Genomic DNA, 72,089 nt, shown 5'->3' with positions numbered 1-72,089 from the left:
CGAGTGGGGTGATGCCTCGTCTTCTAAGGTATTGGGACTCAGCAAGGTTGTCATTTCTCATGATCTCATGATCGAGAAGGTCATGCTTGTTGAGTCCCTTGCATACAATTTACTTTCCATTCGTCAACTTGCACTCATGGGTTTTGCCACCTTCTTTGATATTGATACCGTGGCCCTCTTGTGGAGCAAGACTCTTAAAGTAGCATTTGTTGGGCATGTCGAGAACGGTCTCTATGTGATTAACTTTTCAGAGCGACCCACTAAGACCGCGACATGCCTAATGGCTAAAGTTGACGTGGGATGGCTTTGGCATCGCCGTCTAGCCCATGTCAATATGAGATCTTTGCAAAGTCTTATCAAGGGGGACCGTGTTCGTGGACTAACAAATGTTAGTTTTGCTAAAGATCATGCTTGCAGTGCTTGTATCGAAGGAAAGCTACATGAGAAGGCTCACCCTCCCACGACTATCATTTACTCGAAGAGGCCTTTGGAGCTCCTTCACATGGATCTCTTTGGGCCTCCATCCTTTGATAGTCTTGGGGGTAGAAAGTATTGCTTGGTGATTGTGGATGACTATTCAAGATACACATGGGTATATTTCTTCAAGAGGAAGAGCAAGACCCAACAAACCGTCATTGACTTTGCGAATGAAGCCCAACGTCAACACAATGCAAAGATCTTGACTATAAGAAGCGACAACGACACCGAGTTCAAGAACTACACCTTGGATGAGTTTCTTAGTGATGAGGGGATCAAGCATCAATATTCCGCACCATACACCCCTCAACAAAATGGTGTAGTGGAGAGGAAGAACCGGACGCTGATGGATGCGGCAAGGACCATGATGGCGGAGTTCAAGTCTCCATACAACTTTTGGGCCGAAGCCATCAACACCGCGTGTCATGCATCAAATCGGCTCTACCTCTGCAAGGGCTTGAACAAGACTCCATATGAGATTCTCACCGGTAACAAGCCCAACCTCAAGTACTTACGGGTGTTCGGGTGTAAGTGCTTCATTCTCAAGAAAGGTGTTCATTTGTCTAAATTTGAGGCTAGAGCCCATGAGGGCATATTTGTTGGTTATGCTACAAACTCCCATGCTTATCATGTTCTCAATAAGTCCACGGGCCTTATTGAGGAGACGTGTAACGTGGAGTTTGATGAGAATAACGGCTCCCAAGTGGAGCAAAGTGGTACTTGTGATTTAGGTGATGAAATTCCTCCCCAAGCCATAAGAAGAATGGGTGTTGGTCATATCTACCCATTGAGGAACCCCTTGTGGCCGAAGGAGAAGGACAATGTTCCACTCAAGTGGAACCATCACCAACCCGAGACCCACACGCTTCCGAAGAACAAAGTGAAGGCCCTCAACCTCATGAACATGACCAAGGGCAAGATCAACCTCAAGATGGTGTCGTATCACCAAGTGATGCCCAAGGTCAAGTTCTCTCCTCCAAGAAAGTTCAAGATCAAGAGCAAGCTGAAGATCAAGAACAAGCTCAAGACGGCGCTCAAGATGATCAAGTGACCGCTCCTCAACTCACCCCCGAGGAGGAATTGGAGCGTCGTGCCGCCAAGATTGCATCCAAGCTCTCAACCAAGGGTCATCTCATGAAGAATGTGCTTGGAAGCATTCAAAAGGGGGTAAGCACTCGTAGACAATTGGCAAACTATTACGAACATAACGCGTTTGTCTCTTGTGTTGAACCCCAAAAGGTCTATGAGGCGCTCGAAGATCTGGATTGGCTCAATGACATGCATGAAGAACTTAACAACTTCGAGTACAACAAGGTGTGGAGATTGGTGCCAAGGCCAACGGGGAACCACAATGTCATTGGAACCAAATGGATATTCAAGAACAAGCAAGATGGTCATGGGACAATAGTTTGCAACAAGGCAAGATTGGTAGCACAAGGCCTCAATGAGGAATTTGCCGCTCTCATGACCTCAAAGTTCAAGATGTCTTCGATGAGAGAGTTAAAGTTCTTTCTCGGGTTCGAAATCAAACAAAGAAGAGAAGGAACCTTCATCAACCAAGCCAAATACACTCAAGACATGCTAAAGAGATTCAAGCTAAGTGATGTCAAGCCGGCTTCCACTCCAATGCCCACCAAGTGCCAACTTGACATTGATCCCAATGGTAAAGCGGTGGATCAAAAGGTATATCGCTCCATGATTGGCTCCTTGCTTTACCTTTGTGCATCTAGACCGGATATCATGTTGAGTGTGGGAATTTGTGCACGGTTTCAAGCCGCACCTAAGGAAAGCCACTTTGTGGCGGTCAAGCGAATCTTTTGATAGTTGGATCATACCCCAAACTTTGGCTTATGGTATCCAAGAGGAGCAAACTTCAAGCTTGTAGGTTATTCGGACTCCAATTGGGCAGGAGACAAAGTGGATAGGAAGTCCACCTCCGGAGGGTGCCAATTTCTTGGTTGCTCTCTAGTGAGTTGGTCTTCCAAGAAGCAAAGTTGTGTGTCTCTCTCATCCACCGAAGCGGAGTATGTGGCCGCCGGTAGTTGTTGTGCACAACTTCTTTGGATGAGGCAAACTTTAAAGGATTACAGTGTCATTTGTGACAAAGTACCTCTTTGGTGTGACAATGAAAGTGCCATCAAGATTTCTCTCAACCCGGTTCAACATTTCAAGACGAAGCATATTGAGATTCGGTATCACTTCATCCGGGATCACATTAGGCGAGGGGAGATCGAGCTCAACTATGTCAACACTCATGATAACCTTGCAGATATCTTCACGAAGCCCTTGGATGAAGCAAGATTTCGCGAGTTAAGGCATGAGCTAAATATCATTGATTCAAGCAATGTTGCTTGAACCCTTGCACACCCCACCATACTCAGCTTGTTATCTTGTTTAGGTGTAGGCATGGACATAGGGGGAGTGTTGTTCTCTCAATGAACTCTTCCTCCCCCCATTATGCATAAATTGATCAACTCTTTCACATTAGCCATTGTTGATGGTACTTGTGCTTCAAAGACGAGTTGTGGTCATGGGCCCAAGGATAATTCTTCGCGGCGCCATACCCTCTTAACTCAAACATAGGTGGCTTCGGCCACCGCCCTTGTGCTTAGGTGTTTTTTCTTGTTGGGTGTTACCGTTTGGCTAGATGTTTGAATTCTCTAAATAGTGGCTTTTCTTGGTTGCTTCTTGCACTCTTGAGAGTCTTCTTCATCATATTACAGTGACCTGTTTCTATCCTAAGCCTTCTTATCCCAAGCCATCCGTTCCAAATGTACACAAGTTGATCTCCTTATGCTTGGGCTGTTGCAACCTGGCGGTACAACCGATGGTCAGACCGGTTCTACCGGTCTTCCCCTCTGTTGTACAGTCTCAGCGGTACTTCCGGTCCTGCACAAGCGGTTCTACCGCTCCTGCCTGTTCCGGTACCTCTGACCGGTACTACCGGTGTTTGGACGCGGTACTACCGCTCTCAACCGCCTGGTAGTTACAGGACCGGTACTACCGCTCCTAGGAGCGGTACTACTGGTTGACATCTGGCGTATAAAAGGGACACAGGCAGAAGGGGTATTTATTTTCCCCTTCGTGCTCGTCTTCCCCCTTTTCTCCCACGTCGCCGGTTGCTTCGTCCTTCGCCCCGGAGCGCCCTCAGGCTCTCCGGATCGGTCGGCCCTCCATCGGATCCGCTTCGTGGAGGCTGCCTCCTCTTCGATCTCTTCCATGGATACCGGTAATGCCTTGTGCTTCTCCTTTTAGGGTTCCTCGTTTTGAATCCAACCCTAGGGCATTGCTTGTACTCCCCCATTTTCGGCCAAATGGTTGGTGGGAGAGATCCGTATAGCCTCCTTCTGCTTCCTGTGCATACATAGTAATAGGAATATGTCAAATAGATTCGAGAACGGGCGGTTCCAGTTCTTCCACTCGGCGGTTTCGCTCCCAGCGGTACTACCGCTCCTTGCGAGCGGTACTACCGCTCCTTGCGAGCGGTACTACCGCCCGGGCGGTACTACCGGTGGTCCAACCGGAACAACCGGTTTCTCTGAACCTATGCATCATGTTTCTCTTCTACCCATGTATATGAAACATATTCCTCTGATCTTGTGTACATTCCTCTCATCTTTGCTGGGGTTTATGTGTGCTCTCTGTGTGCGTCTGCAAGTGGTTCTAGTTCCCGTGTTGCTCGGAAGCCTCAAAACACCAAGAAGAGGGCCCGTAGGGGCAAACCTTCCGGTGACGACGAGGACTCTCATGAAGTGGTGATTCCTACCAAGGCCACTCGTCGGGAGAAGTCAGCTGTTGGCAAGCAACGTGTTGCGGTGCCCATGCACAAATGGAAGATGCCGGACTAGCAAAAGTTTCGTTTCCAGGATCCCTACACTATTGCACCAAATCCTCGGTGGAACAACCCTCAGTTCCGGAATGAATTACAGATGAGGATTGTGCCAGAAGTGTTCGAGCATCACAAGAACAAGTTCACCCGAATGTGGTCCATTGACATCGATTGTTGGAAGAACAACCTCGATTACTTTGGAGAAGCTTTGGAGATCTGTGAAGAGTTTGACTTGATCAAGCTCATGACCGTGAACTGTGATTTCGATGTGCAGCTCGTCCATTAGTTCTATGCTACAGTCCACTTCGGCTCTGATGTGGAACACCATCTCTCCTTTATGTGCCGTGATGAGTTCTTTCATGTCCCATGGAGAGCCTTCTGCAATGCTCTTGGTTATGAGGATATATACCAGGATTGAGGGTCAAGGTGGCATCCGTCCTCACGACCGTGCTCACCCCATGGACAAGGTGAAGCTCGCCCCTCTATACATCTCTGGACATGGCATTGTGGGCAAGTCCAATGATCTTGTGCCAGTCTATGACATTTTGCATCGTGTGTTCCGTTGTGTGCTGCTTCCCAAGGTTGGGAATCAAGATGATATCTATGGTTATCTGGTGGATTTTCTTGTGGCCATGAAGACCAAGAGGGGATCCGGTGCCACGTTTGATGTCTCCAAGTGGCTATGGGAGGAGATGTACAACATGGTGTTGTACCGCAAGGTACCGATATATGCTCCTTTTGTGATGCAGTTTCTGAGCACCATTTGGGCGGTCCGTAGGCCAGGAGAGCCTCTCACCACTCCTGCCAACCTCATGGAGCATGAGGTCAAGGAGCTAAGGAAGAAGAAGCATAAGACTCCCCATTTTTCTACGGGCAATCAGGAGGATGTGTATGCTACCTCGGATGACGAGGACTTTGAGTTGGAGCCTGGGGTCCAGCCCACCTGGGTTGAGAAGCTGACTTCCAAGATCAAGAAGACCTTTTGCTTGCAGACCCATATCCAGAAGAAGCTCTACAAGGCCCACGTTGCTGAGAAGATGGTGCATCGCGGGAAGATTCTATTGATGAGGCACCTCAGTGTGCCAGATGTGAAGAGTGGCTCCGAGAAGACCATCACTCCTGAGGATTGGTGCTTGGAGAACTGTTAGTGGTCTGATGAAGCACCTGCTTCTTCCTCTGTCCGTGTTCCTGAGGCAGCTACTGCGAGGTCTGAGGAGTCTGAGGAGTCTGATGAAGCTCAGGATCCTGACGATGATATTGATGATGATGCATCAGACAGCTCTGCGGCTACTGGCGAAGAAGTCTAGTGAGCCCCGGGGCGCTAGCTTCGCTCTTTTCCTTTTTGGTGTCTCGATGCCAAAGGGGGAGATAGCTCCATTAGGTCACAGGAGTTGCATGGGTGGTTATTTGCAGTTGGTCTTTCTAGTTTGTTGGTCTTCTAGTTTATTTGCTTGCTCTTTCTAGTGCTCTATGGACGTATTCTATGTTGTGATCTCGTGCATGGTGTAAGACATGCGTCGTTCGGTTTATCTATGCACTCTTCGTTTAGTAGAGTTTATTATGTTGGTTTATTATATGTTGTCTCTACTGCTTTAGGTTTATTACGGTTGTTTTGCGCTCTCCGGTTGGTCTATAAAATCCAGGAGGAGCATTCCCTAGTGTGCGCACTTTGTATTCCAAAAGCAAACTCTAAATAGTGCTTACACTCAGGGGGAGCCCCTCCTTTATTTTTAGAACTCCCGGACTAATCGTGTGGTTGTCATCATCCACCAAAAGGGGGAGATTGTAAGGGCATCCTTTGCCTTAGGGTTTTGGTGATGATGACAACACACGTGGACTAATCGTGCGCCATAGTTTTCTCAGGTACACATGGTGTGGCGCAAGACGGTTAGGTCTTCCCTCTATGCGGAAAATATCGAAGACGGAGTTTCCGACGTTTTTATTCCTTTGGTCGTAGGATATCCATATTATTAAGAGGGAATCCTCATCGGAAGGTATTGGGGGAATCACTTCACGTACACATTCTTTGCACCCAACATATACCTTCCGTTTTGAGGAGAGAGAGGTTCCCCACTGCCCTCTGACATGTGCAGTCCTGCCCATGGCGGTAGTACCGCTCCATCGAGCGGTTGTACCGCTTGGCGGTAGTTCCGGTCTGACCACCGCTCCAAGTACCGCTCAGGGGTGACTCCCTTCTGTACCGGGTACGATGGTAGACCGGTGGTGGAACGGAAGTTCCGGTTTGTCTCGATAAACCAGTACTACCGGTGTCGAGGGCGGTTGTACCGCCTCGGACTCCGTCACCCAGGAACTGCTTGCCCAGCGGTAGTTCCGGCCCTACTACCGCTCCAACTACCGGCCTGAGGTGTAAACCTTCTGGATGTATGCGGTAGTTCCGGTTTATTCCGATAAACCAGTACTACCGGGTGCGCCACCGGAAGTACCGCCCTGGTGCCCTAGGAGGGGTTCCCCGCATTCACCAGTTGTACAGGTGTCTATTGTGGAAGTACCGGTCCATGCTTTTCTGCACATAACGGTTGGATCTTGGGGGGCCTATTTAAGGAGGTGCTTCTCCTACCTCCCACCTACCTCTTGCCTCTCTCTCTCTCTCCTCCATTACTGCCATTAAAGATTTCTTGCCCGATCTCTCCCCTAGCCACCCAAACTTGTTGATTTGCTAGGGATTGAAGGAGGAGACCTAGATCTACACTTCCACCAAAGGATATTTGATTCCCCCATACTTTCTTGTGTGGATTTTGTTACTCTTGGGTGCTTGGGCGCCCTAGACGGAAGAGGTCACTTCGGAGCCACATTCCATTGTGGTGAAGCTCCGAGGTTTCATTGGGAGCCTCCAATTAAGTTTTGGAGAGAGCCTCAACCTTGTTTGTAAAGGTCCGGTTGCTGCCTTCAAGGGCACCAATAGTGGAATCACGACATCACGCATTATGTGAGGGCGTGAGGAGAATACGCTGGTCCTAGTGGCTTCTTGGGGAGCATTGTGCCTCCACACCGCTCCAACGGAGACGTACTTCCCCTCAAAAGGAAGGAACTTCGGTAACACATTCTCGTCTTCACCGGCTCCACTCTTAGTTATCTCGTGCCTTTACTTGTGCAAGCTTATTTGTGTTTTATCCCTTTGCTTGCTTGTGTGCTTGCTGTTGTTGCATCATATAGGTTGCTCACCTAGTTGCATATCTAGACAACCTACTTTGATGCAAAGTTTAATTTGGTAAAGAAAAGCTAAAAAAATTTAGTTGCCTATTCGCCCCCCCTCTAGTCAACCATATCGATCCTTTCACTAAATCGCACATTAACTCTCCGTGTTATAACAATTCACTTGTGACGATTGTATCTCAAAGATAACAAACAAGTTTGGGTCGTTCAATATGATTATTTGTCTAACGTCATATTCTCAAAGTTGTTCTAGAACTATCGTTACACTTAATGATATCCTAAGATTCGGAAAACATGATCACCAACAGCACTTGAGCTAGTCTTAGAGGTGAGACCAGGAATCTGGTTTTACCGTTTATCATTCTATATGTGCATATGAGTCTTCCACTGAATGGCACATTTTAGGATCATAGCAGTTATAGCATAGAACATAAACTCTTAATTGTGAACATGTGAATATAATAATACAATATTGTTGCCTCTAGAACTGGCCCTCACTATGACGCCCCCGAAATGAATCGTGCACTAAACATCCACGTAGCATGCAGGATCAAGATCAGTGACTCACGGTATAATATCACAACACAACTCTATGACACAAAGGATAAACAAAGAAACAACATATTACAAGCTAGGGTCGCAAGACCCGAAATTACAACAAGAGTTAGGTCTGAGTACAGACAAAAACAAAGGTGACCCAACGATACCGCAAGAACAACGTAGCTTGCTTCCGTGATGATGATGGAACCCAGGTGGAGAATCACCCTGCCAAAGAGGCTCTATTGTTTAAAACTTACAAAAACCTCTTGGCCACCACCTCCCCCTCTAAGATGAAATTTGATCTTCAAGCTATCCTTAAACATGCTGCAAACTTGGATCACTTGACTGATCCATTTACTCACTGTAACACCCCGATAATTAAGCTACAATAACCCTCTGCTAATGATGCCACGTCACCATGATTACTGTTTCTAAATTCCACTTAAATTCAAACCATGTTCAAATTCAAAATTTAAAACGAAGTCAAAATAATATTACTTTAAATAGTGAAACAAAATGTGTACTTTATGTTACAAAATCCCCAAGTAATTTTCTAGAAGAAACCAACATCATTTAAATTCTAAAAATGCCCCTAGCAATATTTAAAGAGGACCAATACCAATTAAGTTGACTCTTTTTAAAATGAACAAATGTTTGTATATTTCCAAATGGCTTGAGACCTTGTGGGCCTCTCCATAATAATGCATAGAATTTATCTACCAACTTTTATAAATAACAAAATTCATTTAGTATAAAAAATGCAAAACAATAAAGGAAATAGGAAAAACAAAAAAGGGTAAAATAACAAAACACCCCCACTTGTTTTCCCTCGGCCTTAACCCACCACACCGGCCAACCCAGCTTCCCCCCTCACCCCTTACCTCTGTTCATCGAACAGAGGCGTGGCGCCAGCTCCCCCGCCATGGACGCCCCCTCGACACGCGGCAGCCACCGGTACCTTCCCGGCGACTACAAGGCACCCTCTCGCACCCCTTGGAAAACCTAAACGTCACTACACCCCTACCTCTCGCTCTCCTCGCCGTTTCTGTCGTCACCGAACGCCACCATGGGCGTCTCGCCGCCGCCGGCCACCTCTCGCAGCCTCGCCGTGTCTGGAAGGAGCTTCGTCCCCGTCTTCATCAACCGCGCCACTGGATCGAGCCCGGGACGCACCACCGCCGTCGCCCGGGTCGTCTTCCCCAACATCAGCCGCCGCACCTCGTCGCGTCGATCCATCAGATCTCCACCAACACCGGCTGGCCCGAGCGCCTCATCCGCCTCGCTGTGAGACCCGTTACCCCCTGCCTTTTCTCATGCTCGATTTGAGCTTTAGCATGTGCCCCACTGCGACGGTCGCTCTCGCCGTACTCACGACGACCCGGACCACGCGCCCGCGCCCCGGTGCCTTGCATCGAGCAAGCCCGCAGCCGTCGCAGCTGCCCCTGGCCGCCCCCCAGCCGTTGCCTGCCGCCCTCTTGCGCCCACATGCGCCCCCGTTTCCCCCTTCTACAGACGCTCGGCCGCGTCGCCACATCCTGCTCGTCGCTGCCGCGCTGCTGCTGACGGTTGCCGCTGCCGCCGGCGCCCACCTCCGCTCGCCTCACCGCGCACCTGCGAGCGCGCCCAGCCACCGCGTCGGCCACCCTGCTCCCGCCTGCTGCTCCTTCTGCTACTGCCACCACCGCCCCTCGCCGCGCCTCCGCTTCCCCTGGCCGCACCCCCTGTCCTCCCTCCTTCCCCGACCGTGTCGCGCCCGCCTCGCCACGGAGCTGCTGCCGCTCCTCCTCCACCGCACGCGCCGCCTCTGAGTCACACCGTCGCCGGCACCCGCTGCCACCGGCCGCGTTCTGTTCTCCCTGACCGGCGCCCTTTGTTGCCCCGTGCACGCGCACGGGCGCCCCGCCCGCTAGCCCGTGCCCGTAACCGCCCGCTCCAGTGGCCTTGTGTGCCACTGGCAGCTGGGCCCCACCCCTGTAAAAAAAGGTTTAAAAAGATACAAACAATAAATATTAAAGTAATTAATTAATCAGTAATTTAATCAATTAGCTTAATTAACTAAAACCTAATTAGTCTAAAAACAAACTGTTAAATCAAATCAAATAGACAATGACAATGGGGCCCCACCACTGTTTAGATAGAGTTAAATAAATCTATTAAACATGTGTCTCTATGACAGTTTGGCCCCACTTTGACCCCGTTGACCAGTCATCAACACTTGACTGGATCCCCCTAGACCCCACCTATCATACTTTGAGGCTAGCTGCTGCTAGGTATAAAAGTATATTCTGTCTTTATTTTGAATTATTAATATTCCAGAAAATCCAAAGAATTAGAAAATTATTTAAATTTTTTTGAAAATTAATATAAAATTATCTGTGACTCGGATGAAAATACTTTATACAGGAAAGTTGATCAGAAAATCGTGATGATCCCGAATACGCCCTTCGTTCGTCTATCACACGCCCCTAGCATAGCGAACGTGGGACCGTCCCCCTCCGCTTCATCTGTCCGAGAATACCTAACACCAGGAAAACTTTCCCGGATGTTTTTCCTACTTCGCCGGTAACACCTAGTACTGAGATATGTCACACCTAGCACCGCTTATTGCCATGTCTTGTGTCTGTTTGCATTGTATTCATTGTTTCTTTCCCCCTCTTTTCTCCGTTAGACTTCGAGACTGACGTCGTTGCTGCCCCGTTCGACTACGGTGTCGACGACTCGTCCTTCTCCACAGAGCTTCCAGGCAAGCAAACCCCCCTTGATCATTCCGATATTGCCCACCATTTCTCTCTACTGCTTGCATTACAGTAGTGTAGTTGTTACTTATCGGTTTGGTCCTATACTACTGCATAGCCTGTCCTTGTTGCTACTATTGTTTATACCTTACCTACTATCCTAAATGCTTAGTATAGGATGCTAGTTTATCATTAGTGACCCTACATTGTTGTCCGTCTGCCATGCTATACTATCGGGCCATGATCACTCGGGAGGTGATCACGGGTATACATACATACATACATACATACATACTATACTTGATACATGCCATGTTCAAGAATTCGTCCGGTTAACCAGTTAACTTGCCGATTAACCCCTACTCATAGGGTCACCGAGTAGCCGATAAACCAATAAATCGTCCGATTAATTGATTAAACGGCCGATTAACTTGCCGATTTTCCTATTAATCCCCTACTCGCAAGCCAACCGAGCAGCTACCAGTTAACGATTTCCTCAACAATGGATACGTGTGGTGACTAAAGTCGGGTCGGCTCGTAGAGTACCCACGAGTGATTCACGGACTGGGGGCTGAAAGGTCCTGTTTCCCGGCAGCCCTCTGAGTGGATCTTTATGGCGGAGCGACAGGGTAGGTTGTGACCACCTAGGAGATAGGTGGGCCTGATCCCTGGTCGTTGTCCGCGGTTGTTTCAAAATAACATGCTTAATGAGATTTGGATATTTGATCTGAGTTGGGTTGTTGGCCATATACACGCACTAACCTCCACGCGGAACAAGATATGGGCAACCGGCGTCGTAGTATCACCCGAAGGTCTTCAGTCGTCAGCGACTAAGCGGCGCTCGCCGGGTTGGACCGCGTAAAGCACCCTCATTTGTAATGGAGGCTGCCAGGTCTGCTCACCGGCCGCCCTCGCAACGTGCAGGAGTGCAACGGGCGACGGGACCAAGACCCATGCGCGCTTAGGATTTAGACCGGCGTGCTGGCCTCTCTGTTGGGTCTAGGTAGGGCTGCGACGTGTTGATCTCCCGAGGTCGGGCATGACCTAGGAAAGTGTGTGCGGCCAGAGGGATCGAGCGTGTCGGGTAATGTCGTGCACCCATGTAGGGAAGTTTATCTATACGAATAGTCGCGTCCACGGTAACAGGACGACCCGGAGTTGTATTCCGACCTCATGACAACTAGAACTGGATACTTAATAAAACACACCCGGATAAGTTCCAGAGACAACCCGATGGTCGCTCTCCCACAAGGCGACGAGGAGAAGATCGCCGGGTAGGATTATGCTATACGTTGTTACTTGGTTAACTTACCATCTACTCTCTTCTACTGCTTCAAGATGGAGGCTACCAGAAGCTTTGTCTTCGATAGGACTAGTTATCCCCCTCTTATTCTGGCATTCTACAGTTCAGTCCACATACACTACCCTTTTCATTGGTACCGATGCATATGTAGTATAGATCTGATGTCAGTCTTGCGAGTACTTTGGATGAGTACTCATGGTTGCTTTGCTACTTCTTTTTCCCCTTTTCCTGGTTATTGCGATCATATGATGGAGTCCAGGAGCCAGAGGATCCCGAGGATGTTTCTACATGGATTTCGGCTTCGAGGAGTAGTTAGGAGGTCCCAGGCAGGAGGCCTTGCCTTTTCGATCGTTGCTACTTTTGTGCTACCCTTCTTAAGGCAAACTTGTTTAACTTATGTCTGTACTCAGATATTATTGCTTCTGCTGACTCTTGTGTATTCGAGCTTATGTATTTGAGCCCTCGAGGCCCCTGTCTTGTAATATAAAGCTTGTACTATTTTAATTTGTGTCTAGAGCTGTGTTGTGATATCTTCCCGTGAGTCCCTGATTTTGATCGTACACATTTGTGTGTATGATTAGTGTACGATTGAATCGGGGGCGTCACACTCACACCGAGATCGACGCCGTAGTGAAGGATATGTCGGCTGATCGTGCCCCTGGACCCGATGGTTTTAGTGGAGCTCCTTAAGGCTTGTTGGCCCATAATCAAGAAGGATTTCTATTCTCTTTGCTTACAATTCCATGAAGGTACCCTTGATCTCACAAGCAGCAATGAGGTTCTGATCACACTCATTCCCAAGGTCAACTCAGCGGAGACAGTCAAAGATTACCATTCGATCACCCTTCTAAACTGTTGTCTCAAGTTGATCACCAAATTGCTGGCCAACCATCTACAATGCGTCATCTTGCAACTGATTCACCATAACCAATATGGTTTTATAAGAGGTAGAACAATACAAGACTGTCTTGCATGGACCTTCCAATACATCCACCAATGTCAGACGTCAAGAAAGGAACTCGTGCTACTCAAATTAGACTTCGCAAAGGCCTTTGACACAATCGGACATGAACCCATGATTAACATCATGAAAAACATGGGTTTCAACGATAAACAGATTGCATGGATCAAGTGTATCTTCTCCTCCGGACGTTCATCGGCACTCCTAAGTGGTGTCCCCGACCGACAGTTTCATTGCCGTAGCGGCGTGTGACAAGGGGACCCCTTGTCCCCCCTCATTTTCGTCCTGACGGTGGATCTTCTGCAGGCTGCAATTTATGATGCTTTTTGACGGAGTAAAATTGAACTACCATCCCCCTGTACGGGACAGACTGACTACCTCGTCATCCAATACGCAAATGACACGAAACTCATTCTTCCTGCATGTCCATGCTAAGACGCTCTGATCAAAGGGATCCTGTTTGACTACGCGTCCCTAGTTGGCCTCAAAATCAACTTTCTTAAGTCAACACTAATCCCGATCAATCTTGATGAGACCTCTACCACTAATTTGGCTCAAATCTTTGGCTATTCGGTTGGTACAATGCCCTTCACGTACCTTGGCCTGCAGCTTGGCACCTAAAGACCCATTGTCCAAGACCTTATGCCATTGGTTGGCAGCACTGAGAGAAACCTTACTTCCATAATGGCATGATGTCATATGGGGACAAGCTTTCTTGGCTGAACGCCACGGTCACCTCCCTTCTAATATATGCCATGTGTACTATGAAAATCCCTCCCAAGGTTCTCATCATGCTGGATAAGATCAGACGTAGATGCCTTTGGACCAAAAAATCTGAACAAGGAGAAAAATGTAACTCTCTAGCGGCATGGGATATGGTATGTAAACCCAAGAAGCACGGGGTGCTTGGTGCGATCAACCTAAAGATCTAGAATGAAGCACTACTTATGAAGTTTTTGCACAACTTTTACAATAAGAGGGATATCCCGTGGGTACACTTGATCTGGGACAACTACTACGTTAACAAGATCCCGCATGCTGATGACACGGTGGGCTCGTTCCGGTGGCGCGATATTCTAAAGCTCACCCCACTTTCCACGGGGTTTCTAGGGTGCAAGTGGTCGATGGTACGATGACCCTCTTTTGGAAAGATCTATGGCTAGACAATGTCTTGGAAAATACCCACCCGCGTGCTTTCTCCTACGCCATACATGAAGATGCTTCTGTCAAAGATTTCTTGGAGGGCACGGCACTGCATGAAACATTTCATCTCCCCCTGTCCCCCAAGCCCTTAATGAAGTGCGCAACCTACAAGCACTCTCGGTAAGAATGTGCCCCTCCTCTATAAACAGCGATGTCTATCACTACGTCTGGGGGAAGGTAGAATTCAGGTCAACTGATTACTACAAATTTTGCTTCAAGGATGTACAAGATCACCCGACTTTCCACTGGCTATGGCGCTCTAAGTGTACTATGAAAATTAAGGTCTTCAGTTGGTTACTCCTCCATGATAGGCTCAACACACACAATATGTTGAAACACCGGCATTACAACATCGAAGATGATTATGACTGCCTCCTGTGTGGACAACACATTGAAGAAACGATGGATCACATGATTTTTACCTGCCCATTCAGTTAGGCTTGTTGGAGAAAACATGATATTAGCTGGCCCACGTTTGTTGGGGAACATAGTAATTTCAAAAAAATTCCTACGCACACACATGATCATGGTGATGCATAGTAACGAGAGGGGAGAGTGTGTACATGTACCCTCGTAGACCGAAAGCGGAAGCGTTAGCACAATGCGGTTGATGTAGTTGTACGTCTTCACGATCCGACCGATCCAAGTACCGAACGTACGACACCTCCGAGTTCAGCACACGTTCAGCTCGATGACGTCCCGCGGACTCCGATCTAGCAGAGCTTCGAGGGAGAGTTCCGTCAGCACGACGGCGTGGTGACGGTGATGATGTTGCTACCGACGTAGGGCTTCGCCTAAGCACCGCTATGATATGACCGAGGTGGAATATGGTGGAGGGGGGGCACCGCACACGGCTGGGAGAGATAAACAGATCAACTTGTATGTGTAGAGGTGCCCCCCTGCCCCCGTATATAAAGGAGCAAGGGGGGAGAGGCAGCCGGCCAAGGAGGGCGCGCCAAGGGGGCAGTCCTACTCCCGGTGGGAGTAGGACTCCTCCTTTTCCTTGTTGGATTAGGAGAGGGAAGGAAGGGGGAGGGGAGGAGAAGGAAAAAGGGGGCGCCGCCCCCTCCTTGTCCAATTCGGACTAGAGGGGGAGGGGGCGCGCGGCAGCCCTGGCCGCCCCTCCTCTTCTCCCACTAGGGCCCATGAGGCCCAATTAACTCCCGGGGGGTTCCGGTAACCCCCCGGTACTCCGGTATATGCCCGAAACCTTTCGAAACCTTTTCGATGTCCGAACATAGTCGTCCAATATATCGATCTTTATGTCTCAACCATTTCGAGACTCCTCGTCATGTCCGTGATCACATCCGGGACCCCGAACTATCTTCGGTACATCAAAACACAAAAACTCATAATACCGATCGTCATAGAACTTTAAGTGTGATGCCCGAATAATCAAGCTACAGTAACCTCTGCTAATGATGCCACGTCACCTCGATTACTGTTGCTAATCTCGTGTTGGATCAAAACTTTTCAAATTCAAAATTTTAAATAAATGTCAGACATCAAACTTCCCAAAAGTTAAAACAAAAATGTTCGGGAGGTACCATATTTTGCATATGTAAATATGGTGTAATAAACAAATTTTTATAAAATGCCTAAATAATTTAAATTGATATAAAAACGTAAAAAACAAAAATAAATAAATGAAGAAACCCCCCTCTCCCTGGGCCGAATGGCCCAGCTAACCAGCTGGGCACCAGCCCAACTGGCCCAACCGGCCGGCCCATCCACCCCCCTCCCTCTCCATAACCCCCTCCCCACTCCACCGGTCAACCCACCGACACCCCCACACTCCCCCGAAAATATCTCCCCCCTCTCCCCCGATTGGATCGGGACCGAGAGGAGGAGGCCGCCGACGCCGCCCGGTACCGCCTCGCCGCGACGTCGCATCGCCTCGTCCTCGTCCATCGCCGCCCGGACTCCCTCGCCGCCCTGCTTCATCTCCGTCGCAACGTCCCCATCCCCCCCCCCCCCCCCCCCCCCCCCCCCCCCCCCGCTGCCCAGTCCCCTACTTCCCCTCGTGAGCCCCCCCTCTCCTCGTCTCTCGCTCGTCCCTGCATCACCGCGCCCCGCCCCGCCCAGCGTGCCCCCCGCGCGCACGCCCGAACCTCGCCTCGCTCTGACGCTTCACTCATCGCGGCCACCACTCTGGCCGCTCGTCGCGCTCACCGCGGCCTTGCCGCGCCCGCACCTCCCTCGCCATGCTCCGCCTTGCCGCCCGCTTCCCCTGCTACTCCCCGGTCACTGCTCGTCGCCGCCGCCCCTGGCTTCTACTGTTGTGCGCTCCCGCTCGCCGTTGGCCCCGCCCGCCGCCGGCTCTGCCCGATGCTGGCCGCTCCCTGTTTCCCCCTCCCCAACCTCTGAGCGGCCGCGCGCGCGAGTCCAGCCATGGCCGGCTTGGGTCTGTGCTAGTGGACCCCCCTTTGTTTAATTAGGGGCCTAATCCCCCTTTTTTTTACACAAACCCCCTGTTAAAATAAAGTCATGTGCCTATTACATACGGCCCCCACTGCTAACTAAAAGAAATTAAAACTGAAATAACACATGTGACACTGACATGCGGGACCCGCACGCACTATTCACTCTGTTGACCAGTCTTTGTTGACTGGGTCAACTGGGCCATATGACCCCACGTGTCAGCCCCTGGTGCACCTTTGGGTGCACTGCACCGGGTGTACCCAGCCCTTTTCTGATTATTTTTTGAATTAGTCAATTAAAGCAATTTCTGAAAATGTTTAAATCTTTGTAAATTCATATAAAATAAACCGTAGCTCGGTTGAAAAAGTTTTCTACATGAAAGTTGCTCAGAACGACGAGACGAATCCGGATACGCAGCCCGTTCGTCCGCCACACATCCCTAACATATCGAACTCGCAACTTTCCCCCTCCGGTTCATTTGTCCGAAAACGCGAAACACCGGGAATACTTTCTCGGATGTTCCCCCCTTCGCCGATATCACCTACTACTGCGTTAGGTCACCCTAGCATCGCGTATTGCCATGTTATGCTTTGTGCTGCTTTGTTTGCTCCGTATTTACTGTTTCTTCCCCCTTCTTCTTCTCCGGTAGACCCCGAGACCGGCGCTGATGCCACTGAGTATGACTACGGTGCTGACGACCCCTCCTTCTCGGCTGAGCTTCCAGGCAAGCCCCCCTGATCACCAGATATCGCCTATTCTTCTTTATACTGCTTGCATTAGTGTAGTGTAGCATGTTACTGCTTTTGGTTAATCCTATTCTGATGCATAGCCTGTCATTGTTCCTACAGTTGTTACCCTTACCTGCTATCCTACTGCTTAGTATAGGATGCTAGTGTTCCATCAGTGGCCCTACACTCTTGTCCGTCTGCCATGCTATACTACTGGGCCGTGATCACTCGGGAGGTGATCACGGGCATATGTTATATACTTTATAATGTTACATTACTTATGATACTGTTCGGAGATGGGGGCTAAAGGGGCAGGTGGCTCCATCCCGGTAGAGGTGGGCTTGGGTTCCCGACGGCCCCCAACTGTTACTTTGTGGCGGAGCGACAGGGCAGGTTGAGACCACCTAGGAGAGAGGTGGGCCTGGCCCTGGTCGGCGTTCGCGATTACTTTAAAGTAACACGCTTAACGAGATCTTGGTATTTGATCTGAGTCTGGCCACTAGCCTATACGCACTAACCAACTACGCGGGAACAGTTATGGGCACTCGACGTCGTGGTATCAGCTGAAGCCTTCGTGATGTCAGCGACTGAGCGGCGCGCGCCGGATTGGAACGTAAGCCTGCTCTTGTATTAAGGGGGCTAGTTCTGCTTTCGGCCGCCCTCGCAACGTGCAGGTGTGCAATGGGCGATGGGCCCAGACCCCTGCGCCATAGGATTTAGACCGGCGTGCTGACCTCTCTGTTGTGCCTATGTAGGGCTGCAACGTGTTGATCTTCCGAGGCCGGGCATGACCCAGGAAAGTGTGTCCGGCCAAATGGGATCGAGTGTGTTAGGTTATGTGGTGCACCCCTGCAGGGAAGTTTATCTATTCGAATAGTCGTGTCCCTCGATAAAAGGACGACCCGGAGTTGTACCTTGACCTTATGACAACTAGAACTGGATACTTAATAAAACACACCCTTCCAAGTGCCAGATATAACCCGGTGATCGCTCTCACACAGGGAGACGAGGGGAGGATCGCCGGGTAGGGTTATGCTATGCGATGCTACTTGGTGAACTTACAATCTACTCTCTTCTACATGCTGCAAGATGGAGGCTGCCAGAAGCGTAGTCTTTGACAAGACTAGCTATCCCCCTCTTATTCTGGCATTCTGCAGTTCAGTCCATCGATATTGCCCCTTTACACCGATACCCATGCATATGTAGTGTAGATCCTTGCTTGCGAGTACTTTGGATGAGTACTCACGGTTGCTTTTCTCCCTCTTTTCCCCCTTTCCTTTCCTCTCGGTTGTCACAACCAGATGCTGGAGCCCAGGAGCCAGACGCCACCGTCGACGATGACTCCTACTACACCGGAGGTGCCTACTACTACGTGCAGGCCGCTGACGACGACCAAGAGTAGTTTAGGAGCATCCCAGGCAGGAGGCCTGCGCCTCTTTTGATCTGTATCCCAGTTTGTGCTAGCCATCTTATGGCAACTTGTTTAACTTATGTCTGTACTCAGATATTGTTGCTTCCGCTGACTTGTCTATGATCAAGCACTTGTATTCGAGCCCTCGAGGCCCCTGGCTTTGTATTATGATGCTTGTATGACTTATTTTATTTGTAGAGTTGTGTTGTGATATCTTCCCGTGAGTCCCTGATCTTGATCGTACACGTTTGCGTGTATGATTAGTGTACGATTGAATCAGGGGCGTCACATTAAGCGTGCGGACCCTACGGGTTCGAGAACTATGTAGACATGACCGAGACATGTCTCCGGTCAATAACCAATAACGAAACCTGGATGCTCATATTGGCTCCCACATATTCTACGAAGATCTTTATCGGTCAAACCGCACAACAACATACGTTGTTCCCTTTGTCATCGGTATGTTACTTGCCCGAGATTCGATCGTCGGTATCCAATACCTAGTTCAATCTCGTTACCGGAAAGTCTCTTTACTCGTTCCGTAATACAACATCCCGCAACTAACTCATTAGTTGCAATGCTTGCAAGGCTTAAGTGATGTGCATTACCGAGAGGGCCCAGAGATACCTCTCCGACAATCGGAGTGACAAATCCTATTCTCGAAATACGCCAACTCAACAAGTACCTTCGAAGACACCTGTAGAGCACCTTTACAATCACCCATTTACGTTGTGACGTTTGGTACCAGACAAAGTGTTCCTCCGGTAAACGGGAGTTGCATAATCTCATAGTCATAGGAACATGTATAAGTCATGAAGAAAGCAATAGCAACATACTAAACAATCAAGTGCTAAGCTAACAGAATGGGTCAAGTCAATCACATCATTCTCCTAATGATGTGATCCCGTTAATCAAATGACAACTCATGTCTATGGCTAGGAAACATAACCATATTTGATCAATGAGCTAGTCAAGTAGAGGCATACTAGTGATATTCTGTTTGTCTATGTGTTCACACATGTATCATGTTTCCGGTTAATACAATTCTAGCATGAATAATAAACATTTATCATGATATAAGGAAATAAATAGTAACTTTATTATTGCCTCTAGGGCATATTTCCTTCAACGTTCTCTTCTCGCCTTGACCTCATCCAATTGGTTCAGCGCACCTGGCACAACTCGCTCTTCATTGAGTTTTTCCTGACCGCTGCTTGGAGCCTTTGGAAAGAAAGAAACAATAAACACTTTAGGGGTGTGTGCCCAAGCTTGGGCTCCTGGCTCAATAAGTTTAAAGAGGACTTTGATCTGCTATAGCATAGGGTTCGAGAGGCTCATAGAGCCGCTGTAATATCTCTTAGTACCACACTTATTAGCTAACCCCCATGTGGTTGTAATCTCTCCCACTATCCAGACGTGCTTTGGGAATAGGGCTTGTACACAATTGTAACTATCTAACCCTCCCATGTGTGTGTGTGTAAACACAGTACGAGCCTCTCCTACTGTCCCTTTGATCAAAAGAAAAATGGGTCGGGTTTGGGGCGGGTGGAGCTTGTATAGATCCAACCCATGACCCATCTTCATACCCTCTGCCCATCCGCTAAATTATCCATGGGCACATCTTGTGTCCATGCCCAAACCCGCTGGATACCGGGGTACCCATGGAGCTCCATTGGAATAGAAAAATCACCATGCAAAGCCTTACAAACATCAAATGAATTCACTAAATTCACTGAAAAGTCACAAGCTACAAGCATAAATATGCAACAAGTACACTCTTAAGACATTGACCACACAAAGACGACTCAAATAATCTCATAGTAGAACAGTCACTAGTAGAAAACAGGGCTATGGTCCAGGCCGGCTCAGCCCATTAGTCCCGGTTCAGTCTAGAACCGGGACCAATGTGGGCATTGGTCCCGGTTCGTGAGCCCAGGGGGGCCGGCCGGGCCACGTGGGCCATTGGTCCCGGTTCGTCTGGACCTTTTGGTCCCAGTTGGTGGGACGAACCGGGACCAATGGGCCTCGCTCCTGGCCCACCACCATTGGTCCCGGTTGGTGGCATGAACCGGGACCAAAGGCTCCCCTTTAGTCCCGGTTCATGCCACCAACCGGGACCAATGAGGTGCCTATATATACCCCCTCGCGCAAGAGCAGAGCACAGTGCTCTGTTTTTTCTGGCCGAGGGGGAGAGGGCTTTGTGGTGCTCTAGCTCACCTCCTATGCACATGAGGTGTTCGATGGAATGCCCGAGCCACACTACTTAAGCTTTCTCCTCTCGAAGCTCGACCTCCAAGCTCCATTTTCCTCGAGATTTGTCTAGATTTAGCGGTCCGTCACGCCCCGTCCCCGTCTTCACCACCGTCGATCACCCGCGCCGATCTCATCACCGACACCACCGTGGTGAGCCTCTTGTTCTTATCTTCTTTCTGAAAGGAAAAATATTCTTACTTGTATGTTTAGATAGATACTTGTATCATTTTCTTACATTTTTTATTGCATCTTATATAGTGCGATGGTTTTGGTATCCGCCCCCGTCGGCCCTCGTCCTGTCTATGATTCGGATTTGGTATGTATATTATCTTTATAACTATTGGTTCATTTATTGTTTATGAAAATTATGCCGACCAACGTGACATAGATTTTATTTATCTAGGATGTATGTGAATCGGAAATGCCAACCGACCCTATTGTCAAGAGGTTAAATTTAGTTGAAGAAGAAAACAATTTGTTGAAGGAAAAAATAAAAAAAATTGAGGAGGAGAAGATGATATTGGAGTTGCATGTTGCGGATGTCGTCGATGATCACAAGATCAAGATGGATGCAATGCGCTTGAAGATTAGAAAGATTAGAAAATATGCCATTCATACCGAGGCTTGGTATCATTATGCCGTTGGATCAATTGTTACCTTGGTTGCGATTATGATCGCATTTGTTTTCGCATTGAAATGTTTTACATAGTTTCAATGTATGGTTTAATTAATTAGATGCTCTGGAGAGCTATATGTTATTAGATGAGAACTATGTATGCACTTTGGTTTTAATGTGATGATGAACTTCTATTAATTTTGACACTTAATTATATATAATGCACGCAGATGAACCGGCAATGGATGTACGGTGACAGACACACCCGCGAGTACATTAAGGGCGTGCATGAGTTTCTCGATGCGGCTGAGGCAAACAAGCAGAATGGTTTTATGTGTTGTCCATGCACTGAATGTGGGAATACGAGGTCTTACTCTAACCGGAAAATCCTTCACTCCCACCTGCTTTACAAGGGTTTTATGCCACACTATAATGTTTGTACGAGGCACGGAGAAATAGGGGTTATGATGGAAGACGGCAAAGAAGAAGAGTACAATGAAAACTATGTGCCCCCTGAATATGGTGATGCTGCAACGGGGGGAGCTGGTGAAGATCAAGAGGAACCAGACGATGTGCCCAATGATGCTGCCACGGGTGAAGCTGCTGAAGATCAAGAGGAACCAGACGATGTGCCCGATGATGATGATCTCCGCCGGGTCATTGTCGATGCAAGGACGCAATGCATTAGTCAAAAGGAGAAGCTGAAGTCCGATCGCATGTTAGAGGATCACAAAAAAGGGTTATACCCCAATTGCGAAGATGGCAACACAAAGCTCGGTACTGTACTGGAATTGCTGCAGCGGAAGGCAGAGAATGCTGTGGCTGACAAAGGATTTGAGAAGCTACTGAAAATATTGAAGAAGAAGCTTCCAAAGGATAACGAATTGCCCGATAGTACATACGCAGCAAAGAAGGTCGTATGCCCTCTAGGATTGGAGGTGGAGAAGATACATGCATGCCCTAATGACTGCATCCTCTACCGTGGTGCATACAAGGATCTGAACGCATGCCCGGTATGCGGTGCGTTGCGGTATAAGATCAGACGAGATGACCCTGGTGATGTTGACGGCGAGCCCCTCAGGAAGAGGGTTCCTGCGAAGGTGATGTGGTATGCTCCTATAATACCACGGTTGAAACGTCTGTTCAGAAACGAAGAGCATGCCAAGTTGATGCGATGGCACAGTGAGAACCGAAAGAAAGATGGGAAGTTGAGAGCACCCGCTGACGGGTCGCAGTGGAGAAAAATCGAGAGAAAGTACTGGGATGAGTTTGCAAAGGACCCAAGGAATGTATGGTTTGCTTTAAGCGCGGATGGCATTAATCCTTTCGGGGAGTAGAGCAGCAATCACAGCACCTGGCCCATGACTCTATGTATGTATAACCTTCCTCCTTGGATGTGCATGAAGCGGAAGTTCATTATGATGCCAGTTCTCATCCAAGGCCCTAAGCAACCCGGCAACGAAATTGATGTGTACCTAAGGCCATTAGTTGAAGAACTTTTACAGCTGTGGAATGGAAACAGTGTACGTGCGTGGGATGAGCACAGACAGGAGGAATTTAACCTTAAGGCGTTGCTGTTCGTGACCATCAACGATTGGCCCGCTCTCAGTAACCTTTCAGGACAAACAAACAAAGGATACCACGCATGCACGCACTGTTTAGATGACACTGAAAGTATATACCTGGACAAATGCAGGAAGAATGTGTACCTGGGCCATCGTTAATTTCTTCCGACCAACCATCAATGTCGAAAGAAAGTCAAGCATTTCAAAGGCGAGGCAGATCACCGGAAGAAGCCCGCCATGCGCACCGGTGATCACGTGCTTGCTATGGTCAATGATTTACACTACGTAATCTTTGGAAAGGGTCCCGGTGGACTAGCTGTTCTGAATGACACTGGGGGACATGCACCCATGTGGAAGAAGAAATCTATATTTTGGGACCTACCCTACTGGAAAGACCTAGAGGTCCGCTCCTCAATCGACGTGATGCACGTGACGAAGAACCTTTGCGTGAACCTGCTAGGCTTCTTGGGCGTGTATGGGAAGACAAAAGATACACCTGAGGCACGGGAGGACCTGCAACGTTTGCACGAAAAAGACGGCATGCCTCCGAAGCAGTATAAAGGTCCTGCCAGCTACGCTCTTACGAAAGAAGAGAAAGAAATCTTCTTTGAATGCCTGCTCAGTATGAAGGTCACGACTGGCTTCTCGTCGAATATAAAGGGAATAATAAATATGCCAGAGAAAAAGTTTCAGAACCTAAAGTCTCATGACTGCCACGTGATTATGACGCAACTGCTTCCGGTTGCATTGAGGGGGCTTCTACCGGAAAACGTATGATTAGCCATTGTGAAGCTATGTGCATTCCTCAATGCAATCTCTCAGAAGGTGATCGATCCAAAAATCGTACCAAGGCTAAGGAGTGATGTGGCGCAATGTCTTGTCAGTTTCGAGCTGGTGTTCCCACCATCCTTCTTCAATATCATGACGCACGTCCTAGTTCATCTAGTCGACGAGATTGTCATCCTGGGGCCCGTATTTCTACACAATATGTTCCCCTTTGAGAGGTTCATGGGAGTCCTAAAGAAATATGTCCGTAACCGCGCTAGGCCAGAAGGAAGCATCTCCATGGGCCATCAAACAGAGGATGTTATCGGGTTTTGTGTTGACTTCATTCCTGGCCTTAACAAGATAGGTCTCCCTAAATCGCGGTATGAGGGGAGACTGACTGGAAAAGGCACTCTTGGAAGAGACTCAATAATATGCAGGGACGGATATTCTTGGTCTCAAGCACACTACACAGTTCTACAGAACTCTACCTTGGTGACCCCATATGTCGATGAACACAAGAACAGTCTGCGCTCCAAACACCCGGAGCAATGCGACGACTGGATTACATGTGAACACATCAGGACTTTCAGCAGTTGGTTGGAAACACGTCTCAGAGGTGACAACACTGTTTGTGATGAGTTGTACTTGTTGTCCAGGGGACCATCTTTGACTATATTGACTTACAAAGGATACGAGATAAATGGGAATACATTTTACACGATCGCCCAAGATCAAAAGAGCACCAACCAAAACAGCGGTGTCCGCTTTGATGCAGCAACCGAGAGCGGAAAGGACACATATTATGGTTACATAGTGGACATATGGGAACTTGACTACGGACCTGATTTTAAGGTCCCTTTGTTTAAGTGCAAATGGGTCAATCTGTTAGGCGGCGGGGTACAGGTAGACCCATAGTACGGAATGACAACAGTGGATCTGAAAAATCTTGGGTACACTGACGAACCGTTCGTCCTAGCCAATGATGTGGCACAGGTTATCTATGTGAAGGACATGTCTACCAAACCGAGAAAAAGAAAAGATAAGGAAGCGAATACATCATATGATGAGCCAAATCGCCACATAGTTCTTTCAGGAAAAAGGGACATCCTGGGAGTGGACGGCAAGACAGACATGTCTGAAGATTATGAAAAGTTTCATGAAATTCCTCCCTTCAATGTCAAGGTTGACCCAAGCATCCTGATAAACAATGAAGATTATCCATGGTTACGGCGCAATAAGCAAATGACACAAGCGAAGAAAAAGTGAAGACTTTCTCCCGCAATAAGCAAATGCTATGTGGCTGAAATTATGATACCATCCCAACTTTCAACTTTTTCAGAGTTCACTTGAAATGCTTTCATGTCTTATGGTTCGAAACTTTGATACTTCGAAAGTGATTGTCCATTTTGTACACGAAGTGCATCAAGTTTTTGTCGTAACCCTCTCTACTTTTTGGAACATGCTATGTGGGTGAAATGATGATACCATGCCAACTTTCAACCTTTTCAGAGTTCGTTTTGAAATGCTTTCCAATTTCAGAGTCATTTAGCTCAAAGAATGAATTAATAGCAAACAAAATGAACTACAAAACTTTTATGAAAATAAAAACAATCAATTAAAATATTATGTTATGATCAACTAAAATAAAACTATAATATTCTTCAATAGCAAAAAGAATATAATTTTTGTGACCTAAAATCAAACTATAAGTATTTAACTGTAAGTATAAATAAAAAATAAATAGCAAAGAAGAAAAAATTTCTATTTTTATAGTAAATTTATTCATAAACTAGTGATTCACACAAATTTTATAAAATTCCAATTTAAACTATTCAAAATTTTAAAACTAATGGCACTAACAGAAAGTTTATAATTTTTGTGACCTAAAATCAAAAAGAAATCACTAAAAAACTATAAGTATTTAGTTGTAAGTATAAATAAAAAATAAATAGAAAAAAAATTCTATTTGTACAGTAAAGTTATTCATAAACTAGTGATTCACACAAATTTTTAAAAATTCAAATTTAAACTATTCAAAATTTAAAACTAATGGCACTAACAGAAAGTTTATAATTTTTGTGACCTAAAAGCAAAAAGAAATCACTAAAAAACTATAAGTATTTAGTTTTAAGTAGAAATAAAAAAATAAAAAACCAAAAAAATGTAGAAATAAAAAAGAAAAACCAAAAAAAATGCCACCTACTGGGCCTCCACGGCCTGAATACGACTAGAAACCCTACATTGGCCAGGATTCAGGCCCGTAGAGGCCCAATAGGCCCACAGGCAGTAGCAAGTAGGCCCAATAGGCCCACAGCAGTAGCAAGTTTAGGCCCGAAAGCCTGCATAAGAAGGAGCTCGAATGGGGAGGCACACCAGCGCTTATAAACAAGTGCCGGCGCCCTTCAGCTAGCGATGTGGGACTAAACTTTTGGGCGCGGGGCAGCACAAGGCCATTGGTCCCGGTTGGTGGCACCAACCGGGACTAAAGGGGGCATTGGTCACGGTTCGTGGCACCAACCGTGACCATTGCCCCCCTTTAGTCCCGGTTGGTGCCACCAACCGGGACCAAAGGCCGCCGCTTCCCGCCCTTTGGGCTGCCGAAAATTGGCCTTTGGTCCCGGTTCGTGGCACAACCGGGACTAAAGGGGGGCATTAGTCCCGGGTCGAGCACCCCGGGACCAATGATGTTGGTATATAAGCTGGACTTGTGAAATTTCACAACTTCACCCAGTTCGTGCCCCGACGCCCCAGCGCGCTCCTCGTCGTCGTCGCCATCGATCGCCCGTGCCCCGACGCCGTCGCCGCGCCGCCCTGCCCCCGACGCCGTCGCCGTGCCGCCCCTACCTGACGCCGTCGCCGCGCCGCCCCTGCCTCCGGTGCGTCGCCGCCCCTGCCGGACACGTCGTCGCCGCGCCGGCCCTCCCCGCGCCCTGCCCCTTTCCCAGACGTCCCCCCCGCCGGCGCCTGCCTCCCCCGCCGTCGCCATCGCCAGACGCCCCCGCTGTGAGCGCCGCGCCGGTCGGCTCTGTTTTGATTTGTATAGATTAATTTTTTGTTCAGATTTATTACATTAATGTTTTTGTTCACAGCATGTTTTTGTTCATATGTGTATTAATGTTTTTGTTGCATATATGTAATTTTTTTTCAATGTATATATGTATGTGGTAGCTATATATGCATGATGAGGGGGTGGGGGTCGATATACCCCCTCCCCAATAATTTCAACATGAGCGGAGGTCGATATAGCCCCTCCCCGACAACATGAGAGAGGGACGAGGGGTCGAGAGAACTAAATAAGATGATGATGTTTATGATGTTTTTTTCCTGTTGATGATATGATGATGTTGATGATGTTTTTTTCCTGTTGATGATATGATGATGTTTTTTTCTGTTGATGATATGATGATGTTTTTTTTCTGTTGATGATATATATGATGATGTTTTTTTTTCATATATGCATTTTTTCATATATGTATTATTTTTTTTAAGTTGTTAGTAGATATCGATTTTAGGTTAGTGCATTTTATCACTGATTTTAGGTTAGTTGAGCCTCTTTAGTGCATTTTATGTTTGTTGCATTTTAGGTTAGTGCATTTTATGTTAGTGGAGAGGAAAAAGTAAAATAAGGAAAAGGAAAATAAGTAGAGAAAGAAGGAGAAGAAGAAGGAGAAGACGAGGAGAGGAAGAAAAGAAAGAGGAGAAGAAGAAAGGAATAGAGGAGAAGAAGAGAAAATTAGAATATATATTCTATTTTCTCTTTTCTCCTCTATTCCTTTCTTCTTCTCTTCTTTTTTTTCTTCTTTTTTTCTTCGACACATGGGGGGGGGTCGAGAACGTCGGACATTCATGAGAGAGGCGAGGAAGAAGGGGAAGAAGAGGGAGAAGAAGAGGAGAGGAAGAAGAGGAAGTCTTCTCCTCTATTCTTTCTTTTCTTCTTTTTTCTTCTTCTTCTTCCTCTTTATTTTATCGAGAACGAGGGTCGTCGAGGGTCGCCGAGCGGTAGAGGAGAAACCCTAAATAGAAAGTATCGTCGGTGTGAGATACATGTACCGTCGGTGTCGGACACTACATCCACATCCCACAAGTGGCGCGGGCTTCGACGCCCACGTCACTTGTGGGACGTGGATGTAGTGTCCGACACCGACGGCCACATGTATCTCACACCCACGATACTTGCTATTTAGGGTTTCCTCTACCGAAAAGAAAAGGAGAAATAAATAAGAAGAAGAAAAAAGAAGAAAAAGAAGAGGAGAAGAAGAAAGGAATAGTGGAGAAGAAGAGAAATCTTCTTCTCCACTATTCCTTTCTTCTTCTCCTCTTTTTTTTCTTCTTTTTTTTCTTCAATCTTCTCCTCTAGCTATTCCTTTCTTCTTCTCCTAGTGTCAAAGTATTGAAGAAATCCATGCCTTCATCATTAGAGGGAAGTAACCAGGGCATGTTGGTACGAAGTTCTGCAAAATTGTTCTGGAATGGAGTCCCGGATAGAATAATCCGCCTTTTGGTACGAATTCAGCAAAGGCCTTCCAAATAGAGATATTCGGAAGGCTCTTTCTGAACTTTGTACCAAAAAGCAAATTATCCTATCTGGGACTCCGTTCCAGAACAACTTTGAAGAGCTTCGTACCATCATGCACATGTTACTTTCGCCTAATGATGAAGACATGGTTTTGTTGAATGCTTTGACACTAGGCAACCTCCCGACCCCTCGGCGATCCTCTCGAACATGAGAGGAATAAGAGGATAAAAAAGAAGAGGAAGAAGAAGAAAAAAGAGGAGAAGAAAGAATAGAGGAGTAGAACGAGGGTCGTCGAGGGACATAGATGTAGTGTCGTCGTTGTCGATATATACCCCCTCCCGATAGCTTACTATGATTAGGTAGCTAGTTCTACGTTTGGCACTAATATATCCATCTGTCATGTTTGAATAATAATTGCCATGTTGTAAATATTTGTAGAAACTATGGACACCGCCCTAGACGAAGCAACAAAAGAAGCGTTGTTGAGGGAGATAATCGCAGAAGGAAGTGATGCCGTCTCGTACTTTCTCAACGAAACCGATGGTCTGGAAGGAGAGGGTGAACAAGCTGGCTACGGTGACCTAATGCCGGTGCAAGAAGAAGAAGAACATGAGGACGGCTCCGGTGACCCAATGCCGGTGCAAGAAGGAGACCGTGATGACGGCTCCGGTGACCGAACCGAGTCCGGCCAGGTATATATATTAGTTAAGCCTATGCTGACTAGCTGATTGATGCATTCATTGTTTTGGTATGTACACATATTAATTAAGTCTTTGTTCTTTTTTCTAGCCCTCCGGATCGAGCACAACTTCGGTAAAGAGACGAGGCCCGAAGAAAAAGTTGAGCTCGGATGAAAAGCTTGAGATCACAGCAATCGCGCCCGACGGCCAACCTATTGAACCCCTCCGGACAAAGAGCGCATTTGTTGCTCAGTGCGGGGTTCTGGTTAGGGACAAGATCCCGATAAGCATCCAGCAATGGTTTAAGCCGGCTACAGAAGACCCTGAGGTGTCTTATGTCAATGATATGCAGAAAAATGATCTTTGGACTGAGCTGAAGTCAAATTTCACCCTACCGCCAAAGGATAATCCAGAGAACCCAATTAAAGAGAAATTAATCAAGTCTTTTGCTCTGAAGAGGATGGCAGAACTATTCAGGAGGTGGAAGAAAGAGCTGAATAATAAGTTTGTCGAAAATAATGAGACACCAGAATTCAAGGGCAGATATGAGAAGATCAGAGATCACTGGCCCGCATTTGTGGCCCACAAGACATCGGAAAAGAGTAAGAAGATGTCGGCAACAAACAAGCAAAATGCTGCGAAGAAGAAGCTTCACCATCGCACGGGGTCAGGTGGCTACCTCGTAGCCCGGCCTAAGTGGTCCAAGATTGAGAATGATCTGGTTCATAAAGGGATCGAACCAGAGACAAATAACTGGCCAGACCGTTGCCGGACTTGGTTCTTCGGGGCTGGCAGAACCTTGGACCCTGAAACAGGGAAGTGCATTTGGACGAACGATCAAATGGACATACCAATCAGTAAGCTTAAGCAGTATATCGAAGCAGCGCAGGAAGGGACGTTCTTTCCAGACAGAGAGAACGACGAGCTCACAACGGCCCTCGGGAATCCTGAGCACCCTGGACGGACACGAGGCACGCCAGGCTCCGTTCCGTGGAAGGTTGGGTTTCCGGACGCGGGCGGTTACAAATCCCATGAGAGGAGGAAAAAAGTGCAGCAGACCCAAATGCAGGCGCTGCAAGCAAGGGTAGACGCGATAGAGGAACGAGAAGCAAATCGCAGCAAACGTACTGCCGAAGCCTCCCCCAAAGCTACCCCGCCATCTCAGCGCAAAAGCAGCGTGGCTTCCACCGAGCTGCTTCAGCCGGAGCATGCCTTGACGGCTCCTGCCAACTATCCCGTGGATGCTATCACGGAGTCTCAAAATTGCCACCTTATGACGCAATGGATGAATTTGAAGGTCAAGGCGGCTGTTGGCTCTGTTTATCCTACTGAACCCGGCGCAACTTTTCACTGCCGGCCGATTCCAGAAGGATATGCTAGGGTGATGGTGGATGAGATAACGGAGGGATTTGAGGACCTCCAGCTTGACCACCCTACCGGTGAAGGGGAGACTCGGCTGGGGTCTGCTTTGAAGACTCCATGCCTATGGCAGAAGGAGCTCATCAACCTTCCGAACTGGACGCCTCCGCCTCCTCCTCCTTCTCTGGCGAGTCAGGGCACTCCGCCTCCTCCACCGCCTCCTCCTCCTCCGGCGAGTCAGGGCACTCCGCCTCCTCCACCGCCTCCTCCTCCGGCGAGTGACGATCAGGGCCCTCGGCCGGCTCCTTCTCCGGCGCGTGGCGGCACTCCGCCTCCTTCTCCGCCTGCGCCGACGCGCCCGAGCAGCCAGCCTCCTCCTTCTCCGCCTCGTCAGCAAGGGCGGAAGAGACCTGCCGCCGCTCCAGCTGCTCCGGCGTGTCGTAGTCCTTCTCCTCCGCCTCTTAAGCAAGTAAATAAGACAACCGCTCCGTCTGCTCGGTCGGCGTCTAGCAGTACAACCAGAGGCGGTCGGACATACAGATTCGGTCCTTCTCTGAAGACTCCAGAGAAGTTACCATACGAGAGGACCCAGGAGGAGAACGCCGAGATCGCGCGAGAAGAAGTGAGGAAATTCTTTGAAGGGGTGAAAGCAAAGAAACATCCACCTCCAGAGGAGAAGGTAGATCGGGTGAAAGTGAAGCGCACTCTGGCTGCCCTGACAAAACCACCGAAGTCTGATCCGCCGAAAGGAAACTATGACCGCATTATTGGAAAGGAATTTGCCGAAGCGGAGCGGTCGGGAAGTACTGTCAGTGATCAAAGGCTGAAAGAACGACGAGCTGGGAAACAAATTGCCCAGCTCGGCAAACAAGCGAAGCAATCGTCCCCTCCCGCTCAAGGTGCCTAGCCACAACGTCGCTAATGATCCAAGGATGGTGCCCGGTTATAGCAATCTTGCAGATTACCTGCCCGACGAAGTACATTATGAACCCATGGAGATGCAGATACAAAGATACGAGTACGGGAAGCCTCTCGTCAAAGATGAAAGATCTCTATCAACGATGATGCGAAGATTGCATGATTGGTACTTGAAAATCTGCAGAGACTCTGGGGGGAGGAGTACTTTGTATTTGAAAGTTAAAAAGGAGCATGACCTCATTGGAATTGATCTGTTACCTGTTCCATTTGAGGAGTTCTATCAGTTTTTCAATCAATTGGCCCTCGATAAAACAACGGTCGCCTGCTACTATCTGTAAGTAGTACTACTTCTGTCATTAAGTTTCTCTATATGGCTTAGCTCTTTCATTGCATGTATTTATAATCATCCTCACTATATTATGCAGATTGAAGATCGTCGAATTGAAGAAAAGACAAGTCGATGATATTGGGTTCATTAACACATATCTCATAGATGCAACTCTGGTTAAATTTCATGCCGCAGAAACCGAGGCCAGCATGCTACAATCGTTGATAATAAATCAAAACAAAGATATAATACTCTTTCCTTACAACTTCAAGTGAGTGTTACTGTCTTGTGCGTATTCGGTTTCCCTTATATATTAGTCAAGGTTATAGTAATGTAATTGATGAGTTATGCATGCGTGTGCAGTTTCCACTATATTCTCCTACATATTAAGCTTGAGCAGGGACTAGTAACCGTCTTAGACTCAAGACGAAAAGATCCCAAGGACTATGCAGACATGACTCAAATACTCGAGAAGTAAGTTAAATCGATCATTATCCACCATATCAGCAACTTTGTTCATTTCCTGATATATCAAGTAATTGTTTTCTTTGTCCGGCAGGGTTGGAGAAAATTCACCAGAAAAGCTCCGGGACTGCCGAAGGAGCTGCAATTTAGACACACGAAAGTAAGTACTAGCTATAGTAGCATTTTAAGCGCATCTACTAGTCATTCAAGCGCTAGTTTCATCAATACCATTTGGCATTCTTGCTTATCAGTTTGATTAACCTCTATTTCTTGTAAAGTGGTTGTTGCAGGAACAAGGGAATGATTTCTGTGGATACTATGTTTGCGAGTCCATCCGCCACACGACCTGTGAGCGGGGCTACACTGACGAACAATATGAAGTACGTAAATAACAACATTCACAATTTTATTTTATTACCATCATTTGTGTTGAGTTTCATTCATTCATATATATATGTATTGACCCCCTTCTTTAAATTAGATGTTTCGGAAGCGGGATGAACTCCTAGCACCAGCTCGCATGCGAGGAATTCAAGAGGAATTGGCGGCATTCTTTCTTGACCACGTGATCCCTGAAGACGGAGAATTCTATGTTGACCCTGAGTCCGTATGATTATATTTGTAAGAGATAATTACTGTATATATGTAGCCGGTACTGTCAGATAGATATACGAGAACTTGTTGTTCGACCAATCTCTCGGAGAAAGAGAGGTGGTCGATATCACTTCTCTCTGTATGCATATATGTTCATCACGATCTTCTGTTTCCTTCGTTTGCTTACTAGCTAGCCAGCGTGTCTAGTCCTCTCTATACGTATGTATAGTACGTAGCGTCGACCAAGCACGGACATAAGAGAGGACACTTCTCTCTATTAATTATAGCTAGCTAACACAATATATGAAACACCTAAATTAACCCCCCAAAACCCCCAACCCCCCCCCCCTTTCAAAAAAAACAAAAACCCCAGCCACAGAAATACTGACGCGTGCAACCGGGACCAAAGGGTCTCCTGACTGGGCTCTGCGCACTGCCCACGTGGAGGCCCATCAGTCCCGGTTCTGGATTGAACCGGGACTAAAGGGTCGGGGCATTAGTACCGACACTTTTTCTACCAGTGAGTAGGCCCTTTTTCTACCAGTGAGTAGTCCTAAATCTTGCTACATCACAATAACTGAAGTTGCAAAATCTTATTACATCACAAGAATGCAAATTGCCACAAAAATTTAGTTTACACAAGTAGCATACGCTTTACATTACACGAGCAGCAATATACTGATATTAAAGCTAGTTCATGAAATCATTTAATAATAAAATTAAATTTTGCATGTCAAATGTATATATAATATGAAAGTACGTCTTGTGATGTATCTCAGAATATGTATTTGGTATTCTAGATTCAAATGTTTTTCTCTACAAACTTGGTCAAAATTTGAAGTAGAAAAAACTAAGATGAAAAGGAGGAGAAAATAATAATAATTTTTTTTGAAAACAGGCAGCCCGGACATGGGCCGGCCCATACAGGCGTGCTACGTGTTCTGCCAGCGTGAAGTATATGAAGTCCCAACTGCATGGGGCGGCCCGGCGGGGGATTCCCTTGTGTAACATGATTTTATTACTTATAGGTGGCATTGGTGGGTAATATTTCGCAACATTGGGGGCAATTTCTATGAAGAACCGCTAGAAGAAATTGCCCCTTTATAATTATTATGTATAGATTAACAAAAATGCCCGTGCGTTGCAACGGGATAAAAGATTTCATAATGTCTAATGGTCATGACCACATTTTGCTGCATCACCAATATACGCTATCACTCTCAATCTCGTGAAATCATGACCAGTTTTTTCAGCTCATGAAATTTTTTCAAATTCATGAACAATTTTACAAAATTTCAAACATTTTCTAAAATCAAGAACATTTTTTAATTCATGAACATTTTATACTATTTGGAAACATTTTCCAAAAATTGTGAAAAAAATAAAACAATTTTCTTGAATCAGCGAACATTTCTAGAATCGATCAACATTTTTCTGGAAATTTTCTGAACAATATTGAAAATTCGTAAACATTTTTTAATTGAACCAACATTTTCTGAAACGCGTGATCATTTTTTGAACAAGTGAACATTTTATGAATGAATAAACTATTTTGTAAGTCACAATTTTTTTGAAATTTTAATCTATTCATGGAAAAATTTTGAATTGGCGAAATTTTATTAAATTTCTTTTACAAATTTTAACATTTTAAAAAATCATAAACATTTGTTTTACTTCCAGAAAATTCCATTTCAACATTTCGAACTTTTTTAATAATTAATTTTTTTACAAAATTGGGAACATTTAATGGTTTATTAAAAATTACTTATAAATTGTTATTTTTAAAAAAAATTCGAAACTTTTTTGAAGTCCCAAATTATTTAAAGTAGAGCAAAAATAAAACGGAAAAAGAAAAATAAGAAACGATATTTCTAAAATAGGCCGTCCGGACATGTACCGGTCCCAACGGGCGCGCTGTGTATCCTCCCAGCGCGCGTAGCGCAGGATAGGAGGTCCCCTATTCATGGGCCGGCCCATGCAGAGGATTCCTCTGTGCAAAACGGTTTTTTTATAACTTATGGCATATGGCATTGGTGGGGAATGTTTCGCAATTTTGAGGGCAATTTCAAGGACGTACCGCAAGAAACAATAGCCTATTTATTATTAAGGAAGGATAGATTAGGTAGAGCAGGAGATATAACATTATTTGTTAAGATTGAGTGGTGCGTTGCCAGATAAAATAAAAAAAAGGTGCAGTCGTTGCTGCGCGCGCGAGGGGCAGCTGCGCGGCCACAAGCCACCCTCATGTGTGGCGGAGCTGCAGTCATCGAGTAACCGGTTCATGGGCAGCGCCCAGGCCGCCAGTCGACGTCACTAAGGCAAGCCATCGTGTAGGCACCTAGGTTATGTAGGTGGTCAATTTTCTCCTACGGTATAACTAAATCCTCAAGTAATTGAATAGAGTGAGGGATTTATCTGCTAACTCGCGATTAAGTGGATTGTGAGTCACACATACCTTTGATCCATGAAGTCCACTACTGATCCAACAGTCCTCAGAGGAAATTTCTAGATTTTCACCAGTTACTTTTTCTTTGATGGAAAGTTTTAGACATGAATTTCTACTGCATTTTCAAAACTAAAGACTGTCTTTCCTTAGTATAGACTTTATAAATGTTCGACCTACTGAAAAATACCATTCACTATAAGTTAGAACCTGCCAGCCGGTTGAACATATTTCTGACAAAACAACATGCCATAAATCCATGATTCATAATCATGGCCAGATTGACACAAGATTAGGGACGCACTTTTAGTTGGGTAAAAATATCATCAATTTGCTCCAGGGGCGCCAGAAATAAATCACATGCACAGGCATTTAACCATACATGGAGTAGCTACCTTGGGATCGGGATAGATATTACACTTCTGTTTCTGAAACTGACCCCAAAAGACCACACCACGCACGCCAGCAATAAACACACTAGGCTGGTATCTTGGATATGGGAATCAAACCTATGATTTCTGCAATCTTGAGCTTCTTCCTGGCATAATGCACATACCTCCTTGGCAGATCACACTGAAATTGGAAACAATGAGCTATTACGTACAGAACCTGCAAGGGGAAACAATATTGCCTCCCAATATGTATACAACATATATATACCTTGAAACTAACTTCCTGCGAAATTAACACACGCGCTAGCCACTCTGGAACCTATATATAAACATACACACAAAGGAGAGACATCAGATGTGAGGATATAGTCTACATAATGGATTACAATGTATGCGAGACCACACCAGTGTACGTGTACTTACTTCCTTATTGACGCCCGCTGTGCACCGTCGAAACTAAAAGGAGAGGTGATCAAAGCAATTTGCATCGTAAGAGATAAACTAATTAACCAATGAAACAGCAAATAGAAAGTCTGAACAGAAAAGAAAAAGAACCTTACTTTTTTCTCCAATCCCAACGAGACAGGTTGACTCAGCTCGTGCTCCAAATCACGTTTGCGTAATGGAAACAGGTTCTCCTCATACACATGCTTCATAGCATCTCTGAAAGACATCTAAAAGTTGTCCAACAAAGAAGAAAACAACATCAAGGTTAAAAGGCAATAACAGATCCAACCAATAAAATGACATTGTTATTAGTTATGATGTACAATGCTGACCTGATCAGACCCATTGACCAGCTTCCAAATCTCAAAAAACACAGAGTCAAGATCTTTCACGGACTCGAGATAATTGCTCGTTGTATACTCCTTAATTTAATCAAAAGACCACAATTGTCAAACACAACCATAACCAGAGCTTGCAATCTAAATAAGCAAGGGACAGATGAACCATACCTGGAAACCATAATATGCTAGCCCCAGAGGAATGTTTTCGAACCTAGTAGCAATCCTAACTGCTTGGCGCCAAGCTTTTGCACGCAATTCATGCCACTAAATAGTAGGACAGACAAGTTATTGTGATGCTACTATGCGCATATAGAGACTAGTTGTCATTACATTGTTTTGAGAGGTCGTATAGGTGTGTACCTCCATATAGCCTTTAAGCGCATGTTCTTCAATCCACTGTCAAGACCAAATGGTTGTTAGTCCCAAAAAAAATTTACAGAGCAGAGTTTTAAACTTGAGCAGCCGATAGTTACACCATGCATACCTTAAGATCCTTCACAATCGTTTCCCAGTAGAGCAGATAATCTCTATCAGTTTCAGGGGTGCTATAAAACTCTCGGTATTCATTCCAACTTTCATACTCAACGCCCCCCTGCACCAAGAAAAGAAGGGAAGCAACATATTACTGCTGCCGTGAGAATAACATGCAGCGGACATAAGGGCGTGGAATGATGCTCTTAGGATTGTGTGTGCGGCTATTACTGATTCAAGTAGTTGCACACTTCAAGAAATTTGGAGTACTTGCGCACTCGAAAAAAGTCCAAAAAAAAGAAGAAACACACATGGTACTGGAACATGTCAAAAAATATGGGCACTCGAGAAATCAGGCAAAAAAACCTGATTACAAATACAAAAGAAGGGATGGCACGCGTATTTTGGGAGCATGGACCTCTTGGTTTCTTTTTAAAGAAAAAAAAACAAGCTTGCTCCTTGCAAAAAATGCATCAGTATATGAAACTCTATATGTTTTTAATTGATGAAAAGCCATGCACCAACAACTCTCGGGGAAGAAGGTATTCTTCTTGTACGGTGCACACATTCTGAGATCTTACACGATTTATCAGAATCACACATATTTTAAACTGTGCTTAATCTCAGAAGGAAGGGACATCCATAGCTTTATTTTTGCATTTCGCCATGCTAAAAAGAATGAAGGAAATGCATTGATATTGGCTCAGGTGTTCATATATATATACTTCCAAAGGACAGATTAAGCAAGTAATTGCTGCCACCCATTCAAACTTCAAAGGTAAAGAGAAGAAGAAATCTAGATGCATTACTGAGCTGAAAGTCTTATATTTGTTTACAGAGGAGTACAAACATACTTACTTCATTACAAGGGACTAGCCGCTGATAGTCGCTCAAGGACGCGGGTGAAGAGGTGCCCAAGTCAAACCACCAGCCCAAGGCTTCATCTTCATGGTAAAGACGGTGGTTGTCCAAGGGAAGGTCTGGAGGGTACTGGGAGTCGAATGCAGCATCGTCAATAGGCACTCCTTTGAGCAACTACGTACACACAAGGACAGATGAGTCAGGTAGATACATTAGATTGACAGGCATGCAGGAGGAGCATTGGATTGAAAATGGGGGAGACACTAACCATGCAAGCTTTGAGGCGGTATCGTGCGTACTTGTGACAGAGCCTGTTCGCCTCCTCTTCATCCAATCTATCCTCGGTGTCAACTTCATGTACTATGTGAGACCTGAGCCGTGCATCGTCTGCCTCGAATTCCTCCTCGGGGATATCATCCATCAGTGAGGAGGACGAATCAACTTCTCCTGAATCTCCATCTCGTCCATGGACATCCTCTGGTCGGCTCGAGAACTTGTGGACTTGGTACTCTACCAGAGCAGCCCGCAGCTGGTCATCATAGAAATAAGGACGAACGAGGGCTTCGAAAGTTTCAGCAGAAGGGAGATCTGGGCCTTCGCCGTCGGCGTAGGCTGGTAGAGGCAGCACGGCGAGGCACGAGGCGAGCATCTCATGGTACCTGGACTCGTACTTGCGAGCCGGCCGGGTGTCCGACGGCTGGGCGAGGGATTCCGGACGTGCTGCTGCTGCTGCCATCCGATTCGACAAGGGATCCAGACAACCATGCGCCATCTTCACCACGGCGCCGGCGGGAGGATCCTTCGCGAGGAGACCTCCTACGGCGGGGGCGCTTCTTCTGCGGCATCGGCACCAGATCGGCGGTCACACGGGGTGGGATCGTGGTGACGGCGAAGGGAAAGGGGATCGCGATTCGGCGCTAGGGTTTCGTGTTTTTTTAGGGATCGTGTGGAGGAGACTCTGCTGACCGAGCGAGACTGTGCTGCAATTTAGGGGAGGCCATGGAGGAGGCATGGACTATCTTAGCCTTTCCCCAGGCTGGGCCTAAAGAAGAAAGCAGGCCCGTTTCGCTTCCGTTACTCATTCCATTTGGTTTGATTTTTTTTACCGCTCAAAAGAAAATTTGGTTTGATTTTTCATTTTTTGTTGACAAATTCCATTTGTCTTGATTAGAAATCTACCCTACTCCGGCAACTCCACATCGCCGTTGAGGTTTTCTACAAACTCCGGCCACTTCGATCCGCCCTCCCTCTTCCTGCGCGCGCTAGGGCTGCCCTTCCACCCGGTCTAGGTGTTGTGCGGAGAGTAACGGTTTTCCATTCGTCCTGATGGCGGCAGCATCATCATCTAATGGTGCGGGTGTCTCCACAGCAGGAAGGACAAAGGGAAATAGTGCTTTTGATCTAGAAGAACCAGCCATGAAAAACATGAAGCTCAAAGAATCAGAGATGGACGACGTGATTTTGGGCGATGTGCAGATCGTGAATCCCACATTCAAATCGGAACCTTGGGGATCATTGCACCAGTTGTGAAGGAGATCAGAACCTTGTGCCAATCTTTTCTCTTTTTTTTTTGAAAATTTACACTTAGATGAGGGTCGCCACCTGTTGTTCTTACGACCCTTCGATACTTCTATTATTGCTGTAAAATGTTCTTTAGGTCAATAAAGTAAAGCATGTTCACCCTAAAAATAATAGACAAATTCCATTTTGTTTGATTCAAGCCGTGTGCGCCGGCTGCGAGATGTAGCACTCGATCGCCTACCTACAAGGCGCGGCGAATGGGCCAGTCCAGTAACGGGCGCTAATCTACGGTTTTCTCTTCGTTTCTTTCTTTGTTTTTCTAAGGTCATCTGTGTTTCTTTATTGGTTTTCTCGAGGGTTTTTGTTTTCCATTTTTTAGATACGTGACTACCTTTTTCCAATGCACGTTCTACATTTGTCGCATACACATGAAATTTCATTTTAAACACATTTCTTAACACATGTTAAACACATTTTATTGAATGATATGAAATTTCATTTTAGCCGTGCAAACTTTTTTAAATGTTTATACAAATGTCATGAAAATATTTTTGGAACGCATAAACTTTTTAAAAAACAATCATGAACATTTTTTTTGTAAAAACAAAAATAAATAAGATGAATGGGAACAAAGGAAAACCTCACGAAAAACACAGAAGAAGAAAAAATGGGGGAAAACCTACCCAAAAGCTTCCCAAAAGCACGACCAGGTTTTTTTTAGGATTGCCAACACTTTATTGATCTGTGTGAATGTTTATGGGAATGCATGTTGGGTCATGAGGATGAATAAGCCACAAATGGCGACCCTGATCAAGCATAGCCGAGTGTTTACCTTCATTGTTATCATCTACTACGGTCTTGTTATCACATGCAATAATGATCTTTGTCAGCGCGAGGTCTTCTGCTAATGCCAATGCTTCACGACAAGCTAGCATCTCTAGGGTTGCCGGTTCTCTTAGTCCTGGTAGAACGATCGACGAATACCCTAAGTAGCCTCCATCTCTCCCTCTGCACACTGCGGCTGACGCGCCTACTTCCCCATTACAGGAGAGCCCTCCATCCACATGAAATTTACAGTAACCATCTGCTGGTGGTTTCCATGACGAAGACACAACATATGTGCATAAATTGCATCGGGTAGCTGAAGGAACAGGAATAACCTTGATAGTATTTGATAACCCACAAGTATAGGGGATCGCAACAGTTTTTGAGGGTAGAGTATTCAACCCAAATTTATTGATTCGACACAAGGGGGGCCAAAGAATATTCTCAAGTATTAGCAGTTGAGTTGTCAATTCAACCACAACTGGATAACTTAATATCTGCAGCAAAGTATTTAGTAGCAAAGTAGTATGGAAGTAATGGTAACAGTGGCAAAGATAACAGTAGCAGTTTTATAATGATTGTAACAGTGGCAACGGTAAAGTAACTAAGCAAAGATCAATATGTGAGCTCGTATGCATTGGATCAATGATGGATAATTATGTCGGATGCGATTCTTCATGCAACAGTTATAACATAGGGTGACACAGAACTAGCTCCAGTTAATCAATGTAATGTAGGCGTGTATTCCGAATATAGTCATACGTGCTTATGGAAAAGAACTTGCATGACATCTTTTGTCCTACCCTCCCGTGGCAGCGGGGTCCCATTGGAAACTAATGGATATTAAGGCCTCCTTTTAATAGAGTACCGGACCAAAGCATTAGCACTTAGTGAATACATAAACTCCTCAAACTACGGTCATCACCGGGAGTGGTCCCGATTATTGTCACTTCGGGGTTGCCGGATCATAACACATAGTAGGTGACTATTGACTTGCAAGATAGGATCAAGAACTCACATATATTCATGAAAACATAATAGGTTCAGATCTGAATTCATGGTACTCGGGCCCTAGTGACAAGCATTAAGTATAGCAAAGTCATAACAACATCAATCTCAGAACATAGTGAATACTAGGGATCAAACCCTAACAAAACTAACTCGATTACATGATAAATCTCATCCAACCCATCACCGTCCAGCAAGCCTATGATGGAATTACTCACGCACGGCGGTGAGCATCATGAAATTGGTGATGGGGGATGTTTGATGATGACGACGGCGACGGATTCCCCTCTCTGGAGCCCCGAACGGACTCCAGATCAGCCCTCCCAGGAGAGTTTAGGACTTGGTGGCGGCTCCATATCGTAAAACGCGATGAATCCTTCTCTCCGATTTTTTTCTCCCCGAACGTGAATATATGGAGTTGGAGTTGAGGTAGGTGGAGCATCAGGGGGCCCACGAGACAGGGGGCGCGCCCCACCCTCATGGATAGGGTGTGGGCCCCCTGGTCTTGATTCTTTCGCCGGTATTTGTATATATTCCAAAAATATTCTCCGTGAAGTTTCAGGTCATTCCGAGAACTTTTATTTTTGCACAAAAATAACACCATGGCAATTCTGCTGAAAACAGCGTCAATCCGGGTTAGTTCCATTCAAATCATGCAAGTTAGAGTCCAAAACAAGGGCAAAAGTGTTTGGAAAAGTAGATACGATGGAGACGTATCAAGTCCCCCAAGCTTAAACCTTTGCTTGTACTCAAGCAATTCAGTTGACAAACTGAAAGTGATAAAGAAAAACTTTTACAAACTCTGTTTGCTCTTGTTGTTGTAAATATGTAAAGCCAGCTTTCAAGTTTTCAGCAGAGATTATGAACTAACCATATTCACAATAACACTTAGGTCTCATGTTTACTCATATCAATGGCATAATCAACTAGCGAGCAGTAATAATAAATCTCGGATGACAACACTTTCTCAAAACAATCATAATATGATATAACAAGATGGTATCTCGCTAGCCCTTTCTGAAACCGCAAAACATAAATGCAGAGCACCTCTGAAGATCAAGGACTGACTAGACATTGTAATTCATGGTAAAAGAGATCCAATCATAGTCATACTCAATATAAATTAATAGTAATGGATGCATATGACAGCGGTACTGTCCAACTGGTGCTTTTTAATAAGAGGATGATGGCTCAACATAAAAGTAAATAGATAGGCCCTTCGCAGAGGGAAGAAGGGATTTGTAGAGGTGCCAGAGCTCGATTTTTGAAATAGAGATAAATAATATTTTGAGCGGCATACTTTCATTGTCAACATAACAACCGATGAAAGATCGTGGATGTCGCCTAGAGGGGGGGTGAATAGGCGCTTTAAAATAATTACGGTTTAGGCTTGAACAAATGTAGAATAAACCTAACGGTTAATTTGTCAAGCACAAAACCTAAAACAACTAGGATCACCTATGTGCACCAACAACTTATGCTAAGCAAGATAAACAACTATGTGATAGCAAGATATATAACAAGGAACACTACGGCTATGACAAAGTAAAGTGCATAAGTAAAGGGGCTCGGGTAAGAGATAACCGAGGCATGCGGAGACGATGATGTATCCCGAAGTTCACACCCTTGCGGATGGTAATCTCCGTTTGGAGCGGTGTGGAGGCACAATGCTCCCCAAGAAGCCACTAGGGCCACCGTAATCTCCTCACGCCCTCGCACAATGCAAGATGCCGTGATTCCACTAAGGGACCCTTGAGGGCGGTCACCGAACCTGTGCAAATGGCAACCCTTGGGGGCGGTCACCGAACCCGTACACTTTGGCAACCCTTGGGGGCGGTCACTGGTACCCGTCAAATTGCTCGGGGCGATCTCCACAACCTAATTGGAGACCCCGACGCTTGCCCGGAGCTTTACACCACAATGATTGAGCTCCGAACACCACCAACCGTCTAGGGCGCCCAAGCACCCAAGAGGAACAATATCAAGGGTACCAAGCACCCAAGAGTAATAAGCTTCTCAACTTGTAACTTCCACGTATCACCGTGGAGAACTCAAACCGATGCACCAAATGCAATGGCAAGGGCACACGGAGTGCCCAAGTCCTTCTCTCTCAAATCCCACCGAAGCAACTAATGCTAGGGAGGAAAATGAGAGGAAGAACAAGAAGGAGAACACCAAGAACTCCAAGATCTAGATCCAAGGGGTTCCCCTCACATAGAGGAGAAAGTGATTGGTGGAAATGTGGATCTAGATCTCCTCTCTCTTTTCCCTCAAAAACTAGCAAAAATCCATGGAGGGATTGAGAGTTAGCAAGCTCGAAGAAGGTCAGCAATGGGGGAAGAACAAGAGCTCAAAGGATAAGGTTCATTGGATAAGAAGACCCCCTTTTATAGGTGGGGAAAAATCCAACTGTCATGCTCACAGCCCGCACAGAGTGGTACTACCGCTCCAAGGAGCGGTACTACCGCTAGGGCGGTAGTACCCCTTTGAAAAAACAACAACGAAGAGGCAAAAGGCCAGTAGAACCGCCGGAGCGGTACTACCGCTCGTCCTCACGGTACTACCGCTAGGGATAGTGGTACTACCGCAAATGGTAGCGGTACTACTGCTTGCGAGCGGTACTAAAAAAAAATACTTTCGTGCCTACATCCGTTGAGCAAAACACGAGATTTTGGTCCGGAGTGGTACTACCACTCAGGAGCCGCGGTAGTACAGCTCTGGAGCGGTACTACCGCTCAGGAGCCGCGGTAGTACTGCTCCAAGCGGTAGTACCGCTCGCAAGGGCGGTACTAAAAAATTACATCCACAGCAGCCCCTTTTAAGGACATGAAAACTGACAGAACTTCTGCAAACAGACTCCGAATTCGACGAAACCAAGTTTGTTGGAAAGCTAACGACATTTCCTAACACAATCTTGATAGAAATAACAATAAGAAGCACATGATAAAAGTCCCAAGATAAATAGGTGAGAACCCTTCCTCGAAAGAGACTGGTAAAACCTCCAACACCGAAAACGCAATAGAAGAAGCAAATGAAATCCAGTTTCGATGTACTAGAGCTTGTCGCGAAGATAACCACAAGCTCTAAAACCTCAATAATAGAAGATACAAATAAGAATCAAGAAAGATGATGCAAGGATGCAATGGTTTGAGCTCTCGACGAACGATACGATCAAGCTACTCACTTTAGAGCCCCCCTTGATAGTACGGCTATCGATCCTATAACCCGGTCTCCAACTATCACCATGAGACCGGTAAAATAGAAAACCTATCAAGGGCAAACCTTTGCCTTGCACGAACTCCACTTGAGCTAGATAATGACGATCTTGACTCCCTCAAGTTAGACCACCTTTCGTGATTGCGTTGGCTCGATGAAGGCTAGTTGATGGCTCCCCCATACTCCACCATGGGTGAGTCACTCTTCGGCACACCTTCACAAGTCCATTATCACCACAATGGACGGCAAGCTAAAAGCATGATTTCTTCGTGATGCTTCACTTGAACTTGCACAACAGAACCTTGATTTGATGTCATCCTCCATGGGTTGTATGTGATCATCCTCTTGACGCAAGCCCATGGAAGCAAACCTAACCCCACATAGAACTCTCACAAAGACCATGGGTTAGTACACAAAGCGCAATGGACAATGCTTACAAAACCGTGAGATCACTTGATCCCACTCGGTACATCTTCTAAGCTTTGTGTGATAATCAACTTGAATCACTCTCTGTACTTAGTCTTGATCAACCTTGACTCTTTCCAACTCTCTTCATTTGGATGATGTCTTGAAGGTAAACATGAATGATCACACAATCTTCTTCTTCAAGACATGCTTGCAATAAGCTCAATACTCACATGACCAATCTTTGGATAATTCCTTAATAGCACCTTGGTAAACTCATAAACTCCTTGAAACCAACACATGGACTTCAAGAAATGCCTATGGACAAATCCTTCAAATATAACTCAATGCAATCATTAGTTCATAGAGAATGTCATCAATTACCAAAACCACACATGGGGGCACCGCATGTCCTTTCAATCTCCCCCATTTTGGTACTTGATGACAATCACTTTCAAGAGAGTTTATATAAGGAATTATGCATCACCATGCAATGCAACAAACCAATGATGCATGAGAAGAGATGCAAATGCTTAGGAACAGTACCAAAGCAATGCAAAACACTGAAAACTTCTCCACAAAACTCTCTGAAACTTCTTCCCCATTGGCATCGATTGCCAAAATGGGCGAAAAGCTAAGAAGGCCAATATAAATTGTGGTCCTCCATAAATTGTGTATTTCTCAACAAGAGAGTGGAATGCAATACACATATCCAAAGGTAAATACTTGGAGGAACACAAACTATATTGAGGCCCAAAGATTGCAAAAAAATGATATGCCACAAAGACATAACAAAGAGAGAAACAAGCAATCAAGCAATCAAAAGATACCAATTGAAGCAAGCAATCAACGGATATCAATTGAACCAACTAGTCCGAAGATCCTATGAGCCACATGAATAAGGATATTATGATATGAGTAAAGGAGTGTTCTAAAGAAAACTAGAGGAGCTCCCCATGATTTGTGCACACATAAGAATTTTTGTATTTGGATACAAAGTGCACAAAATAGGATCATAGCTCCCCCAAAATCAATAGAAACTTACAACAAGTGCAAGTGAGCATATAGGAAACAAAGCCTAGTACTTGCAGCAAACACATGGTTGAGCAACATGTAAAAGAGGCAACTTAAGAATAGGCTCAACCAACATGATGTGTGTGAGTCATGGCAAAGCACTTGAGAAGACTAAAATAATGATGAGCATTAAGCATCAACATAGTCTTGGATAAATGAGATACACGGTGCATGAAATTCCTTCCCACACACACCCACTAGCAAATGGGTTCACAAGCTCACTAAAAATATAACAACAAAGCTTGCGACAACCCATGGTGAAGATAGAAGATGAAAGCCTCATCAAGACGAGGGATACCAATTAACATGGCAAAAGCCTCGTAGAGATAAGCATGAGGAAAATAATCTTCACCACACAAGAGTGCATCAAGATGCAACGAGATAAGACACACACTCAAGACACACACCTTCAAGGAGCCACCAAAGAAATAATACAAGAAAGAAAAAGGTGGACGTGAAAGAAGGGGATATCAATTAGATATGCAGATTCTCTCAAGTGTATAGGATTCTAGGTAGATGAGATCATGATGATATCAATCCACAAAGAAGGATGTACACATGAAATTGTTGCAAAAGGGAAAGAATAAGATATCCACAAGGAAGTCATAAATATACCAATAAGATATTTGCTTGAAGGCATAGCACATGGCTAGATATGGTCTTATTGTATATAAATGAGTTCCAACCACACGAGCATCAAAGACATCACAACTAGCAACAAGAGATCATTGTTGGGATGCTTTGAGAAAGGAAACAAGTATCACATGAAAGAATGAATTGCATGCCATGATACAACCTACACAAGGTTGATGCAAGAAATGTGTGCATGAAGTAGATGATGATACTTGTTACCGAGATACCATTGGAAGGATGTAGTAGATACCAATTGAAGGTGGATAGTAGTTCATTGATCATCCTAGCTAGACTCCAATAAGCACATGGTGACAACACCTCCCTTGTTAGTGAGCCGAGCATCCAATGCATCTCCAATTGTTCCTAGAAGAACAACACAAACTAAACGGTACCCAAACTCATTAGGACCAAAGAGTTAGAAACAATTATATAGGACAAACTCCACATATATATGTGCATATAGAGAAGGAAATGAATTTCATGCACATCTCATCCAATTTGAGACTTGGTGGAGTTTCCCTATATATTGGGTCAAATAAAGAAGGCATGCCATAGAGACTACATGAAGTAAATATGCATGCTCAAGACCTTCAAGAACCGATACCAAATGACAAATAAAAACCAAGTGAAGAAAAGATACCAAATGAATAAAACATCACTTGGAGGATATCCATAAAAGATACATCAAGGAATGAGATATCCGTTGATACACTCAAAATAAAAGATATCAAACTTCCAAAAGAGAGGATGGTTCCAAACAAACCAAGCTCTCTACAAAGTTTCATGATGGCACAAAGTACCAAAATGAAAACGGCTTGCCTTCCACCAACACACACTTGATAAGGATCGCAAGATGAGTGTTTGATAGAAAATAGGATAGCTCCCCCAAGACTAGTGCAATATAGAGAATTTGCATTTAAATACAAAATGCACAAGGTGGGATCACCACTTTCACTATATCTAGAAAACACTAGACAAGATCAAGAAATAAACAAGATCCACAAGTGGTATGGAAGACAAAGGGAGTTGATACATTCCTTGGCAAGAGAAAAAGCAAATAAAACCAAAAGCCAATGTAAAGATGGTCAATAAATTCTACCACACAAGTGAGTACCAATTGTCAAAAGACAAGAAGTAAATGGAAATAATTCCCGGTGGTAGATAGCAAGGATATCCAACATCATCTTCACACCAAACAAAAAGAAAATTGCAACTTGTAGAGCTAACATGCCACCTAGGAACAAGATAATTTACAATATCAACTCTAGGTGACAATATCTCAAATGTACACATTTTCTAGGCTAGTAATATATACATATCATATTACTCCCCCATAATGTGATACCAATTAAGGATAAACAAGAGGCAAATAAAAGGATCCAACAAGAGATAATTAATGGACTATTTAGAATTTGAATTTCTCATGAGAAGACATACCACATAGCGACTAGATAATCTTGAAATATCAATACTAGATGGTATTACTCATGTACACACATTTATAGGATTGTGAGGTGCACAAAGCACATCACTTCCCCATAATGGGATATTCCATTAATCTCTCACAAGAGCCAACTAAGAAATAAACAAGATGCAAAAGGCTCAACGCATGACACACACATACATGATGCAAACCAACACACACATACTTGATTGCTCAAGATAATCAAGTTGGAAGCACAACATATACAAACACATGCAAGGAACGAAACCAAACATGCAAAGGGGAAAGTAACTATCAATGTAAACACTTTAAGCACGAGTTACCGCAAGGAGGAACATTGGATATAAGATAGAAACTTGATAATCCGAATGAGTTGGCTTGAGACAATTAGAATGATGAAGTCCCCTTAATTCTTCATAATGCAGCCAAGTCTCCAATGACCTCCAACAACACCTATTGATCAATTATGAGCTAGTTGGTCCCCAACCAAGTTGGGTCCTAAGAGGTTAGTCACAATAGGCTTGGCTACCCAAATGGTTCTTTTCTTGACACCACTTTGAGCACCAACAAATTTGGCAAACACATTGCCAACCTTATCCTTCCCAAGAGAATAGATATCATCAATTAGAATAGGGTTGGATAAGGTACCATTCGTGCATGAAGAAGCGACGTGACCTTTTTCACGACATAGGTAGCAACGTCTACTCTTCACTTTCTTCTCACTTGATTTCTCAACTTGAGAAGCATTAGCTTGAGTCTTCTTGGGAAGAGGCCTTTCTTCAACTTGAGGCTGAGCATTAGAATGCACTTGTAGCCGCTTCCCTTGTTGCTTGTCACTAATGGCCTTCTTCTTCAATGGGCAAGATCTAACATGGTGCCCTTCAATTTTGCACTTGAAGCAAATAATCTTGGCCAAATTCTTGACGTGTTCTTGGCCCTTCTTCTTGTTCATCTTGGACTTCTTCTTCTTGTTGGAGTTGAATCCAAGTCCACCTTTGTCATTGGGGGATTTTTGCACACTCAAGATATTGTTGAGTGTGGATTTCCCTTCATGACACTTTTCCAAGTCTTTCTTCAAAGAAGTGACTTGGGCCTTGAGCTCTTTGATTTCCTCTACATGGTTAGTCTCAACACAAGTACTAGAGGAAGTATAAGCTTCATCATTGGAGCAACAAGGCAAGGAAAGCAATTCATCACAAGATGTACCAATGTTGTGCATAGACGAATTACGAGGACTAGCACAAGGCAATATAACATTTTGACTAAAAGTAGTGCTAATGTCCACATGAGGCTCACTCGATGTTACCTTAGCAATCATAGCCTCATGAGCTATTTTTAGCACATTATGGGATACAAGAAGATCATCATGAGAGCTAGAAAGCTTTTCATGACTTTCTTCCAATTTCCCATAATTGCTAGATAGCAACTCAAGTTGAGCCCTTAGGTCAACATTCTCCTTTAAAATGGATGCTTCACAAGAAATAGAGTTAGTAGCACAAGCATCATCATTAATAACAAGAGGAGAAGGCAACTTGGCAAGCTCTTTTGAATAAGAAGCTTCAAGTTGAGCATGAGACTCGGTGAGTTTGATGAGCTCACCCTTGATGACCCTTGAGCCATTTTCGAGGTGCTCAAAATCCTCAAGGAGTCTAGCATGAGCAACTTCAAGCTTAGCATTTTTAGTTTCAAAAACATTGGCCACCTCAAGAGCTCTATCATGAGATTCCTTCACTCTAGATAACTCTAGAGCAAAAGTCTCCTCAAGAGATTCCTTGGTGGTTTGTTCAAGTTCAAGAGCTTGAGAGAGGTCCGCAATCTCATTAGCGTAATCATGCTCATGACTTTCTCACCCGTAGTGATGCTTAAGTCTGTCCGAATCATGTTAGCAATTGCCGCATATTATGATTATGAAATTTGGCAAATGGATGTCAAAACTGCATTCCTGAATGGATTTCTGGAAGAAGAGTTGTATATGATGCAACCAGAAGGTTTTGTCGATCCAAAGGGTGCTAATAAAGTGTGCAAGCTCCAGCGATCCATTTATGGACTGGTGCAAGCCTCTCGGAGTTGGAATAAACGTTTTGATAGTGTGATCAAAGCATATGGTTTTATACAGACTATTGGAGAAGCCTGTATTTACAAGAAAGTGAGTGCGAGCTCTGTAGCGTTTCTAATATTATATGTGAATGACATATTGTTGATTGGAAATGATATAGAATTTATGGATAGCATAAAAGGATACTTGAATATGTTGGAAATATGCCCTAGAGGCAATAATAAAATGTTTATTATTATATTTCCTTGTTCATGATAATTGTCTATTGTTCATGCTATAATTGTGTTATCCAGAAATCGTAATACATGTGTGAATACATAGACCACAACATGTCCCTAGTGAGCCTCTAGTTGACTAGCTCGTTGATCAACAAGTAGTCATGGTTTCCTGACTATGGACATTAGATGTCATTGATAACGGGATCACATCATTAGGAGAATGATGTGATGGACAAGACCCAATCCTAAACATAGCACAAGATCGTGTAGTTCGTTTGCTAGAGCTTTTCCAATGTCAAGTATCATTTCCTTAGACCATGAGATTGTGCAACTCCCGGATACCGTAGGAGTGCTTTGGGTGTGCCAAACGTCACAACGTAACTGGGTGGCTATAAAGGTGCACTACGGGTATCTCTGAAAGTGTCTGTTGGGTTGGCACGAATCCAGACTGGGATTTGTGACTCCGTATGATGGAGAGGTATCTCTGGGCCCACTCAGTAATGCATCATCATAATGAGCTCAATGTGACCAAGTGTTTGGTCACGGGATCATGCATTACGGTACGAGTAAAGTGACTTGCCGGTAACGAGATTGAACGAGGTATTGGGATACCGACGATCGAATCTCGGGCAAGTAACGTACCGATTGACAAAGGGAATTGTATACGGGATTGATTGAATCCTCGACATCGTGGTTCATCCGATGAGATCATCGAGGAGCATGTGGGAGCCAACATGGATATCCAGATCCCGCTGTTGGTTATTGACCGGAGAGTCGTCTCGGTCATGTCTGCGTGTCTTCCGAACCCGTAGGGTCTACACACTTAAGGTTTGGTGACACTAGGGTTGTAGAGATATTAGAATGCGGTAACCCGAAAGTTGTTCGGAGTCCCGGATGAGATCCCAGACATCACGAGGAGTTCCGGAATGGTCCGGAGGTAAAGATTTATATATAGGAAGTCCAGTTTCGACCATCGGGAAAGTTTCGGGGGTAATCGGTATTGTATCAGGACCACCGGAAGGGTCCCGGGGGTCCACCGGGTGGGGCCACCTATCCCGGAGGGCCCCATGGGCTGAAGTGGGAAGGGAAACCAGCCCCTGGTGGGCTGGTGCGCCCCCTTGGGCCTCCCCTGTGCCTAGGGTTGGAAACCCTAGGGGTAGGGGGGCGCCCCACTTGACTTGGGGGGGGGGGGAAGCCACCCCCTTGGCCACCGCCCCACTTGGAGATTGCATCTCCTAGGGCCGGCGCCCCCCCAGGGCCCCTATATAAAGAGGGGAGGGAGGGCAGCCGCACCCTTGCTCCTGGCGCCTCCCTCTCCCTCCGTAACACCTCTCCTTCCCGCTTGCGCTTGGCGAAGCCCTGCCGGGATCCCGCTACTTCCACCACCACGCCGTCGTGCTGCTGGATCTCTGTCAACCTCTCCCTCCCCCTTGCTGGATCAAGAAGGAGGAGACGTCTTCCCCAACCGTACGTGTGTTGAACGCGGAGGTGCCGTCCGTTCGGCACTTGGTCATCGGTGATTTGGATCACGACGAGTACGACTCCCTCATCGCCGTTCTCTTGAACGCTTCCGCTCGCGATCTACAAGGGTATGTAGATGCACTCCTCTCTCTCGTTGCTAGATGACTCCATAGATTGATCTTGGTGAAGCGTAGAAATTTTTTATTTTCTGCAACGTTCCCCAACAGTGGCATCATGAGCTAGGTTTATGCGTAGTTTCTATTCACGAGTAGAACACAAGATGTTGTCGGCGTCGATTTGCCAATTTACTTGCCGTTACTAGTCTTATCTTGATTCGGCGGCATTGTGGGATGAAGCGGCCCGGACCGACCTTACACGTACGCTTACATGAGACAGGTTCCACCGACTGACATGCACTAGTTGCATAAGGTGGCTAGCGGGTGTCTGTCTCTCCCACTTTACTCGGATCGGATTCGATGAAAAGGGTCCTTATGAAGGGTAAATAGAAATTGGCATATCACGTTGTGGTTTTGACGTAGGTAAGAAACGTTCTTGCTAGAACCCTAATGCAACCACGTAAAAACATGCAACAACAATTAGAGGACGTCTAACTTGTTTTTGCAGCATGTGCCGTGTGATGTGATATGGCCAAAAGATGTGATGAATGATATATGTGATGTATGAGATTGATCATGTTCTTGTAATAGGAATCACGACTTGCATGTCGATGAGTATGACAACCGGCAGGAGCCATAGGAGTTGTCTTAATTTATTTATGACCTGCGTGTCAACATAAACGTCATGTAATTACTTTACTTTATTGCTAAACCGTTAGCCATAGTAGTAGAAGTAATAGATGACGAGACAACTTCATGAAGACATGATGATGGAGATCATGATTATGGAGATCATGGTGTCATGCCGGTGACGAAGATGATCATGGCGCCCCGAAGATGGAGATCAAAGGAGCAATATGATATTGGCCATATCATGTCACTATTTGATTGCATGTGATGTTTATCATGTTTTTGCTTCTTATTTGCTTAGAACGACGGTAGTAAATAAGATGATCCCTCATAATAATTTCAAGATAGTGTTCCCCCTAACTGTGCACCGTTGCGAAAGTTCGTTGTCTCAAAGCACCACGTGATGATCGGGTGTGATAGATTCTAACGTTCACATACAACGGGTGTAAGCCAGATTTACACATGCAAAACACTTAGGTTGACTTGACGAGCCTAGCATGTATAGACATGGCCTCGGAACACAAGAGACCGAAAGGTCGAACATGAGTCGTATGGAAGATACGATCAACATGGAGATGTTCACCGATGATGACTAGTCCATCTCACGTGATGATCGGACACGGTCTAGTTGAGTCGGATCATGTATCACTTAGATGACTAGAGGGATGTCTAATCTGAGTGGGAGTTCATTAAATAATTTGATTAGATGAACTTAATTATCATGAACTTAGTCTAAAATCTTTACAATATGTCTTGTAGATCAAATGGCCCACACTAATGTCAACCTCAACTTCAACGCTTTCCTAGAGAAAACCAAGCTGAAAGATGATGGCAGCAACTATACGGACTGGGTCCGGAACCTGAGGATCATCCTCATAGCTGCCAGGAAAAAATATGTCCTAGAAGCACCGCTAGGTGAAGCACCCATCCCAGAGAACTAAGACGTTATGAACGCTTGGCAGCAGCGTGCTGATGATTACTCCCTCGTTCAGTGCGGCATGCTTTACAGCTTAGAACCGGGGCTCCAAAAGCGTTTTGAGCAACACGGAGCATATGAGATGTTCGAAGAGCTGAAAATGGTTTTCCAAGATCATGCCCGGGTCGAGAGATATGAAGTCTCTGACAAGTTCTACAGTTGTAAGATGGAGGAAAATAGTTCTGTCAGTGAGCACATACTCAAAATGTCTGGGTTGCACAACCGCTTGACTCAGCTGGGAGTTAATCTCCCGGATGACACGGTCGTTGACAGAATCCTTCAGTCGCTCCCACCGAGCTACAAGAGCTTTGTGATGAACTTCAATATGCAGGGGATGGAAAAGACCATTCCTGAGGTATATTCAATGCTGAAATCAGCGGAGGTGGAGATCAAAAAGAAACATAAAGTGTTGATGGTGAATAAAACCACTAAGTTCAAGAAAGGCAAGGGTAAGAAGAAGGACAACAAGGGAGTTGCCGCGCCCGGTAAGCCAGTTGCCGGGAAGAAGCCAAAGAATGGACCCAAGTCTGAGACTCAGTGCTTTTATTGCAAGGGAAAGGGACACTGGAAGCGGAACTGCCCCAAATACTTAGCGGACAAGAAGGCCGGCAACACTAAAGGTAACCAAAAAATACTACAAAGCCTCCAGTTGAGTTCCTGTCATCACTGCAACCTGCCCAATCAGCATCCGAAAATGCACTAACAAGTGTAGAATTAGAACACCTGAAATTAAGTCCCAATCCCACTGTACGATTTACATATCTCACAATCCTCTTGACAGCTGTCCAATGAGCAGTAGTAGGAGCATGCAAATACTGATAAACTTTGTTAACAACAAAGGATATATCTGGACGTGTGAGTGTTAGATATTGCAGTGCTCCCACGGCACTTCTGTACCTTGTACTTTCTTCCTCCTGAAGAGGCTCTCCTTCATATGCTAAGAGTTTTTCTGAGGAAGACAACGGTGTGGAGGCAGGCTTGTAGTTTTTCATTCCCATACGAACAAGAAGTTCATTTGCATATTTTTCCTGATTCAACACTATGCCATCTTGAGTTTTCTTGACCTCAATGCCTAAGAAGAAATTCAAATCTCCTAGATCCTTCAAGGCAAATTCTGAGCTCAGGTCATGCAGAAGTGCATTAGTGGCATTTTGTGAGGAGCTTGCAACAATAATGTCATCAACATATATGAGCACGAAAACGACTACCTTTGCCTTGTTATAAATAAACAAAGATTTATCAGCCTTTGATGCAATGAAGCCAAGACACTTTAACTGAGAACGCAGCCTAGCATACCATGCTCTAGGTGCTTGTTTCAACCCATATAATGCCTTGTCAAGTTTGCACACATAATGTGGAGTTTTCTTGTTTACATACCCTGGTGGCTGTCTCATGTAGACCTCCTCTTCCAGACCTCATGCAAGAACGCATTCTGTACATCTAGCTATCTCAAACTCCAGCCCCTGGATACAGCAATAGCTAAAACAAATCTTATAGTCACAGCTTTCACAACAGGGCTAAAGATATCTTCATAATCTATACCATAGTGTTGTTTGAAGCCCTTTGCAACTAGACGTGCCTTGTACCTGTCAATAGATCCATCTGATTTGATTCTATACACCCATTTACAATCAATGATGTTTTTACCTCTCTGATCAGGCACAAGATGCCAAGTCTTGTTCTTCATAAGTGCAAAATATTCCTCATCCATTGCCTTCTTCCACCTCGGATCATCTAGTGCATCATTCAATGTTCTCGGTTCACCTAGAATACACAACATTCCATATCATATAGTGCCATCAGTATGAATTTTTGGATTCTTTATACCTTTTTGTAATCGCGTCATCACCCGTGTAGATGTTGCTGGCTGTGTATGCGTGGAAACAGGGGAGCTGTTCACAGAAGATCCAGATGGTTCTGCTGCATGCGCCGACGTAGATGATCCTGCAGAATCCTGTGTGGCCGATCCTGCGGAGGTTGCATTGGTGGCCACAGAATCCGTGGTTGCAGGCGATCCCACGTCCACTGTAACCTGCATGCGGGTGGACCGCGAGGCAGATTCGGGCCCGCTTGACGGCGGTGTGGCGACGCACGGCTGGATCGGGCAGGACCCCTGCCCGTGTCTATCCAGAACACAATCCGAGGCGGATCTCGCCCCGCGATCCGAGGCTGATTGGTGGACAGGAGTTGAGGGCACCGCCAGATCTCCTCCATTTTCCGCGCCAAGTTCGTCCTCTTGCGGTGCATGAAATACCACATGGTTTTGATCATTTTGTCCACCATTTTGTTCACCGTTTTTACCATTGTCTTCACCGACCTGCACAGGCATAAAAGCAGAACTGACACCAGTAGAATTATCAACATTTTGGTTAGTACAATTGTCGCCCCCATGATCAAAACTCCTAAGATTTTGAGGAAGGAGAAGAATCTCCTTTCGAAGAAGGGCACCGGCATTAGGATGAAAAGATGCAAATGGGAAAATGGACTCATCAAAAATGACATCCCTGGATATGTAAACTCTTCCCGTAGGAACATCTAAACATTTTACTCCTTTGTGCATTGGACTATATCCTAAGAACACACCTCTCTTTGAACAAAACACAAGTTTACGCGTGTTATCACTAGTGCAGAACCGGGCAATAGCACCGGTTCGTAAGGCCCTTTAGTGCCGGTTTAGTAACCGGCACTAAAGTGTGGGCACTAAAGGCCCCCCCTTTAGTACCGGTTCAGCACGAACCGGTGCTAAAGGGAAACCACGTGGCACGAGCCAGCTCCGGGGGCCGGGAGCCCTTTAGTACCGGTTGGTAACACCAACCGGTACTAAATGTTTGTGGGTTTTTGTTTTATTTTTTATTTTTCAATTAAATTTGTGTTATCAATTTAATTTAGGATTGTTTTACGTTATAATGAGTTGTAGTCATCATCATCATCATCGCATATTAATAAATAAATAAACTCTAGCTAGCTAAAAATCATCGTAGTCGTCATTAATTACCACTATTTAATCATCATAGTCATTACCGCTAGCTATCTAATCATCACCAACACTGGCTAGCTTAAAGAAGAAACATTCACTTTGTAACAGAAGCAAAGATATCATCGACTTCAACATAATCATCACCAACATCGAAGTTCAGGACAATACAAACATGAGAGAGGACAAGTACTAATTAAGAGCATGAACTAGCTACTCCTGCTGCTCCCTCTCAGGTAGAATAGCATAGAACATGTATAGCTCTCCTGATTCATCATACTGGAGCATGCAGATGAATCTGTCTCCTAATCTTGGGTTGCGCTTCAGCTTGCTGCCCCCTAGTACTTCTCTGCGATCGTTAACAATTTTGCTCCAATCTTTCACTATTAAGCATTCTTCGCTTTCAGAAATCCTGAATGCACTCATGTGCAATGTAGGAAATCTTGGTCGTAAGCTAACCATTGACATGTGACCTTTTGTCTCGATCCACTGAGGCACAACTGTCATCGGAAGTCCCTGTTGAAGAACATCGTATAGTAATTAATATACTAAGCAATGAAAGTTTAGCTTCAAAAATAATGTATGCAAAAGATGCACTAATTAAGGACAAATAGTTAAAATCTTACCATCTTTCGATTATAGATGTGACCGTAGTTCAATACGATCACCATTGGTCGCACGTTTTGAGTACTAACATTTCTAAGTTCAGGGAAAAAATTTGTCTTGACAGTATTAAGATCCTCAAGCAATGAAACATAATGACTTATCTCCTCGCAGTTTAGTTGAGCCCCGGGGCAGTAGTAGGTCCTGTCTACCAAGCGCCGGACATGTTTGCTTGAACCGAAATAAGCTGACAATACAAATTAGTTGTTAACTATTTTTGAATAAACTGTATCAAAGACATAAACATATGCATGCATGGTTGAGAAAAACTCACATAATGGTAGAACTAGAGGCGTTTGCACATCGACCCAGAAAAACTCATATAAGGCCTAAGATTTGGCCAACAAGCACAATCAAAGATACGAAGAGAAGTGTAATTTGGTACAATGCCAAGAAGACGTGTGATGGGTGTTTCAAACTTGATGACCTTACTAGGAAGCAAGTTGATGAGATAGGTGGCAGTTAAGAAGGCTTCATCCCAGAACTTGAGTGGCATAGATGCATTTGCTAGCAAAGCAAGGCCTACATCAACAATGTGTCGATGCTTCCTTTCGGCAGATCCTTTTGCTGGTGAGCATGGGGACAAGAAACATGATGAGAGATACCAAGTTTTTGGAAGAAAGAATTGAGCTTCTCATACTAACCACCCTAATCTGTTTGCATAGCGATGATTTTGGAGCTAAGTTTGCGTTCAACAAGATTTTGGAAATTGATAAAAACTTGGAATACATCAGATCTTTTCTTTAGCAAGTAAATCCAAGTAAATTTACTATAATCATCGATGAAGCTAACATAGTAAGAAAATCTGCCAACTGATGTGGGAGCTGGTCCCCATACATTTGAAAAAAAAATAAGTTGCAACGGTGCAGTGGATACACTAGTAGAGACAGGGTACAGCAATTGATGACTTTTGGCTTGTTGACATCGATCACAAACTGACTCAACACTAGGCTCATATGAGAGCTTATTCTTGCTAAGGACATATCTAACTATGACAGATGATGGATGACCCAGGCGACTATGCCACCTCGCTGAAGATAGCTTGATGACAACATGTGCTTGTTTATTCGACCATGATGACGGTGATGATGATATGAGTGAGTAGAGACCTCCCTTGCACCATTCTCTAAGAATGATTCTCCTTGTGGCCAAGTCCTTGCACGGCCACGACCCCTTCCACCTCACCCGCGATATGATTTCCCGCGATCTTGAGGGCGACCTCTGTAGGCCGCGTTTGCTGATGTATGGAAGCCGCCTGAAGAAGAATCACCCAACATCTCCATCCTTTGGTCAAAGGCAGAGATTTGGGCGAAGAGGTCGTCGGGTGTGATCATGTTCTTGATGGTGCCGATGGCCGCAACTACAGCATCGTAGTCACGGTCAAGTCCCGCAAGGATGTAATCTACCATCTCAGGGTCTAACACAGGACGAGCAGCGGCTGCTAGTTCGTCTCCAAGACTTTTCATCTTCGCCATGTAGGCAGTGCTGGACATGCTGCCCTTCTTGGTGCTGGTGATCGCGATCCTCGGATTTGTAATCCGGGACTGCGATTGGGAGGCCAAGAGCGTCGTCACCGTGGTCCACAGCTCGAAGGTGGATTCCTTCCCCACAACCTGTGCAAGGATTTCTGGAGACATAGAGTTTAGTAAATATGACAGAACCTGCTGGTCTTTGGTGATCCAGGGTCCATATAGGGGATTTGGCGTCGCGGCAGTAGTTTTATCTGCCTGTGTTATCTCCACGGTCTTGGGTGGAGCGGCGTCGGTGTTGTCCAGGAGCCCGGTCACCTGCGCACCTCGCAGAGCCGGGAGCACCTGCGCCTTCCAGAGGATGTAGTTCCCCCTTGCAAGCTTCTCAGACGGCGGCGCACCAAGGTTGAGGGTGACAGCCGTAGACGAAGACATGGTGGCGATGTTGATGTGGTTTTAGGGTTTTGTGTTGTGGCTAGATGTATAGGAAAACGTTGTTCTGATTACCATGTAAGAATCGGAAGCATTCCTACTCCTCGATAAGGAGCCGCGTTTGGTTTATATTGATATGGGGCAGAACAGCCGTGCCTTGGATTACAAGTTGGAGAGACCAGATCGCTATGGATTCAGGTCGTTACAAGAGGTTTCCTGGATAGCTACGGGAGAGAGAGAGAAAGATATGTTGGTTGAGATTACAAAGTAGAGATAAACATAAATTCTAACAAAAACTAGAAGGTAGATGTATGATGTTTAATTCAATGACAACAGCAGAACACATTATGCAAAAAGACAAATAGCAATGCACCGGCAGAATCTAAATAAAAAGATTGATGGATATCCTTCAACATCGTCGGCAACGTCAGGTAAACATCACATGCCCACTGTTATGTCTATACGTCACCAACGTGGTGCAAGATGAATTGGTGCGTGTAGCCATCTATTGATCTATAAAACCCAGATCAAATTAGCTAGGCACTGCTAGGACGTATCAAAGTAACTAACACATATCTTTCTTTCAATTTGTGAATATACTTCTAGACTTATGTACATCCTTTCATAATTTCGCCTTGATTATAGTTGCTTTGCCATCTTCTTTATAATATATAGCATGGAGTCTCTGATGGTAACATGTGACAAGTCAATATAGAAAAGTGAAATCGTCCATCCATGTTGTGTGGTGTCTGGTGCTGCCGAGCAGCCTCTCTCACAGTGAAACACCAAAGATATAGTGATTATTCATTAATTACCAGGACACCGAACATGAATCCCGCGTGTTTGCAGTGTCCGGACACCATGATGGTTGTCTTCAAATTTTGGAGAACATGATGTATTCACTTTAGTTTATCTTTCAGAGTGAACCATGAAAATTCACCCAAGAAAGATTTGTTCTATACCCTGCCTCGAGCTGGGTTCATGCTTCTGTGGCTACCACTGCAAAACAGACGAGCGAGGCTTCGAAACAGCATGTTGCTCAAGACCTCAGTGAGATCTTACAATGCAACGCCAACTACGAGCTCATGCGACACTGTCGACGGTGAGACGACGCACCCAGTGGTTGCCACAGCACAGTGACGGTGCTCCTGCAGCCCTAGCAAGGTACATGTTTCTTTTCTTTCTAACCCTCCTGTTCTAGCTGGTGCCAATCAGTCCGGATTCTATATCAACATAGTACGTACATAGATGGATGTCATCTTTCTAGGAATCCTTACATGGTACTATGTATATAATTCTGGATTTGATCATCCGTGCATCACAACCGTGAGGATATATATTATGGACATCTCTTCTTTATGTGGCCTAGGGAAGGTATTGGTTAACATTCTTTCGTCTTTTTGGTTTGTACTTGCATTTTATAATTTTTGTAAATTGATGAAAATACCGTAGAATGATTATTCTGCAGTTCCTGGGTCAAAAAAAAGTGAGGATATTACTACAAAAGTGAGCATCTCTGAATAATAAACATAGTAACTATAAAGAGCAAAATCATAGAATTGATATGTAAACCATGAATTGCATGAAGGATATAAAAGAATTGACTACTGTTAGTGAGTACAACAATTGCCTGTGTTCAAAAAGAAAAATGAGGAAAGAGAAACAAACAAAACGTGGCCTTCTTGCACAAAGAGATGTCTCCTAGACGCTCCACATGTGTTAGCACGGGATCCTTCCCTGACAGCCTTTGCCGGAAATTAACATACACGTACTAATTATCAACTCACAATCAAACTGTTATTTGGCAACTTAATCTTATAATGTACAGAAATATGTCGGTGGTATTATGTGTCCATAATGACATATTTATGAGAGACACATTCATAATATCATTAATTAGTATCATGCACAAGAGCACTAATATTACTAATGTAATCATTTTTAACCTCTCTCTCTCTCTCTCTCAAAGTTGGATGGAATCAATTAGTATGATTAAACTTCATGAGAATTTGTATGCCATTCACTCAAATGGAACCTATAAGTTGGTGACTTTTGTAGCTTGAAGGTCATTACGATTTACGACCAGAATGGTTGGAGAAACAATATTTTTTCCCAAACTAACCATATACTTTATAGGCAATAAAATACAGAATTTCCTTCGTAACTTAAGAAAGTGTGGTCAAAGAGGGGACGCTTCACAATTACCAATTGGCAAAATATATTTCAGTTGTACACGTTGTCATTTAGTCAAAACTGAAGAACATCCTTTTTCTTTGGGTCGAAACCCTTTTCTAAATCAAAATTATTTATATCGTTTGTGTTGTTCTTTACAGATGAGAACTTTTTCCAAGGAAAATATAGTTAATAGGTAGATGATACCAACCAATATTTTGTGGCCTTGCAATTTGGAAGTTTTGAGATACATTGCTTATGAAAGATTTCCATGCATGCATGGATGAACAAAAGAACTTATGAAATTTCAAAGATATTGAAAATTGAGAGCATAGATGATGCACCAAACAGCTGAGTTAATAAGCTTCATGTTGGAGGCACGGTGTTAGCTTTAATACAAAGCTGTACATATGTAGTTATCACAAAAGGAGGCTTGCTTCCAAACATCCTTATTTCTTATGTGGTTGCGTTGCAGTGACGGCCTATCAAGTACTATAAGATAATTGAGATCATGTCGTACTAAGCTTCGAAACTGATAAGGACCAAAAGGTGGCTTATTTATCATGTTACCTGATAACGATTTGAATTTTCAAAGGAAGAAAAAAAATCTCTGACTGAAAATGTAAAGGAGTTAAAGTCTTATGTAATGCTCTTGCCTCTATAAACTATGAAAGTAATAAATACTGAAATATGTATGTTATTCCATATACAGTTTAATTTTTCTCCATGTTATCCTTTACGAAATCACAAACAAGGTCTCATGCATTGTAAGTTAGTAGGGATTGTGTCCACGTAAGAAGGATCGAAATTGATGTGGACCATAAAGGGGCGTATTTGGGATGCTACTTGACATTCATTTGGTTTTTTGAAAAAAAAGGTGAATTAAAACGTGAACGAGTTAAAAGTCTTATGCCATGTTCATTTTCTTCTCTCTATAAATTCTGAACGTAACAAACATTTAAATATGTTTGCAATTCTACATATATTTCAATTATTCTGCCATGTTATCATTTAGGTGATTACAGACATTGTTATTGTGCATGATGGAAAAAAGTTGTTAATCTACTTTTGCTTGTTTTATTACTTGATGCCTCTAATATTCCGGAGCCCCCCTCCAAGACATGAAATACAATTATTGCTCCCAACTCTGTTAGGGACACTACGTTCTCGAAAAAATATCTACATGGATTTTCACATATGAAGTAAGATTCACGATAGTGTTTGCAAACAGCTGAAAACAAATATGCATTTTGATTCATTATTTATGCTTTCCAGGTTGTCACGATTTTTGAGATTGTAATTCAAGAAATTGGTTTAATTCCCTGTGTTTCCAATTTGTGAGTTACCTTTTAAAGAATGGTTAATTTAATCTGATGCCCGCGCAAAGGACCCATGAAACCATTATTGCTCAGTACATAGTAGTTGTATACATTTTTTAGAGAAGTAGTAAGGGAAATTTTGTTTCTAAAATTGTCTCATGCTTAGTGCACATGTCTTAAATTAACTAAAAATGATCATGGAAACAAATACCTAACACGACAGTCTAAATGGATATAACATTTAACTTCATACTAACTTAACTACCTAACATGTTATAGTAGTATGGGAAATTTTGTATAAATGTGTACCAACTTTATATATTAATTCAAAAAGAACTCATACGATTAAAAACACCAAAATAATAATATGTCAATCTTGCACATTGTTAGGAAATATACATATGCCTGTACAAAAACAATAAGGACTATTGAAATTGTGTTTAAAAAAAATAGTAAAATGCAACATAATAAAATTACCAGAATAGTGATACAAATATAGTTTGCACAAAAAAATTGTACATAGTGCGTGCATGCGTGCGTGCGTGTGTGTGTGTGTGTGAGTGCGCGCGCGCGCGTGTGTGTGTGTGTGCGCGCGCGCGTGTGTGTGTGTGACTAAAGTATTAAACATACGTAACATAAGGTTATGTAAGCAGATAATAAGGTCTTATTATTAAGTTCATAAAATTCTAGCCCGCGCATCAAGCGGGCCACTTTGCTAGTTATATTAAATACACATAGTACAATCTGTACAAACACACATGGAGACTGCTAGACAAATTGGACGAAGACATATGTCCCGAAAATTATGCAGCAAAGGATCCCAAGAAAATAAAATTTACAGAAGGTTCCCAAGAGATCTCTGCACACATCGAAACCAACAGCTGCCTCCACACTCCAGTGTTGCCAAAGCGCTCACAAGAAAAGAAACGCAGCCTCCAACATTTCAAGATCTAGGGCAGTATCATTGCCAAAAATGGCTTTCAAAACCGATGAACAGACCTGCTGCATGCAGCAAGGCACTTGTCGTTGCGGCATGTCGGTCAGGGAACATCCCCATGCTGTCCTAGACCCAGATCCATCGCTATGAAGTTGGGGGAGAACATTGGAACCGTCGCCGTCAGACCACAAAACCTGCTTCTAGATCATCATCTTGTCCTGACCGTTGTCACCGTTGCAAGAGACGGAAGCCACGGACAACACAAACAATAGATCTCACCGTCTGTAATAGCCAGCAAGAAGACGAGGCTAACGGCTTCTCGACGTCGTCATAAAGATCGTCGTCATGGAGAGGAAGAAGCCGAAGCAGATTTATTCGACGTGGCGCTGTCCTCCTCACTCCGGTGCCACCAAACGAAACGTAGACCCTATCTACAGAACACCATGGAAGAGGAACGGGATCCTCCCCCTCCATCCACAGCCGGAGTAACAGACAGAGGGGGCAGAGGCCGTGGCTTCACCAGCGTACTGCAAGGGAAACCGTCGTCGCCCAGTTCGCCCTTTTCTCTCTCGAGCGGTTGGGATGAAGGAAAGCACATAGCCCTAAAATGGGAGTAGCGTGGCTAGGTTTTGTCCTGAGGAGGCCACTGGTGCACGACACCATTACCAAAAGTTTATTGAGGTAATGGCAACCAAATTTTGTGCAAACCGGCTGGAGATTCAAAATATGTAAAATTTAAAATTGCAAAGGCCATTGGCAATCTTCCTTACAAGGCAACTCCAAAAGAAAATAGAAATTATAATTGGATTCTGGAGAAGTCCAGTGCCCATCTTCCTCCTCATGCCATCGATCAGATCGGTCAGTGCGCGGGGCATGGGACTCCCCGCTTGCCGATTCTTTGGCCGTCAGCATGACCTTGCAGCGACGGTGGTTTGGGACAACCGGGCTCCACTCCGATGTCGCTTTTTCGCTTGGCTCGCTTTCAAAGATAAGTGTTGGACCTGATCGCTTGGCAAGGCGCGGTCTGCTGCATCAGACAACATGCCCTCTGCGCGACCAGAGAGAGGAGAGCATCGAGCACATCTTGCTGGCTTGTGTGTTTGCCCGCTCTATCTAGCAAGCGGTTTTGTCGACATGGAGGCAGGTGGATTGGACACCAACTACCAATGATTTGCTACTCCCTTGGTGCACACCCCACGGGACACTACCAAATCTCCGGAAGGATTTCAATACCCTCAACATTTTGGTCTTCTGAGATATGGAAACAGAATGCCATTGTCTTTAATAACACTTATCCATCAGTGGCAGTAGTTCTTAGCCGAATACTTGAGGAAGGCAAAGCTTGGCACATGGCGGGGGCTCTTGCGTGGAGATTTACCATCTTTCTTTGTAGTGTTGTATAGGCGGGGACGTAGGGAGTAGTCCGTGGATGTGTTTGGCCCTCGGGCCGAGAGTGCAAAACCATGGATGGGCTTATTTACCCTCTCTTCTATTAATATACGACTAGCACATATGCCTAATTCTCAAAAGAAAAAAACTAGCATATATGCTCGTGCATTGCAACGGGTGAGAAAAGTAGCGTGCATTTAAATTTAGGAAGAATTATAGTGCAATCACGTTGCTTTGTCAAAGAAAACACGTGGCTGCGTGCGACATGCAGGAATCCGGTTCACGTGACCAGTTTAATCGGGTCTCTCTGGGGTCCTTCTTTAAAGTGCACAACAGCTGTGGTATGTATATGTTCTCTAACCACTTCGCCCATGCACCTAACATTCAGTAGCCAACTTGGTACGTGAAGCTTCACACACGTATATTAAGTGATTTGAATGGATGTAGGAGGGCGATGTGAGACTATTTAACAAGTGAACCATTATTTTGACATAAGCATAACATATCTTAGCTAGCTACTACCTCATGGCCTGCGCAAACGGTCGCAAGTTCGATCCCCATTTCATGCAGCTCTTTTCCCCTCCTCCTAGAGGTAGTTGGGCCATAACATACAACGTGAAGGGTCCGGCCCATAGCTGTGTGCGAGACGGGAAACCGAGAGAGGGACATGCTGAAAAATGGCAAGGTTGAGGGGATTTTTCGTAAAATTTCATGACGGGCCAAGAATATTGATTCTCTTTATTAGTGGGTATAGATATAGATACGCATGCTTGTGCATATTCTAACAAGATAATCTTCCTCCTCATCACTGCCGGATCCATTAAAACTTCGAATATGGGGTTAGGTTATGCGAGAAGACGTTGGTGACCACCATCTACAGATCTGATTGTTGTCTAGAGAAAAGGACGAGGAGAAGAATTTGATATTATCAAAACGACCGCCACCCCAGTAATGCAGACTGTCTAATGGGATGACCTATTAGACACCCTGACATGATCAAAACGACCTCTACCTCGTCAACACGGACAAAGAGATTAACATTAGACACTCTCGCCTGAAGCGGGTTAAACATTAAGTGAACTAATTTTCTAAAATTCCTTTACTTGAGTTTTAAAAAGTTCACATTGCATTAAAAATGTTCATGTAATATAAAATCTTATCCGGGCAAATATTGACACGTTTAAACTATGTTCATGGCATTTTTAAAACATTCATATCATTCAAAAAAAATTAGGGACATCTAAAAAATTATCACCTGTTTAAACCTATGTTTAGTGATATTTAAAAAATGTTCAGAATATGTAAAAAATTGGTCAAGCATTCAAAAATGGTTCATAACATATTAAAAATGTTTCTTCCATGTAAAATATGGTTTATAAATAGTTCAGAAATATTCGCATGTTTTACAAAAAATGTTCATGAAATTTTTTAATTTTTTTAACGATTTTTCAAAATTATTTACTATGTATTATAAAAATTCTGTTCTGCATTTTATAATTTTTAACTTGTATTTCTAATAAATCTTCATAGTGTACATAAAACATTGTTTAACATTATCTGAAAATATTTAACATGTATATAATAATTGTTCAAAGTGTATTGAAAAAATTCAACATGTCACTGAAAATTGAAGAAAACAAAAAAACGAAAATGCAAAAATATATAAAAAAAGAACAAACAAAAAATTAATTACCAATAATAATAATAATAAACCTGACAAAAACCAATGGGAAAACACAAAGAAAAATAAGAAGAAAAAACACAGAAGCTTCCAAAACCGATCCATAAGGGTCCTAAAACCACTCCCACTGAACCCACGGAACACGTGTTATTGGACCGACCTGGTAGCAGGGGCGCCATAGGCTAGAGGAGCTACTATCTCGCAAAGAGCGAGATAGGGCACACGCACATGCTTTGAAAATGATTGGGCTCCGGTACGTGCCAGTCCATCATGTTTAACAAAGGGGTGAGCCCATGCAGGCCTCCGAGTAGGATGGTGAAGATTGATATCGTGGTTTGAACGACAAACAGTGAATTTGAATGCTGATAGGATGTGAATCCAGATGCGAAAAGTACTATCTGATGATGTAGGCACTTCTACTGACAACCAAGATGTAGAAGAGGCTGCCATCCCAGACCCACCTGTCAGCCACCACGGCACAAAGTCGCGGCGTCTAGCTATAAAAGAGGGGTGTCGTGTGCATTTTCATTGGGCGAACTGGTAAGCGGCTGAGAGCCGTCAGATTATAGTTTACCTGTATCTTACATGTAACCGCACATCTAATAAAGGCGTGAGGAGTGCATTTCAATTACAACATAGCCGCGCCGATTCCTTGATCCCACTATGCTCCTAACAATTGGTGTATAGAGCCATTGATCCTCGCCGGACCTCAGTCTAGATCCTTCCTGCCCCCACGATACACTGTCGGCGGAGGTGGCGCACCATAGACATGAGCTGATGGAGAGCCAGCCTCACGCCAGAAGCCAAGGTCATCCATCCATGAGACGCTCTCCGTGGCGTCGGATGAGGCGCACGAAAAGCACTAGAGAGAACTCGACAAGCTCATCGTTATGGTGATGGGTCGCGCGATGGAGTTGAGGGTCGGGCATTCGGTGCCCACGGCCGTTGATGTCATCGCCCCTACTCCAACAGGCGAGACGGCCGGGAACAGAGCAGGCAAGCGGTGGAGATTGGATTGTAACATCGACCGATCAGTTGCGCGGCTGCTTCGATAGCCGCCTGTAAATCCAAGATCAGCGTTGTTCTGGTTCAGAGAGGGTAACGACAGCTCCGTTCAAGCCAAGCGCGCAGACTAGGCATTTGGTGGAGGTCATGGCAACGTCCGAGGCGCGTGTGCTGCATGGGCTGGCATCCCACAAGGGGATCGGTGAGCAGGTGTCGCACATCAACAAGATCATCGCGCGGCTCGACAGACTCGACGTCAAGTTTTCCGAGCAAGTACAACGCCTGGATCAAGTTGAAGCCAAGGGGGATCTCTCGGTCACTTCCAACGGAGAAATCCATCAGGAGTAAGTTCATGTGGCGCGCGCGATCAAGGAGTCTCACAGCACTCAGGACGCGGATCTGGACCGGCTGGCGCAACCAGGGTGTTTTGCAGCGTCCCCGACTGCCGCGTCTACTGTTCAGGCACCTCTGCAGCTTCATTGACCGTTTGATCCAGGGAGGGTGGCGCAATCTCTGCGTCCTCCTGATGAGCAGAGCTTCAAGCGGCCGTGGATGCCGAAGATGGAGTTTCCCCGCGTGCTTCGGCGGCGACGGGTCCGCATGTGGCTGGACAACTGCTAGGTCTACTTCTAGCTCTATCAGAGCGATACTGCGGGAATTCGATGTGAATGTGCACCACAACTGTTTGATGGAATTACTGTTATTGAAACAAGATGATTCAGTACACCAGTATCGCACCATGTTCAATCAGCTCGTCTATCAAGTCCGGTTGTATGATGCAGACATCGGTGAAACAATGTTTGTGTTGGGCCTGAAGGAGGAAATTCGAGCGGCTGTTGAAATTCAGTTACCCCAGCCTATGGTACTAGCGGCTGAATATGCTCTTGTGCATGTGCAGGAGGTTGTGTTGGAGCGTCAGAAGATGCAGAACCCTAAGATTCAGAAACAGCTGGGTTAGAGCAAATTTATAGCACCTCGCTAGGAAAATTATACTCGCCCTCTGTTTGCAACAGGAGATCTGTGGCGAGCAAAGCAACTCAAGGAGTTCAGACATGCAAACGGCCTCTGTTACACCTGTGGAGAAAAGTACATCCAAGGTCATGTGTGTGCAAACAAACCACCCTTGCAGCTCAAAGCCCCGGAAGCTCAAGAAATTGAAGAAAAACTCTTCAGATGCACACACCAACCCCATGCTCCATTTCGCCACCGCCCTTGTCGATGCCGGCGTCCAGGTCACTTTCCTCCACATCGAGCACAATCTCCGCTGTCTTGCTCAGACGCCTTTGCCGCCGCGCCTACGCTTGCTTTCCATCCCTGACGGCCGGCCTCCCCGACAACCACCCTCGCAGCTTCTTAGAGCTTCTGGAGTCCATGCGGATGACCAGCAGTGCCGCATATTGTGCCCTGCTCTTGTCCGCCGACGCGCCGGTGACATGCGCTGTTGCTGATGGCACCGTGACGTTCGCCATCGACGTCGCCAAGGAGCTCGGCATCCCGACGCTCGCCTTTGCCACGCACAGCGCCTGCAGCTACCTGGCGGCTGGCGCTCCTGTCCATGCCCAAGCTCGGCGAGAGCCCCTTCCCTGCGGACGACCCGGTGTGCGGCGTTCCGGGGATGGAGGGCTTCCTCCGGCGCTGAGATCTACCCCGGGTACTACTGCGCTAGCTGAACAAGGCGACACAGACCCCTGGGTGCTCAAGCTCGCCGAGGTCACCGCTCGCTCCAGCAAAGCTTGTGCGCTCATACTCAACACCACTGCGTCCATGGAGCAGCCAGCGCTCGCCCACATTGCGTCGCGCACAAGCAACATGTTTGCCATAGGCCCGCTGCACGCCAGGTCAAGGTTCGCCGCAAGCCCAAGCCTGTGGAGAGAGGACGACGGGTGCATGGTGTGGCTGGACAGCCACGAGGACTGGTCCGTCGTGTACGTGAGCCTGGGGAGCCGCGCGATGATCACACACGAGCAGTTCCGAGTTCCTCTCCGGCCTGGTGCTACTGGGTACGCCTTCCTCTTGGCGCTCTGGCCGGACATGGTCCAGATGACGAGCTCCGCGCTCCTCCGAGAAGCTGTCGGGGCCGGCGGTGGAGGGTGGCAAGGCACGAGCCGTCGAGTGGGCTCCTCAGCGGGACGTGCTGCGGCACCGGGTGGTGGGCTGCTTCCTGACACATGCCGGATGGAACTCGACGCTGGAGGAGTGCGCCATGGAAGGCGTGCCAATGGTGTGCCGGCCCTTTAATTTCTGACCAGCAGATCAACAGCCGCTTTGTGGGCGTCGTGTGGAGGACGGGGCTGGACATGAAGGACGTCTGCGACAGAGGCGTCGTTGAGAGGACGACGAGGGAGGCCATGGAGTTCGACGAGATCAGAGGGGCGTGGCCCAAGCTATGGTGCAGCTGTGCCCTCATTTTTTTGTTTATTCTGGGCTTGTTGAGCTGTGTCCTCAGCAGAACCTTTGTACTCCTCGTTATGTGACTTGGGTGTATGTGTGTGTGCTGAACTAGTTTGTGTATGTGTGCTCTTGGCGGTTTGCTTTATTTATAAAGCGGGGCGAAAGCCTTTTTCGGTAAGCTATGGTGCAGCAGTTGAGGCTGGATGTCGCGGAGGTGGGGTCGTCGTCGTCCGAGTTGGAGCGGCTCGTCCACTTCATCAGGGAGCTCAGCATCAGGTCCTGTTGAAGCCCAGAACTAATGAAGACGACTATCACAGCCTCTCATGCACTACATGTTCAGTTTCATACTTATTCTCAGAACTTATTCTAGCATTTCCGGAACATATGTATGGAAGATGAGGAAATGTAAGAGGAATTCAGTCTCGTGACTTGACACCATTTTAAGCCAATTCCCCACAATTATGTTCTTGTGATCTAAATTCAAATGTTCTTGGTTCTACTTTGTAAGAGGAAAATTATGCTTATTACTTGTCAGTACCAACAAGTCCTCATGAGAAATACAGCTTCTTATGAGCATCTTCCCATTAAGTATGACTGGTTAAATACGTACTTGTTCTACGGTTAGACCATTAAAGTACTATAAGTTACTGAGAATGTGACAACCGCCAACGTTGAGCTGCTACAAAGCCTCAGACAGAGCAGAAGGTAACGCGCCGACGGCTCCAACAGTCCAACTGGGGCGGAGGTTAATAGCAAAACAGTTTTGCTAGAACTCATCTAGATGAGATATAATTTGGTATCATTCATCTTTTATAGTCATTGGATGTGATGCTATAAGATGCTATAAGATGTGTGTGTGCTGACGTGGATGGTATATGTTCTTGTTTTTCAAGTGAATGAGACCAAATTATATCTCATCTAGATGAGTTCTAGGTACTCCCATAGCAAAACTGGAGAAAATACAGTCCGGCGGAGGGGCGAGGACAACCGGCAGCGCGGCCGACGAGCTGACGGCGGTGCGCAGCGGGGAGGAGGGCATGCAGAGGATGCGCAGGCCTCGCGAGACGAACAGCGAACGACGTACCGTCCACGAGTCGTATATATACTCGTATTCGTCAATCCGTGTCCGACTGTGCTACGGCTCCGACTCCGGTAGAGGTCGCTAGCCCGACTTCGACTTGTTTTGCTGGTCCGTGGTTCCAACTTCCATATATTGACAAGGGAGAGGCAGCAGGCCATGGTGTACGAGCATGGCAGACAAGCGCTTTGCGTTCCTGGTTTTTCGTTGGCGAAAGAGTAGCGGCCGGCTGGGTGATCGTGATCCTCGGGCCAGTGGTAGTAGAACGATCCGCCACCACGCCGCCGGGATCAATGAAGCTTCTTCCGGCCGCCCTCGGCCTCGTCCTCATCCTCCTCCTCGTTCTGAATCTCAATGGTGTGGAGGCCCGGCCTGCGCCTACCGGCGGCCATCAGAAGAAGGCGTCGAGCTACACCTTCTTTGTGTTTGGGGATGACTTCGCCGACAATGGGAACCTCCCTCCGACCAACCCTGTCACTGAGATGTCGCGGCAATGGGCCTACCCCTACGGCTCCAACTACGTTGATGCTGATGGGTTTCCGCGGCCGAATACTCTGTCCGGCCGCTTCTCAAACTACAAAATTCAGTAGGATTTCATCGGTAAGTACTAGTATGTTATATTACCCTAAAAAGGTACTCTGTTATATTGTAATCTCATGTTATGATGTAATCTATGGTGCATCACAATCAACCCTACTCGTTGTTTTATTGATAACTTGCAGCAGCAATGCTGGGATTGGAGGAAGCCCCTCCAGCGCATGCCCGCACGGCAGATAAAACCTGTGACCCGTCCGGCATGACCTTTGCTACCGGTGGTGCATGCGTGTTGGACAGTACATCGCAGGAGGTCCCTGCCCTCGCCAAGCAGGTTGACACTTTCAAGAAGATGGTCAAGGACGGGACCATCACGGAGAATCAACTGAGTCGCTCCGTAGCGCTCGTGGCCTACTCCGGCAACGACTATGCAGGCACCAGCGTCATTAGGCTAGGTAACCCCTGTTGGAAATATGCCCTAGAGGCAATAATAAATTGGTTATTATTATATTTCCTTGTTCATGATAATCGTTTATTATCCATGCTATAATTGTATTGATAGGAAACTCAGATACATGTGTGGATACATAGACAACACCATGTCCCTAGTAAGCCTCTAGTTGACTAGCTCGTTGATCAATAGATGGTTACGGTTTCCTAACC

At 45.4% G+C, this 72,089-nt stretch overlaps 1 protein-coding gene and 2 pseudogenes across 1 annotated transcript; 2 read left to right on the top strand and 1 right to left on the bottom strand.

The window, feature by feature from the left end:
* Positions 1–35,579: 35,579 nt before the first annotated feature.
* Positions 35,580–38,785, bottom strand: LOC125546227. The gene is made up of 10 exons (XM_048710389.1): positions 38,068–38,785; positions 37,797–37,973; positions 36,952–37,059; positions 36,828–36,863; positions 36,636–36,731; positions 36,459–36,548; positions 36,240–36,353; positions 36,103–36,135; positions 35,948–35,998; positions 35,580–35,860 (listed from the first exon to the last, which is right to left on the bottom strand). The coding sequence occupies exons 1-10, from the start codon at positions 38,569–38,571 to the stop codon at positions 35,765–35,767; spliced, it is 1,305 nt and encodes a 434-aa protein (XP_048566346.1). The 5' UTR covers positions 38,572–38,785; the 3' UTR covers positions 35,580–35,764.
* Positions 38,786–68,475: 29,690 nt separating this feature from the next.
* On the top strand, positions 68,476–70,100 carry LOC125547320 (annotated as a pseudogene).
* A 1,085-nt stretch (positions 70,101–71,185) lies between these two features.
* Positions 71,186–72,089, top strand: part of LOC125549438 — a 10,085-nt pseudogene continuing 9,181 nt past the window's right edge.

This window comes from Triticum urartu, chromosome 3 (genome assembly GCF_003073215.2).
Source record: "Triticum urartu cultivar G1812 chromosome 3, Tu2.1, whole genome shotgun sequence".
Taxonomy (NCBI): Eukaryota; Viridiplantae; Streptophyta; class Magnoliopsida; order Poales; family Poaceae; genus Triticum; species Triticum urartu.
Note: the sequence above shows the minus strand (reverse complement) of the source record. Positions and strands in the feature narration are given on the sequence as shown.

Bases quoted from the DNA above. Each gene is read 5' to 3' on its own strand.
- LOC125546227 (XM_048710389.1), bottom strand. From the start codon at position 38,571: ATGGCGCATGGTTGTCTGGATCCCTTGTCGAATCGGATGGCAGCAGCA. The intron at 36,549-36,635 runs GTATGGTTCATC...GATTAAATTAAG, and splicing joins TAGCATATTATGGTTTCCAG to GAGTATACAACGAGCAATTA. The intron at 36,136-36,239 runs GTAAGGTTCTTT...CTCTCCTTTTAG, and splicing joins CGTTGGGATTGGAGAAAAAA to TTTCGACGGTGCACAGCGGG.